A 72,089-nucleotide genomic window follows, 5' to 3' on the forward strand; every position below is an offset into this window, starting at 1 on the left:
AGTAGATACTAGATGTGAGGGAAGGGATGGCCAGACTGCAACCCACAATTCCAGACAGGCTAGCTAACAGGGAAAGACCCTAGGAGGGACACATGGATGACCCTGTAAAGTAGAAGTGGATGAGATCTACATGAGTGGACTGGGTGTGGGGGGTGGCAGAGAGTGAGGAGTGGGGGATGAGATCATAGGGAAATGGGAGGGTCAACCTGGAACAGGGATAGAGTGGAAGGACAGGGAGGAAGATACAATGATAGTTGAGGACATCATGGGAATAGGGAGAGGCAGGGTGCTGGGGAGGCTCTCAGGAATCCACAAAGTTTACCTCACCTTGGTCTGCTGGCAGTGGTCCAGAGGGTGCCTGGACTGGTCCTACTCTGGTGACCAGCCCAGCAAATAACCTAGCGGTCATCATAGAGCCTTTGTCCAGTGACTGATGGAGGCAGATACAGAGATTCACAGCCAGGCACCAGGCTGAGCTCCGGGAGAGATGCTGTAGGCGAGGGACGTGGAGATCATGATGGGAGAATGTACAGAGATGACTGGCCACACTAGTAAAAGCCCATGAACTGTGGGCAAGTGGCTATGGAACCCCCATGGGACTGGACTAGGCCCTCTGGATACAGAAGACAGTTGTTTGGCTCTAACTGTTTGGGGGCACCCAGGCAGGGGGATCGGGTTCTGCCCCTGGTCTATGGGCAGGCTTCTAGAATCCGGTGCCCGTGGTGTGACACCTTGTACAGCCTTGGTGCAGTGGGAAGGGGCTTGGACCTGCCTAGGCTCAGTGTGTTGGGCTCTGCTGACTCCCCATGGGAGACCTCGATTTGGGGGATGTGGGGTGGCTTGGGAAAGAGAGCTGGGGAATGTGAGGAAGGAGGAGGGGGGATCTGTGGATAGTATGCAGAGTGAGTAGAAAATTTCTTAATAAAGAAAAATGAAAAAAAAAAGAAACGCTCAGTGATTATTTTTAAGGATATAAATGGAAAGCCTGAAGTTTCCTAGTTTGTGTCTCTGATTATGGGGATGACTAATGGAGGAGGGCTATCTGTGAATTGGTTAAAATTACACTGAAGAGTGAGGTATGACTGGCAGGTGCAAGGCCTGAGGCAGACTGAATTTTACTCTCTTTACTTAAAGCTTCTAGAGATCATAGTGTGCGATATCTGCCCACATTCACAAATGAAATACACTGAAGAGACATAAACACTTACTAAAGCCCTTGTAGGAGCACATTTTTGCTGCCCGCAGCTTGTTGCCAAGCAAACATTTTAAAACACTTGGATGATCCTGGCTGCCCTTGTGTTTTCACAAATATTTCCAGCCGGCAGTCACAGAAGCATTCCTTGCAGAAGACAGTGGTCAACAGCAAAGCTTGAGATGGAATAGGCTCCATGAGCAGCTGTTGAGTTGTGAAAATGTATGCAAAAGCATATGGCTGTCTTTAGGACCTTGAGGCAATTTTATTTAAATGTATTTATTAGTTTATTATTTACCTTTTCCTGCAGACACAGGCTCCCATTTCAGAAGATTTTTTTTTCTAAAAAACTCTTCTCTTTCAAAAATAAAGTGTGTAAATGTTTAGCTTGACACAAATATGTATTTACATAAAAATATACTTTTTTGAAGAAAAACAAATCAAGTATAATTTGGCCTGTTTGTCATCATGGACTTCAAATACTTTCCTGGGCATTCTTGCATTCTTACATGTCCACTTTTATTTAGAAGATGTACCATTTAATTTTCTATCATGTAAGCTCAATTGCAGGATATCTCGGTGAAAAGCATTCAGAAATTGATGCTAGTCCAGTGTTGCAATTTGCTTACTTGAGTATAAATGCCGAGCATTCAATACTTCTATACACTCAGCTATCTGTTGTGTTTAATTCAAATATTGAACTATATCTAAAAATATCTCATGTGAAGGTCCTAAGTCTGCAGGCCAAGTTTTTCTCACATACTGGACCTATGTTGGTTTTGCCACCAGGGAAACATCCTTCAGAGTGGATCTCTCTATGTAGGCAGAAAATTCTCCCATTTTTTTTTTCTTCACATAGATAAAGTTTGGGTTTTTTGAAGTGAGCAAGACATCTTTTGCAAGTCTAAGTGGATTTAAATAACAATAGATTAATTGCAGTATTCAAATCTCCCTTTTAACTAAGTATTTTCTTTAGAATTCAGTCCCATATAATAGGTCACCCTAGATGTACTCTGTGAACAAACAATATTGGACAATTTCAACTGAATTGTACGTTAGCTAGTAGACATTGTTATTTCTCATTAATGCTAAAGTAATAATTATAATTGCAAAAATATGGTGCTTTTTTCATTTTTTAACCCAGAATTTCCAAATTTGACAATTGAATCAATTTTTTTAACATGTAACACATTATCATTTTAAGGAGTGGTTCTTAGAAAATGTTAAAATTTTGATGGAATTTCTAATAAGATTAAAACTTTCAGAATGATCCTTCAATAATGCTAACAGTGGTAGTTGATAGAAATTAGCCCAATTTAAAACACATGAGCAAGCAAAGCAACTAAAAACAAAACAAAACAAAAAACTAATCCAAGTGGTCACTCCTTCACATAAAATAAGTAAGTAATATTTAACACTTCTAAACTACTGGAAACAGACTTTATAAGGAGGTTTGGTTAAAATGGTCTCCGAAGATAGTTTATCTTTTATACAAAAGAAACAGTAAGGAAGAAATAAAGATGGAAACAGAAATCTAAAGTCTGCATTCCTGATCATCACACTTGTGATTCCCAAAATAATGACTTGGCTTAGAAGGTGATAAATCATACATATACTTTGCAATGATGCTTTATTCCCATCATCTGTCCTACATAATATTTATCTCCCTTCTAATTACCCAAGTAAGATATTCTAACATCTTTCAAGTGCAAGTTTTACTGTAGTAGTTCACACAAGAAATTTTATTAATCATCCACTTAGCACAGACTTAGTCTTTTAGTTTTTGAAATGATCTCTCTCTGTCTCTATGTATGTCTCTGTCTGTGTCTCTGACCTTCTACTGTTAGTTGTGTGCCATGGATAGAACTTAAGTTCTCAAGCTTGCACACCAAATTCCTTCACCTGCTGAGCCATCTTGCATGCCTATGTCTTTTATAGAGATGTTTTAAACTTCCTGAAATTCTGGCATATGAGCATATGCATGTCTGTGAGTATGTGTATGTGTGTTTTGAACAAATACTTTAAAAGGTATGATGGTATGTCCTTAATACTTTCTGCTTGAATTTTTTCTAACATTCTAATACAAAAAGGAATAATACCTTCTTTTAAAAAAAAAGAAAGAAATATATAGGAAAGTTCAGCCAGGCATGGTGGTCCACACCCTTAATCTTACCACTTGGGAGGCAGAGGCAGGTGGATCTCTGTGAGTTCAAGGCCAGTCTGGTCTACATAGCTAGTTCCAGGTCAATTGGTGCTACACAGTAAAATCCTGTCTGAAAGAAAGAAAGAAAGAAAGAAAGAAAGAAAGAAAGAAAGAAAGAAAGAAAGAAGGAAGGAAGGAAGGAAGGAAGGAAGGAAGGAAGGAAAGAAAGACGGGAGGAAGGAAGGAATGAGAGGGAGGGAGGGAAGGAAGAAAAAGATAGAAGACAGAAAAATAGCTCAGTTGGATGCAGTTGGAGTGATTTTTCCAAAATAAAAGCTGCAACCTCATGATAAAGACCCATTTCTCACCATTGGCTAGAGATGACAATATTCAAAAACTGCCTGAAATAATAGATTAGCATCGTCCAAGCACCTGGCACTCCATCACGCTCATTTCCTAATGTGTGCTTCTTAGGGTTGTTTTGACTTTTTTCTTTACAAATGTTGTACCAAGGCACAAATTGGACACAAGGCAATTAGAAGTGGAGCCATAGATCTTAAATACACATGACTTTTATGGATCTCTATTGGCTAAAGTGTTTATCAGTAATATACCTTTTGTAAAAATAATATGGAAGTGTTTAAAAATAAAAGAAATTAAAAGTTTTCAGTTAGTTAATAAACCAACACATTTAAAACTATTATTTATTTATTTTTATTCATTTTACATACCAACCACAGTTGTTCCTCCTTCCCCTCCTCCTGCTCCCCCACCACCTTCCACCACCCTGTCCCCAACTCACTCCCCAGAAAGGCTAATGCCTCCCATGGGGAGTCAAGGAAGCCTGGCACATCAAGTTGTGGTAGAACGAAGCCCCCACCCCCAGCACCCCCCACATCAAGGCTAAGTAAGGCAGTTATGTGGCTTTGTCTGTTTGAGGTACTTCTGGCAGTGGGATCAGGATCCATCCCTGGTGCATGAGCTGGCTTTTTGGAGCCTATTCCCTATGGTGGGATGCCTTAAACCAACACATTTTAAGAATTATAAAGATTTGCCACAAACAAATATTGACAGACAAAATCTCTCAGAGCCAAATATGTCAAACACCATAGTCTGGTCTGAAGAATATTTTGCCAACTTGCATAATCAGAAGCTTAACATACTTTGAAACAAGTGTTCCAACTTTAAGGTGTATTTGGACCATGTGAAAATTTTAAAATTCAAGTCACTATTTAATGGACAGAAATAGGGGTGTACATTTTTACAAACTTGCCTCCCTCCATGATGCCAATGGTTTGGGCTGCTGGACTAAATTTTGTGTAGTAAAGTAGCTCCTAGAGAAAAGCTGAAGGAATAACTAAAGTTTTAGGTATGTTCACTGTTAAGGTGTAACAGCTATTATTGGTAGTCATGGGTCCAGGAATTTTCAAAATCTCACAGCAGTGGGTGGCTACATGCAGATAGAACTACAGACCTGAATCCTGTCTGGAAATATTTTCCATCTCTTTCATAAGTGTTGAAGGGGTGGAAGGAAAGTAAACCAAAACCTAAGGCAAATATTTGGGAGCAGGGCAATGCTATATACTAGTAAGTTTCTGATAGAGCTCCCTCTTTCATCTCTTGTACAAAATAGTTACGAAATCTAATTTATTATCTAATTTAAAATCTACCATGAGATGGGCTGACATGTTTTGCAATCTCTTAAGAGTTTCTAAGGAAAGCCTAATGAAGGTCTATTTCAAGAGAAAGTTTTGAAATCCTGGGGTAGACATATTTAATCAAAGAGGGGTAAGAAGGCAGGGGTAAACACAAACTGTTTTATTCTTAGGTGCCAAAAAAGACATTGGAGTCAGGACACTAGACTTAGAGTATACATGTAAGATCCCATGTGAAATATCAGTGGAAATGGTTACTTAGACTTAATGACAAAGACTCAGAAATATCTGTTCAATGATTTGGATACTATGTGTTATACAGAAACCCAAACAATTTTCTTCATTTTATTTTCTATAAGATGTAGTATGCAAAGGAATGGAGTTTTATTTCCTTTAATGCTCTGGGATATTTAGATAAAAAGTCATTATCAAGTATGTCTATGATTATAAGCTATCCTCCATTACTCTGTGGTGGAGTATCATTAGTGAAATGGAACACTCACCTGTAAAATAGTTTTTTCTTGGAAAATGCTTATTTGGTAACTGAAATATCAAAATTTATAAAAACATTTCAGCAGTGAAATGAAGTAGGATATAGATGTTTCTCTTCCTTTGACAGACAGTGTTATTAAAAGCTGGAAGACAGAGAATTATTCAGTGTTATTATGTAAGGAATGAATCTAGTACTGCCAGAGTCAATTAGTTGCAACCTAGCTGCAGGTTAAACTAAGGGATGGGAGGTGATGGTGGCGGTGGTGGAGGTGATTTTTTAAAAGACTCATTTCCATGTATATTTACATACATTGTCGAGTTTCTAGCATCTTTCATTTCCTTGAATATGCATTTTCCAAAGCATGTTTACCAACTCAAAGCCAGAAGTGTTTAAAAATATCAATTTAATATAACTTAGAGCAGCAGTGTTTTGTCCCCTTCCATTTATGTTGTGTAGAAAAACAGACTTCACTGTGGAGAAAAAAAGTGTGTTCAGATTAAAGCTTTAAATTGGTGGCTAGTAGCCCAGTTATGAAAAACTTGGCTGCCTGCTGCTCCTTGGTAATGTGTTTTACAGGCTGTTGTTTTCTTCTGATCGCCTATTTACAGTGATTTACTCCAAATATGTGGGCGTCTTAAGTATATGGGTGTTGTCCAAGCAAAAGGAGTCAGTTTATTCTAAATGATGAAATGAGAGGCAACACACAATAGCTTCTGTTGGTCCCCTACTAATTCTTAAATTGAAAAAAGACCTGCAGTAAATGCTTGGAGACAGGAAGGGGAATAAGTTAAATAGGAAGAACCACCTGTGGCCACAGTACTGATGTAGGAAGAAGAAAGAGGTAGATAAATTTGAGCCTTTAAGAAATTTATTAATCAAGGTGATGTGAATGAACATCATCTAAACAAAATGAGCTCATTTGTAAAGCAGAATAAAAAATAATACTGTGCCAATTTAGTAAATTAAACACAAGATAAGGCAATACTTCTTTCTAGGATTAAACAGATACCCAATAAGATGGAAAAAGCCTAACAGTTACTCTAATTAAGAATTCTCCCAGTTCATACAGATCCAGCAATCAGTGCATTGAGGTTAATATTATTCAATTATTTATGAGTTTACCCAGTAACATCATAACTCAATATGAAGTATTCACTTTTATTGAATAAACCTAATGTGACAAGCATTTCACAAGGTCTTAAAGATAAATGGATGGATAAATGGATAAGATGTTTACAAGCTCTAAATGTACAGGAAAAAGAGGACAAAAATGTGAAATTTAACTGTAAGTTCAATATAATAATTATCACTTCAGAATTGATGAAATGGTACACAGACACAGAAGGCTGTTATTAACTGTGCTTGAATGATGCAGAAAAAATTATCTGACATGATGACATTAACATTTTTTGAGAAATACTTAAGGAAATCCAAGTATTTTATCAGTGTTGCTTTACTAGTGTAAAGTCTATCAAAATACAACATTGCTTTGCCATGACACTCTTTTGGTGATTGTGTTACAGCTCTGTGTAATTTTTTCCTCCCATTTCAGATGATAATAAATTATGCATTGACTATCATTTCCAGAAATTTTCATTGGCTTGAGTTTAAAGCCTTTGGTAAATAATGTGAAAATGGATTCATTTTCCAGTTTTGTCTTTTGATATTTACATATGTGTTTCTCAATTTGATGCAGTGAACTGATAATTTAAGCATATAAGCAAAAAAGACAATATAAAAACTCAGGTGTTTAAATATGGAACACTTAGAGTTAACAGTTTGCTAGTACTCCCACCACCACGGATGAGATCCAAAAAATGAGAGAGAGAGAGAGAGAGAGAGAGAGAGAGAGAGAGAGAGAGAGAGAGAGAGAGAGGCTATTGTAAGAGGCTATTGTACTCTACCTTCTGTGTTGTTTGGCCTGTTTTACTCAAAAGTCAATGACTTGCCCCAGAAATCCCAAGTCAAGCCGCAAATAAATATTTTGCTACCTATGACAATAGACACATTGGTGAGAGGGCCTCAAAGCCATTTAGTTGTTAGAATAACAATGCCTAGTAGAATGTTTTGATTGTTGAGAGACCTAATTGAAAAAGAATCTAAGAATTTAGTTTTTAATGACTGTAACAATTGGTACAAGATTCTGTTAGGTTAAACTCCATTGTGCCTTTGATAGAATTTAGAATCATTGTGGAAACAAAGCTCTGAGCATGTCTGTGATGGGTTACCTGAATTGAAATTACATGACATGAAATGGGAGGAGCCATTCTAAATATAAGAGAAACCATTCCAGATTGAATAAAACAGAGAAAGATAATACAATGAAGGTGATAGTTTTCCCACTGTAGATACAATATGACCAGTCATCATCTGCTTCTGTCATTGTGCATTCTTTACCATGATGTACTGGATCCCCTGGAAATGGAAACTAAAATCAGACCTTCTTTCCAAGTTGCCTTTGTCAGTATTTTGTCACAGCAACAATGCAAATTTAAATAATGGTACTGAGAAATAGTGTCATTGCTGTGATAAACTTGATTATGTGGATCTTGGGCCTTTGGAACTGGATGGGGTGTTGAAGAATTAGAACTTCCAGCTAGAAACTTGCTCACAAATCATTAGATTATCTTAATGGGCCCAATTTATAGGATCTTGAAAGACAAAAATGCAAACAGTAACACTGACATTGAAAGCCTCTCCAATGAGACTAGCACATATTTATGTGATATTCTGACAAAATATCTCTCTGTGTTCCATCTATTTTAGTTACTCACTAAAACTTTGGTAAGGCAAACTTAAAAAACAATTGACTATTTTTTTAGTGAAGGAAATTTCAAGAAAAGATAACATGCAGGGTACTTCATGTATCTTATCATTGTCCTCACCCAGGTCTACAGTGATGTATAACAAGAAGGATAAGATAAACATGGTTTAAGGAGGGAAGGCACTAATACACACGTTTAAAATTTCAGAAAGGGAGAATGAAGATTAAGTAGCATGTGTAATTGCTAATAAACTTAGTGCTATTAAATAGGAAGCTGGTCCTCTGTACCAGTATCACAAGTAAGGTGCACTGAGGTCAAGACCCAAACCTTCTAAGGCTCCATCCCATGAAATGTAAATTTATTTGAAAAGAGAGAGCTTAAACTGAGATATGTTTGTGAAATCTGTCTTTGAAAGAAAGAAAGAAAGAAAGAAAGAAAGAAAGAAAGAAAGAAAGAAAGAAAGAAAGAAAGAAAGGAAGGAAGGAAGGAAGGAAGGAAGGAAGAAAGAAAGAAAGAAAGAAGCCCCTAGCCGAGGAAGGTATTTCCCCAGAGTGAAAACACAAAGACTGTGCTAGTTGCTTTTACCAAATTGACCACAAACTTAAACTTAGACACATCTGAAAAGTGAAGAACTTATCTAAGAAAATGCCTCCATCAGCCTGGCCTGTGGGACATTTTTAAATTAATTATTGAAACGGGAGGTCTCTTCTCACTATGGTTGGTACCAGGCCTTGTTTAAGAAGGCAGACTGAGCAACTCATGAGGAGTAAGGCAGTAAGCAATGTTCTTCATAGGTTCTAGTTCCTGCTTTCAAGTTTCTGCCTTGAGTTTGTTGGATTGGGATATGAAAATATAAGCCAAATAAATGCTTTCTTCCTCAATATGCTTTTGGTCATGGTGCTTAGTTATAGTAATAGAAACACTAAGACAAGAACCAATGGAACTAGGGTCCAACAAGGCCAGGCTACACTCTAACTTGGCAGTATAACTTGATAGCATTATCCACATGGTACTGATTTTATAGACATGCAAAATACAGTATGGAGAGGATCATAGAGTTTTGCACTACAGTATCTAGTGAGCTACTGAGTTTATCTGAATTTATCTGTGACAGGTTCAGAGTTCCTACAAGGAAACCCTGAGAGGCAATGGCATGAAGTTTGAACATGAACCCAGGATGTTGAATGTAAGAAACCAATGGGATTCTGCTTTAGAAAGCTGTAGGAATGGAGCTGAGCTGGCTCAAGAGAGAGGCTATGAATGCTTCATGAAACAGAGCTGGGCATACATAGCCCTTTGGAGCTCAGATAATTACATTAATAGTCTCAAATGCCAGACAAGAACCTGCAGAGTTCGATTGGTACCCTACCTGGTTTTAGTGTTGCTTTGGTCTGATCATTCCTTGTCATGTGCCTATTCTCTTCTCTTTTGAAACAGCAATGCATATTCAATGGCATTGTATATTGGAAGGAAGTAACTTGTTTGTGATTTTATAGGAGATTACAGACAAGTGACTGTCTTGTGTCTTATATGAAACATGGCATTCACTTTGTAGTTTTCCCCAAAGATACTGTATGTTTAACATATCCTTTCTTCATAATGGAACTTCATTATTTTCATAAATATGAAGGTTCTTGCACTAGACACCTTTTCTGCTTTTCTTTTTAAGCGTTTACTTTTATGCTTGTTTTGAATATTGTTTATTTTTTTGTGTTTGATATTTTGCCAATAGATTTGTTCATATTTTGTGTTTTCTAACTTTATTCTATTCCTCATTTTTATGTTTAGACTATTCTCATGCTAATTATTTGCTTTACTATCTTTATTAATAAAATACTCAGGTGTTTACATAGCAATTCTTGTTATATTCTACATATAGTATGGCATATTCTTAAATTTCACTAATGGAGAATTTTAATGGTTTCTCTTAAGAGTGTTCCTTGCTTAGTCTTCATTTTGTTTCATTTCTTTATGACTCATCATAGATTGAATGATTTTCTACCCTTTCCTCAACTGACACATATTTCACTTTACTATCTTTTTTTATGTTTTGTTTTTTTGAGGCAGGGTTTCTCTGTGTAGCTTTGATGCCTGTCCTGGATCTCGCTCTGTTGACCAGGCTGGCCTTGAACTCATAGAGATTCGCCTGGCTCTGTCTCCTGAGTGCTGGGATTAAAGGTGTATGCCACCACTGCCTGCCTCACTTTACTATCTTAATGAATTTCAGTTCAAAATAATTATAAGCTATTTACAGATATGAACTAAGAAGAAAAATCACAATATTTGATATTAATGATTTTTTTGCTCCGTAGAATCTCCTCTTTCTCTCTTTCCACTTATTCTTATACAATCATTATGTTCTCCTCTGTTCCATTCTCATATTAATTATATGCATCCATTCTGTCTCTTTGCTAATAGACAATGACTGGTCTCAGAGCATTTTGTCCAATATCTCCCATTGAGTCAATACTAATAAACATGGTGTGAATTAAAGAAAGTCTATTTAAAAATCAAATAAATTGATTATCAAGTAAATAGGTCAAATGAATTAGAAAAATCACTTACTAAGTTTTGGAATAGAAAAAAAATGAACCAAAACATCTGGCTTAAGAAATGAAAATAGATACTAGGGTGACAACAAAGAAGATACTAAATATCCTTATAGATAAAGGATTTTTTTTAGCAAATGTTTAGAAGGGGAAATCAAAAAAGAAAAACAGAGGTTCAGAAAATGAAGAAACAATTTAATATAGAAAAGCACCAACAATTTTGAAAAGGAAATATATTTTGACTCAGTGGCCTTAAATAAGTACTACAAGGATCTACATAAAACCAAAAGAACTACTTAGTTATAATATCCAAACACTCTTCTAGAAAAAGATGATATGACATAAGATTTAAGTGGACAAAGATAAAGTTTTAAGACACTGATGTTAGTAATGGAAGTAAAGCATAAGTTACCAGGTTGTTTTAAGAATCAAAATTGAAGGGGGGTTGAAAATAGGTGATGGAATGATGCCTGAGAGACTGGATGCTTTTCAGAAAGCATACATTTATAAAACATTAACTGAAAAAAAAAGTCCTTCACACAGACAGTAGACCAAAAAGGTTTGAAATAAAAAGTATATCTTTGTAATATTTTACTTGATCAGTACTTTGGATAACATTGAATATTTTAAAACAAACCATTGATAGTAATTAAATCAACTTCAAATAGCGATAATTTGACTTCTTCCTTCCCAATTTGTATCCCCTTGATGTCCTTTGGTTGTTTTTTTGCTCTAGCTAGAATTTTAAGTGCTATACTGAATAGATATGGAGAGAATGTACAACCTTGTCTTATTCCTGATTTTATGGAATGACTTTGAGTTTCTATTCATTTAATTTGAAATTGACTGTTGGTTTGCTGTATACTACCTTTATTATATTTAGGTATGTCCCTTGTATTCCAGATATCTCCAAGATTTTTTATCATGAAGGGGTGTTGGATTTTGTCAAAGAATTTTTCAGCATCTAATGAGGTAATAATATGATTTTTTAATTTCAGTTTATTGATATGGTAAATTACCTTGACAGTTTTCCCTATGTTGAATAATTCCTGCATCTCTGGGATGAAACATACTTGATTGTGGTAGATGATATTTTTGAAGTATTCTTGGATTCAGTTTGCCTGTATTTTATTGACTAGTTTTGCATCCATGTTCATGAGGAAAACTGGTCTATAATTCTTTTTTGCTGTTGAGTCAATGGGTAGTTTAAAAGTCAGGTTAACTGTGGCATCATAAAATGAATTTGGCAATGTTCCTTCTGTTTCTATTTTGTGGAATGGTTTGAGAAGTATTGATATTAGATATTCTTTGTAAATCTGGTAGAATTCTGCACTAAAACCATTTGACCCTGAAATTATTTGTTAGGTGGCAGAAATTTAATGGCAACTTCTATTTCCTTAGAGGACATAGGTCTATTTAAGTTGTTTATCTAATTTTGATTTAACTTTGGTAAGTGGTAACTATGAAGAAAATTGTCTGTTTCCTTTAGATTTTCTAATTTTGTGGAGAATAATTTTTTGAATTATGATATAATGATTCTTTGGATTTCCTCAGTGTCTGTTGTTATATATCCTCTTTTTGTTTCTGATTTTGTTAATTCGAATATTCACTGTCTGCCTTTTAGTTAGTTTAGAAAGGGGTTTGTCTATCTTCTTGAATTTCTGAAAGAACCAACTCTTTGTTTCGTTGATTCCTTGTATTTTTCTAGTTTTGGTGTTTGCAGATCATATGTGTGTGTGTGTGTGTGTGTTGTGTGTGTGTGTGTGTGTGTGTGTGTGTGTGTGTACTTATGTATACAAAAGCAACCCAAAATTTCTACCAAGGAACTCCTACAGCTGATAAACACCTTCAGCAAAGTGGCTGGATACAAAATAACCTCTAAATATCAGTAGTACTCCTATAGACAAATGACAAATGAGCAAATGAAAGACCTGTTCGACAAGCATTTCAAGTCTTTGAAGAAAGAAATTGAAGAAGATACCAGAAGATGGAAAGATTTCCAATGCCCATGGACTGGTAGAATTAACAGAGTAAAAATGGCTATCTTATGAAAAAACAGTCTCCAGATTCAATGCAATTTCCATAGAAATTAAACACAATTCTTGACAAAACTTGAAAGAACAATACTTAACTTCATATGGAAAAAAAATGAAAACCAAGGATAGTTAAATGGATCCTGCACAGTTAAAGAAGTTTAGAAGGCATCATCATCCCTGGTCTCAAACTGTACTAGAGAGTTATTACATAGACTCAGACAGGTTGATCAATAGAACTGAATCAAGGATCTAGAAGTAAATCGCATATCTATAGACACTTGATTTTTGATAACAAAGCAAGAAATATAAAATGGAAAAAAGAAAGCAACATCAACAAATGGTTTAGATCTACCTGAGTTTCAACATGAAGAAGAATGCAAATAGACCCTGTACATATCCATGACCTTGTACACAACTGAATTAAGTGGATCAAAGGCCTTATTTAGCATAAAGCCAGATACATTGTACCTGATAGATGACCAAGTGCACAATAGCCTTGAACTTCAACAGTGCACACTCTAAGATCAACAATTAATAAATGGGACCTCAAAGAACTGAAAAGCTTCTGTAAGGCAAAGGACACCATCAAAAGGACAAAGGGGCAACTTACAGAATGGAAAAAGGTTTTCACAACTCCACATCTAACAGAGTAGGCCAATTTCCAAATTATATAAATAACTTGAGAAACTAGATATCAAAAAACCAAGTAATTCAATGAAAAAATGGGGTACAGATCTAAACAGAATTCTCTACAGAAGAATCTCAAATGACTGAGAAGCACTTTGAGAAATGTTCAACATCCTTAGCAGTCAGGGAAATGCAAATCAAAATGACTGAGATTCCATCTTACACCTGTCAAAATGGCTAAAATAAAATAACACAAGTGACAGCTCATGCTGGAAGGGATGTGGAGCAAAGGGAACACTCCTCCAGTGCTGGTAGTGATGCAAACTTTTACAGCCCCTTTGGAAATCAATATAATGGTTTCTCAGATAACTGATTATCCATTTACCTCAAGACCTAGCTATTCCACTCCTAGACATATGTCCAAAGAATACTGTATACCACCACAAGGACACTTGCTCAACCATGCTCAACTGTAGCTTTACTAGTAATAGCCAAATCTGGAAACAACCTAGATGTCCATCAGCTAAATAATGGATAAAGAAAATGTGGTACACACCGTGGCATATTCTTCATCTGGTAAAAACAATGGCATCATGAAATGTGCCTGTACATGGATGGAACTACAGAAAGATCATCTTGAGTGAGGTAAAGCAGACCCAGAAAGTCAAGCATGGTATGCACTCACTTATAGGTGGATATGAGATATATAACAGATATGTAAACATATTCATTGATGATATATATTCTATTTGTTAAATTCTATAACTATAACAAAGAAGAATCTTTATTTGTCTTCTAGGACTATAAGTTTATTTTGAAGAAATCAGGCATTATTTTTTAATTTGAGGGTTGTGACTTCACTGTTAGAAATGATTGGGTCAGGGATCGCTGTTGAAACCAAAGAAAAGTGGCTAAAGTTTGGATTAGAAGTCAACAAGCTAATCCGTTATGATATTAGTTCTCAGTGTGAAGGTATGGTCGTGTACACTTGCAATCCTAACATTACAGAGGTTGACAAAGGAGGATCTTAAGTTCCAGGAAAACCTAAGCTACATTGTGGGACTTGTTTAAAAATAATAATCCAAACTAAATCCCAAACACAAACCAAAAAAATAAATAAATAAACAAAACCAAATAACTATAAAACACAGAACTTAGCCCAATATGTGCATGTCATATTATAGGCATGCCCAGTAGGATTCTCTTAAAGACTTTGCTTCAAGCACAGTTTTGTTTTGTTTTTTTTTACCCAGAAGCTGATGTCATACTTTAATTAAAAAAACACAAACATACAGAATCACTCTTATCAGCAAATACACCGAAGTATAAAAAATAGATTTTTTTTCTTTCCCTCAAACCCCTAGTTTTTACAAATAGAAATATTAATTCAGAATCATCTCTGCAGTGGGGTTGGGACCAGAGGACCTTTTGTTATGTGAATGTGTATGGTATTTTTTTGACAATTCTGGGTACTGAAGCCAGGAGTGTGCATATGGTAGCAGAGTGTTATACCACCAAACCCAGGACTGAAGTTTGGCCTTTCAAGACAGATTCTTGCTGAACTCCAGGCTTCCTTCAAGTTCATGCCTCTTTGGCCTTGGCTTGAATATTAGGGATGTAGCTGTGTATACCCAATCTTGGCCAAGTTTGTTTGTCTGTTGAGACAAGGGCTCACTATGTAGTTCTAGCTGGCTCAACCCACATAGATCTGCCTATCTCTACGTCCCCCAGGGTGTGCCACCACACCTTGTCTAAGTATTCTTGAAAAGCTCTTAGGGTAACCCTGATGGTTCCTTCAGGCCAAGGAACCTGATTTTAGTTTGAGTGGTTCACTTGGGGTTTTTTTGTCTTTGGGTATGTTGGAAGATTTCCTGGGAGTAAAGAACGTGGCCTCTGGCTTTCTGATTTCACACACATCTCTTTTTGTCTTCTTCCCAGAGGCTTCTGGGGTCTCTGTAGATGGTAGGACCTTCCTTTTTTCTTGCCCTGAAGTATATTTGGATCAGGTCTATTTTGGGGAGATTTTTTTCCCCTGTGACATTCTTGTATCTTCACATTGTTTTTGTCTGGTGTTTCTCCTATTGGTACCATTTGTGGAATTGTTTCGTCACACTCATCTGTCCCTTTGGGTTGTGTTTTTCCTTTGCTGGTCTTTTTCTTCTGGGATCTTGGGGCCTTCATGGGAGCACTGCTGGTTTCATGTGCTAAGTCATCTTGAGTTAGAAGAGATACAGCCTTCTTAGATTTTTTTCTTTGACATTTTGTTTTTCTTCTTCAGCTTTTCTTTTTCATGCTTCATTGTTTTCTTTAGTTCCTTTCTTCTCACACTATGGAAGGTTGACAGGTACTGGAATTTTCTTCCTCTGATAGAAATGCCTTCCTATGTGTGTGGGCAAATGCCGTCTAATCCTTTCATCAGTAATGAACACGTCAAAGCTACCTAGGAGGCAGAGCTTGGCTTCATAGGCTTTATATTCTGTTTTTAATGTTTTAAAAGTGATAATCTGAGAGATGCTATTAACTCTATGCTTTTTCAAAAGCTTTTTATAGAAACATTCTGTCTGTTCAGGTGATTCACAGTCAACTTTAGTAAACAAACAGACTTCTGACGAATCTGAGAGAATACTATGAGGCAAAGCCAATCGGACCCGCATTTCTTTCTCTGGAATTTTCCATAATATCACCATTAGAAACAAACTCTCATTCTCATTCAAAAGTAGCGCATTATTCTTTTTTCTTGACTTGGAGTGTGCAAACAGAACTTCTACTGCCTTTCTAATCTGCTCTTTGTCCAGATGTTCCAGAGCAGCCTGGGTCAGCTAAATCCGGGTAAGAGAAAGACGCCGAGGCCTCCATGACTCTGCCTCGTGCAGACCCCAGAAGCTAGAAATACCTCTTCAAGCACAGTTTTTATCACACACAAAGGAACAGAAGTAGTAATAAGAATATGAAATAGTCATGGAAAATGAAACAATCATAATTATCTGTAATACATTGAAAGAAAAAGACTAAAGGAAGGTAGGGAAGACAGAATCCTAGGAGAATGATCATATTTTTTATTATCTTACTTTGTCTTTTTTGACCTGCTTGGGGATTGAACCTAGAGACTTGTATGTACTGTATAAGTTCTCTATCCTTGACTCAGTTGCTTATTTCTAGAAAGAAAATGCACTTACTCATTCTTTAGTATTTCTTTTTTGTCTTAAGTCATGAAGGACTATCATAGGCAGGGTTTGCCATAAGTATTAGAAAGTAAACTGTTGAGAAGGAGTCATCATGCCCTCCTTTTCTGGAAGCACATTATAATGCAGTGATTAGCTATGTGTGTTTAAGAAGTCCTTTCAACTGTCTCTCCACATGTTCTCTCCCATGAGTCCTCTCCCCTTCTCTTCCCAACTTGAACCTCCTGTTCGAGAACCCCCATCTGTAGTTGGAGTTTTCCTGCCTGGCCCACAGTCAGAACAAATCTCTCTCACCAGCCAAGCCCATAGACGCTCAGACCCAACCAAATAAACACACAGAAACTTACATTGTTTACAAACTGTATGGCCGTGGCAGACTTCTTGTTATCTACTTCTTCTATCTTAAACTAACTCATTTTTATTAATCTATACTTTGCCACATGGCTCGTGGCTTACCATTACCTTACATCTTCCTTCTCATGGCAGCAGCTGGTATCTCTCCACCCCTGCCTTTACTTCCCAGAATTCTCTTCTCTCTTGTCCCGCCTATACTTCCTGCCTGGCCACTGGCCAAACAACATTTTATTTACACAGAGCGATATCCACAGCACCCATCCATCCATATTTATCTATTTTATTTCTTTTTCCTAATATGATCTATCTGTTCCCTCTAGTACCTTACTCTATAACTACCCTCTTTGATTCTACAGATTGTAGTTTGAGGAACATTGAATTCACAGGTAATATTGACATATAAGTGAATACATACCATATGTCTTTCTGGGTCTGGGATACCTTACACAGGAGGGAACCCCAAGGGAGAGGAGGCAGAAAGAGTGTAAGAGACAGAGGGGATGAAGTACATCAAGAAAATGCTGTCTAAATCAATATGACCAAGTTCATATGAACCCACAGAGACTGAAGTAGTATGCACAAGGTATCCTGGGGCTGTATCTGTTCTTTTGACTTCCAGTTTAGTGTTTTTTATGTGTTTTCTGAGTGTGCAAATGCATATGTCTCTGATTTTATTTAAATAAGATTTTCTTTCATATCAACCCATTCCCCCTCCCTCATCTTCTCCTGCTCCCCCCACCTACCCCCATTTCACCTCCATCCCCTCCTCATAGAGAGTAAGGACTCCCTTGGGTAGTCAACACAGGCTGTTATACCATGTTGGGCCGGGCCTAGTCCCTCCCCTCTGCATCAAGACTGAGTAAGGCATGGCACAATAGGAAATGGGCTCTAAAAAGCCAGTTTGTGTACCCAGGGTAAGTCCTGGTCCCATTGTCAGGGGACACACAAACACATTAAGCCACACAACTTTCACCCACATTCAGAGGTCCTAGCTCAGTCCCATGCAGGCTCCCCAGCTGTCAGTCCAGAGTCCATGAGCTCCCACTAGCTCGGGTCAGTTATTTCTGTGGTTTTTCCCATCGTGGTTCTGAGCCCCTTGCTCTTAAAATCCTCCCTCTGTCTCTTCAACTGAACTCCAGGATCTTGCTCAAGTGCTTGGCTGTGGGTGCGGGTCTCTACATCTGCTTCCATCAGTCACTGGATGTGTGTTCTATGATGACAATTAGGGTAGACACCAATCTTAGTGCAGGGGAAGGCTAGTTCAAGCACCCTCTCCACCATTGCTATGAGTCTGGACAATCTTGTGAGTTCCTGGGGTTTTCCCAAACTGTAGATTTCTTCCTGTCCCCTTAATGGTACACTCTGTCAAGATATCTCTTTCATTGCTCCCCCTTGTGGTACTTGCCTTTAATCCTAGCACTCCAGAGGCAGAGGAAGGCAGATCTCTGTGAGTTCGAGGCCAGCCTGGTCTATAGCATGTAGCTCTGATTCTTATACCTTCTCAAGGCCCTTTTCCTTATGCTAGGTCATCCTGTCCAAGTTTTGCATGGTAGTTTTTGTTTTATCTTATTATGCATTATTTTCTTATATGTTTTTATGAATGAATGAATGAATGAATGAATGAATGAAAACCTAGCCACTAGGGTAAAGGTAAACAACTGAATTGTCACTAATACCTGCTAGAAGAAAGAAAATCATTTTTCTCTAATGGAGTGACACTGTGTATATCAACCACTCCAGGGCAGGCCTCATTTTCAGGAGTAGTTGACCATCATATAATGAATGGACATTTATTTGTTTTCTGTACTTTTATTTGGCTATGGATTTTGGGATTTTTATCACCCACTCCAGGGCAGGTATCATGTTCAGGAGTAGTTGGCCAACATATAATGTACTCATATTTGTTTTCTGTGCTGTTATTTGGCTATAGTTTGTTGGGATTTTTGTTTGTTTGTTTTTCCTGTTTTGGTATTCATTTTGTGTTCTTGGTTTGGGGGGACTTTGTTGTACTATTGGGTCTTTGGTCTTTTTTTTTTTTTTTTTAGAAAGGACTTGATGTTGGGTGAGTAGTTAGGGAGAGAGAATCTGGAAGGGAAGAATATGACCAAAATATATTTAAATTTTAAAAATGTTTTAAATAATAAAATTATAATTAAAAGACATGCAAATTCTGCTTCCTATAAATATGTAAATAAAAGTAATATAAATATATACATTCCATTCAGATGACAAAAAAATGAAGTCATTTTAGCTGACAGAGTTGTTCTGCATATTTTACACATCAATTTTAGGTAAACATGAATAATTTATATTTTATATGCTTGTAAATATATTTCTAGAATTTTTCATGGCTATAACTTCTTATGTATATATGTGATTTATTCGAATCATGCTTTTCAAATATATCCAAGCATATTGTGCTATATTTGAGTAGGGGGAGAGACTAAGTTGTACTATAATCAACAACTTCTGGCTTCAGTTATTTTCTTAGGATAAATAGGTCAAAATAAAGTCCCATTTTAAATAATTTTTCCTGTAAAATTGATACTAATATTTATGCTTTCCTTTTTATGCTATCAAGCTGCATATAAGAGTACTATTTTCTGGTAGTCATGTGTCTCTCATTAATGGACAAGGGTATTTAATTAAAAATGAACCACGGTACCATGAAAAGTTGAATGGATTTTGTTATCTATAAAAAGAAAATGAGTCATGCAACCATATGGTAGATAAATAAAATTAATTTCTGGCTTCAATTTTAGTTTATCCAGTAACCAATATGCTAAGTTGATTTCTATATTATTAACCATATATTTCATTCTTTTTGTATCACCTATCTATACTGAATTATAGTATTTATACTAATATAATGTTCTCAATTTTATTGTGAGAAATAATACATAAAACTATTAACCATTTGTCATGCTTGGGTTTGTTTTCTCTTAGGTTATAATTTGCCTTTCACTTTAAAATGCCATTTAACAGACATACAATTTTTATCAATAAATAGTTTTATACTTCTTTATTTTTAAGTTTTTTTAAGACTACATGATTCTAAAATTGCATCAGTCTCAAAGTTGGGAATGTTTTGGTTGTCCTCATTTCAGAATAAGAAATAATATTGAAGGACATAAATCAGATAACTTTCTGTAGCTTCACCTAATGAGATTTATTGCCTATATTAATTGAAAATGAAACAAAAACAATTGTTTTGGACAAGTAATTCTGGTTTAAATTATATCATAAATTATCATCTCAGAATCACAAATCAGTTATGTTAAACTCTTTATGAAACATGTATTAGAATATGCTCTAAAAGATCAATGTTTTCATCCCTCATAACATGAATAATTATATATATTATATATAAAAGTATTTGTTATTGTATCAAGTTACTTAAGGTAAGTAAATAATAGCAAGCAAGACAGTAGCTAAACGAAATCATACATAGTTTGGCTGTCAAGAAAATCTGCATATGCCCTTGATATCAGTGAAGCCTTTTACAGTAGATCTGATAAAAGTTATTTTTTACTTGATTTTCTTTTCACCCATTATTTCCTCTGGGAAAGGCTTAGATGATGCAAGAGCATTACTGCAGACAGAATGACTCTTCTTACTGTAATTTTGTATTTATCACAAGTTAAAAAAAGAAGCTTCCAAAATACTCTGGTAAACATTTGTTACAGAAGAGTCAGTGACATAATTAATCATGGTTGCATTTTTTTGAGGTCTATTTTAAATACATTTATATGTCCACTTTGTATAATATGTATGACTTTGTCCATACATATCACTCTGACAAATTTATTTTGGTAACTCCTAATAATAATGTCTTAGAGGATTCATACTGCATTTTAAACCCCAAAATAGCTAATTGAAAATGAAATCTATTGAAGAAGAAAGTAGAAATACATCTGTATATATATATATGGACTTAGACATATATGATGATAGCAAAAACATTTTCCATTTCTCACACAAATGTAGACAGAAGTTTCTGTCCTACCAGCAACTCCCTATACCTGGCAGCTGCTTCCAAATTATTGACTCAGAGGCTTAATATTAATTATAAATATTTGGCTTATAGCTCAGTCTTATTACTAACTAATTCTTACACTTAAATTAACTCATAATTCTTATCTATGTTTAGCCATTTTCTTGGTAACTTTTCTTGGTCAAACATTCTCCTCTTGCTTCCTCTGCATCTAGCTCTGCCCTTCCTCTTCCCAGAATTCTCCTAGTCTGATTGTTCCACCTATACTTCCTGTTTGGCTACTGGAAAATCAGCATTTTATTAAACCAATTTGAGTGACAAATCTTTGCAGTGTACAAGAACATTTTCCCACAGCACACAATTTTAAGCACTACTTTTTTAGTTTATTAGGTTTGAATAGAAAATAATTTAGACAGAATTTTTTGTACTATCAATTTACTAGTTATTACAACTTATAATTAGTTTTATGCTTGATTTAGAATTCTAGTGCTGTATTTCTACCAACAAAATGAATTCATGCTTTACTTTATATTCCACATAGCCATCATATTTCAAAACTATATATATATATATATCAGATGTACTAAAGTTGGTTGCTAGAATAACACAATTTTCAAATGTAATTATTGACAGATATGATATAGTTTTTACTGCTATTTCCATTGTTTTATATTAATCCTCCAATGTTCACCAAACGTTTGTACACTTTTAGTGAAGAATAAGCTTGTGTTGTTATGTGGGAAAATCCTATCTTTACTGTTAACACAATAACCTACAAAAATGTGAACTTAGTTTGTGTATTTTCTTCTCTTTGGCTCTTTGTGGGTCCACAATCCAGCCCCTAAATAAATCATACACTTTCTCTATTTTTGTAAACTTTTTCTTAATTCTTTCTCTGTGGCTTGCTGTGTAGCTGAGTGGCTGGGCCCCAGAATCTTTCTCTCCTATTTCTTGCTCCTCAATTCTCTCCTCTCAGCTTTCTGCTCCTACTTATTCTCTCTGCATGCCAGCCCCACCTATCCTTTCTCTTGCCTTGCTATTGGCCATTCAGTTCTTTAATAGACCAATCAGGTCTTTCAAGTAGGCAAAATAAATACAGCTTCACAGAGTTAAACAAGTGTAACATAAAAGAATGCAACACATCTTTGCATCATTAAACAAATGTTCCACAGCATAAACAAATGTAACACATCTTAAAATAGTATTCTGCAACAGGTATGGGTGTTCATTGTGGTGACAGATGTAGAGTTAATGTTATTTTGCATAAATATGTGATGAAACACTAAAGATAAAGTTATTCCTTTGGTATTTTTGTATTTGCAGTTCTTAGAAGAAGGAGTTTTCTTATAAGAAAACTCATTTTTTTTTAAGAAAAGCTCAGTTTTCTTTGCTCATGTGCATATCAGTATTAATGTGGATTCATATTTCAACCCAATGTCATTCTGACTTCAAATTCTATGAATTTATTTCCACAAAACCATATTGAATATTAGAACCAGTATTTTGGAGGAAAAGCAAACCTTTTATAAAGGATATAGTGAACTATTGTTTCTAAGGTAAAGACAAGCAGTCCTAAGTATGCATAGAGAAAAAGCATTTCAGATAAGTAATTCACTGTAACTATAGCACTTTCAAAAACTCACATCTGAAAGCTGAGATCCACAGAGATCTTGGTGAAAAAAAGAATACTTACTTTACCTATAGCAGGATTTCTGAACCCAAGAACTATTGCCTTTTGTGCCTGGTAATTTTTTGTGGAATCTATGCTATGAAGAACATAGCATCATATCCACTAATTGTCACAATCAAAATTTTCTTCAACACTGCTAATGGGAAGGGGAAAAAAGAACAGAAAAAATTCCTTTGGCTTAGACTCATTCATTTAAAGTATAGACACATATTTTGTAAGGCAGTGATGGAATTAAGTAGGAAGCACATAGGTCCTTAAATATTGCCTATATGAGGAGTAGGGAACTTTCTAAGGAATTATGTGATAAGATTTGCATTATCAATGGCAGAGGAACAGTTAAGAAACTCTTGGAGTAGAACAAGGAATAATTAAAGAAGTCCTGAACTAAATTATGACTTTAGAAAATGGAATGGAAGAGAGGTGAAACAAAATTTTACCAGTTAGATCTGGGGTTTGGATGGTTTTGAAAAGAGAAGCCACTTTAGAAAAAGGAAAACTGAATGATAAAATATGCCTAAGATGAAATACCAAGTATTTCTAGATAATAAGATGTTAATAAATAAGCAACATTTAGGTAATAGGCATCATGGGCAAAATTAGAAGACACACATCATGAGATAAGATGCACAAGGAGATGACTATGTGAAACACTGTCATGTGAATTAAAAGATGTTAAAATAGAGCCTGATATGGGTGAAATTATTAAGGCCACTCCACATAGTTAAAAGGGAGGTTTATTTTGCGGGGTAACATACAAGTGAATGGATAGTTTACAAGGTTTGGGAAAGGCGTGGCACAGTCCTATGGTATTCTCTGGAGAACTCTGCTTGGTCTACCTCCAGTGTCCAGGGCCCAGGAACTAAGATAGCGTGCACATATGGAACCCAGATCTTCAGCATCCTCTCTCAGCCCTGCCTTGTAGGCATGACTGTTACAGAAGCCTCAATGGGGGTTGGAGCTTTCAGGTCAAAGCTGGAATGGCTGCCCACTACAGCCGTGATGATTCAGGTCTATAATGCCAGTATTTAGTAAGAAAGCTTAGACAAGAGAATTTCAAGTTTGATACCAGCCTGGGTTACAGGATAAGACCATCTCAATAAGAAAACAAACAAACAAACAAACAAATAAATAAATAAATAAAATGCTAGCATATGAAATTCCATAAAGAAAACTAGAAAAGACATTTCAATAGACATTTTTGGTAACAGAATCAGTAGCCCCAATTTTGATGAATATTCATTTAGGATTCAATATAGTTTGGCTTCTGGAGTCATGGTAGTCTTCAGTAACTAAAACAAGATCAGTTTCAATTGCGTGTAAAAGAGTAGACTCGAATTGGTTGTAGGTGAATCTGCAGTCCAAATAATTTAACTATGAAGAGAGTAAAGTACCTGTCCCTTCTGATTTCACAATAATGCACTGGGAGTCTGAGACTGTAGCCCCATTATTTGGCTGAGCTTTAACAAACAGACATGGCAAGTGAAGTCCACAAATAACTGAATCACTACACTTTTTGAGAAAAAGTCCATGTAAGAACATTTCTGAGGTTGCTCATATTGCCTTCACAATTACAGTACACACTTATTCAAAAGCAATGAAAACTACAGAAAACACTTAAAATAGAGAGTTATGTGGCCTAAAAGTGACATAGCCACAGCACAACTTCATTTTGTTTTCAAGGTATGAGTGTTTGGATGAAAAAGCATGCATTTTGTGTATTTTCCTATTTACACCAAATAAATGAGCTTAAATAAAACACGAAAATGTTCTAGAAATGGCTATCAACGGAAGTTTGAGATTCCCTTTTTTTATAAGATAGTGTCCATTATGTCATATAGGAACTATTACATTAAAAGAGAGATTTGCCAAGTAAAATGCATTTCCTTGATTTATTAATATTAACTTTCAGAGTTCTGATTTACATGCATTAACTTCCAAGAATCAGGTACAGGGCTTTGATTTATACATCATGCATATAAAAGTTCTTATTAATGAATTCTAAATTTTAAAGTTGTGATTTAGTGTGTTAGTTTATAAATCTTAACTTTAAACTTCCAATTTAGTGCTATGATTTATGGGCACCAAGTTCCATGCTATTTATGAATCATAATGTTAAAGTTCTGATTTAATACAATAGTTACTGTAAAAAGCATTAGTATAATAAAATGTGTAATTCCAAAGAGATAAAGATAAAACTGATCAATTTCTATGTTCAGCACACTGCATATACTCTCAATTGTACCTCCATCCTCAGTGGTACATTTTTAACAGTAGAGTGAGATAAGGCTAGAGGAGAACACAATGGAGTTTTAATAAACCAAGATGAATGAACTGTCTTCTTTTTTTTATTAGACTAGTTTAGAGATCTTACACTCCTTACAGTTTAATAAGTAGCCAAAAGAATTAGAAATTTTCAGCCTTGCCTAAGATCACTGTCTGAATAAAGTAGTCATTTTTTTAGTATAGTAGATACACCTACAGGTTTGGCTAAAGTTGTGTAAAACATCATTGAGTCTAATTCTCTGATATACAGCCTCAAGAGAAAATATTTGATCACAGTTATATATAAACACCCTATACACCCTCTACTTTCATTTCTTCTTCCTCATCAATCCACCAATCCTTCATCATTCAATATGATAGTAAGAATATATATACATATATATATACATATACATATATATATACACCTTTTTGCACTTGCTATGTGGCTCTTCAGCCACAGGTGTTTTAAGTAAGAAAACACATACTGGATTTTGATGGGGGAAATGCAATGTTTTCATTAACAATTTTATATCAATTACAAGTTGAAATGGTAACAGTTTAGATCTACTGATTGAAAAGTACCTCATTGATTGTATTGATTTGTTGCTTAATGTAGTTACTAAAATATTAACATTATCCATGCAGTTTCTACTGTATTTCTATTGATCACCATGCTCTGATCCTCTCATTATCTTTTGCACAAAAGCATCTGTAACTTACAATCCCCTCCAAATTGTTCTGACACAGTGATGAAATCATAGTAAAAATGAGGAAATGTGTCTTACTGAGAATATAATCCATTAATTTTATTGCTGTTTGTCCCAGAAAATCTTGACTCCTGTTAAAAAGAAATATGCACCGGGGATAGATCCTGATCCCACTGCCAGAGGCCCCTCAAACAGACAAAGCTACACAACTGTGTCCTGTATGCAGAGGGGCCTAGTCTGGTCCCATGCAGGCTCCACAGCTGTTGGTCCAGTGCATGAGCTGGCCTTTTGAAGCCCATTGGTAGGAGGCCCTGTTTAGCCTTGATGCAGGGCAGGAAGAGTTTGGTCCTGCCTCAACTAAATATACCCGGCTTAGCTGACTCTCCATGAGAGGCCTCTCAGAGGAAAGGATGGCAGCTAGGTCAAGAGGGAAGGCTGGGGGGAGCAGGAGGAGGGATGAGAGGCAGATCTGTGGTTGGTATGTAAAATGAATTTAAAAAAATAAATAAAAAGAGAGAAATATGAAGCTTAGAGTAAAACTTTTTTCCTTCCTAGACAGTTTAAAATTTCTAAAAATCTTTGAAACTCATGGTTTAGTGACCACTACTTATGGCATGAACTCCATATGCATTGCTGTCTCTCCAAATTCTTTCATTGAATTCTCACCTCATCTCTATAATGTGAATACTATTGGTGCAATTGTTGCTACAACATGGACTCTGAAGCATAGATATGCAGTATTATCAAAATTGCACATTGTCTGAATTAAGAGTCAAAGTTAGACTCTGTTTTCTACATCCCATACATTAACCAGCCATTCAAGGAAGACATTTGGAGTCTGCAGCTGTGAGCTGCGCCCTAACTTGTTTTCTAAAAAGGGATATGTAAAGTAGAAATGTCAGACTCTTAGTCTAAACCCCTTACTTTATACTATGTATTGTCTTTCTTTTTTACTAAAGATATGTTAGGAAAATCAGCCAAAATGGTTTTAGATAGTGGTAGATTTATCAGACTAGCTAACCAGTCATGTGGAGCTCCAAAACCAAATTCCAAATAGATTCTGTGGAAAATGAAGAAGACAAAATTCTCAGATGCTTTCTTATTCTCCTTTCTTCCTGATTTCTTAGCAGAAAGGGCCATTTGTGGTCTCATTAGGCTACCTATTTAATGAGAGGACAGAGTCTGTCATAAATAATGGTAGTCTTTCTAATCATTCTGTACACACTTTGGAAGACAGTACCTGCATACGTTTAATTTCACAGAGTTCCACACATCTTTTAAAACCACAATAATTCTCCCTTGCTTTACTACAAATCCAATAGCAAAGTCAAACACTACTTTGCATGTTTCATTCTCAAGAGATAATGTAGATTTCAGAGAAATTCACTGTTATATTTAATAATGGCATACTTGGAATTGGAGAGTGCATGTAGTTTGAAATTTAAATCTGAACCATGAATTCACCTTTGAATATACCAAAGGGAGAAACATTGCCCTGGGATGAAGCAACAACCCCCCCCCCCCCAAAAAAAAAAAAAAAAAACTAATGAAACCAGTTATTGCTAAATACTAATGATAGTGACCTTTCTTTCTTTCTTTCTTTCTTTCTTTCTTTCTCTCTCTCTCTCTCTCTCTCTCTCTCTCTCTCTCTCTCTCTCTTTCTTTCATTTTCTTTTTTCTTTTTGCTTAGGATAAGTTTTAAACTCTCCTAACAAAATAAAGGTGAAATTCAATGCCATATATATGTTTGAAGCAGCGGGGAGGGTCTGGGTTCTTCCTGAGCTGAATGTACCAGGCTTTGCTGTATCCCCATGGGAGAATTTATCTTGTTAGAGGAGGGGATGAAGGGTGGGCTGGGGGAGGGATTAAATGGGGGAGAAGTTAGGAGGAGGGATGAGAGGGGGATCTGTGGTTGGTATGTAAAATTAACAAAAATAAATTTTAAAATAATATTAAAAATGTAAGGAACTGATAGGTATTGTAGCTAATGTCTTTTATTTAGCTAAAGATAAATTGTTGGCAAACTAGGATTATGCTGACATTTAGTATCATCTGAGTTAGAATACCTACAGCAGTTACCACATAAAAATATATTTGTCAGATGTATTGAAATAGCTCTTCTTTTCATGCTAGCTAGCTCAAAAGCACTATGTAACATTTAGTTCTGGTCTTTTATTCAGACATTATTAGGGATAATTCCAGGGCTAATGATTTCACTGTTATAGAAAGCATAAATTAAAGCAAGAAAAAATTAAATGCATGTAAACAGCACCCTAAAATTCATTTTTGCATGCATGTTCTATCAAGTGACACACATATGGAAAACAGATCAGGTCAAGAGAATAATTGTTTGGTGAAATAAAATGCCAAATTTAACTATACTACTCACAGAAGAAGCACAAGAAACTAATGAGCATATGTCACTTCTTTTAATCTAAATTTCAAGTTTTAACTATATATATATATATATATATATATATATATATATATATATATATATATATATATTAACATATATATATGGAGCTAAAGAGCTTGCTCAGCAGTTAGGACCACTTAATATTCTTACAGAAGGCCTGTGTTTATTTCCCAGTACCTACATGACACTCATAGCCATTAATACTTCTACTTCCAGGGGATCTGGTGCCCATTTAATGTTTCTACAGGCTTCTGGATGTGAGTTGGGCCATAAACCCACAGAGAAACACACATCCACATAAAATTATAATAATAAACATTTTTAAAATTAATATATGTGTGATTTATGTTAGGATCTTAGATATGAATTCTTTCTTTTCTTTAACATTTTTTTTCATTTATTTTACATTCCAACCTCAGTTTCCCCTCCCTCCTCTCCTCCAAGTATTCCCCTCCTCTGACTCCTCCTCCATCTTCATTCAGAAAGGGGCAGGCCTCCCATGTACTTGAACAAAGCATGACACATTGAGTTGATGCAGGACTGAGCTCCTCCCCTTGCTTCAAGGTTGGGCAAGGTAATCCAGCTTGGGGAACAGCTTCCCAAAGCCAGCTATGCACTAAGTACAGTTCCTGAGCTCGCTGCTAGGAGCCTTACAAATAGTCCAAGCTATACAACTGTCACATATATGCAGAGGGCCTAGGTCAGTCCCATGCAGGCTCCCTAACTATTGGTCCAGAGTCCCTGAGCACATACACATATTATATATTGTGCATGATATTACTGAAAACTCTTATTAACATACATATATATATATATATATATATATATATATATATATATATCATTATATACTTTAAAAATATTCACTTTTGATGCCTCTGTTATTCCATAATAGGTATAGTATATTTCAATGACCTCATTGACCATATACTCACTATGTCATTTTCTTTGTCACAATGTTCCAGGAGATTGTGAGATAAACTGAATTTTTTCAGAGAGTCTTTAAAAGTCACACATCTCTGTCAGACCTGTTATGCTTTGTTTGCATGGGTTTCTTTCAGACTTGATCTCAACATGAAAAGTTACTAGAACAAAGTCATTAGAATTCCCCTAGAGATTATCAGTCAGTAAAGGCATATTTTTTGTGAACCAATGAGATTTCAGAGATTTTTATTATGCTGAAACACTTTAACAACTTAGTTTTAAATAATAATTAAGTGTGAAGTGTCAGTCTATGAAAAACTGTGGAGTTAGCATAGTCAAACTATTTCATCAGATGGCTAGAATTAGAACACAGACTTTTCCTATAAGTCTTATTTCCTTTCCTTCAGCATATGAATATATATACATATATATGGTAATTCATAGTAAAACATTGCTATCTATTGGCAATTTTCAAATAATTAATAACATAACAAATACCTACTTATGTATCTATCAGGTATTTGATTCTAAACCTTATAAAACTAATTCACAAAGGAAGAAATTGCATTAGGGATTTCCATGTTAACTTTTGAAGTATGATGGCAGCTGTTGACAGACAGAATTTATGAATATGTTTTTAAATGTAGAAACAAGTAGGACTATAGTTCTTGCAGATTACATATATTCTGGACTTACAAGCCCCATGGATTTTCAGAGAGTAACTTACATGTTGGATCATGCTAAAATCCATTTGAACAAGTAATTCCAATGATATTAAGACACCTTTGAATTTTTCTGGGAGTACTTTTCAAGTTCTAAGGAAGCTGTTATAAATTAGATTCAATTTCATAGGCCTAAAAGTTGCATACTGGGTATTTTTCTTGGCTCAGCAACAGTCTTGATTAAAAAGCTATGGTAAGGACAATTTTCTTTGCTAAAATTTCGCTGGATGAAACTACTTATGAAAAACTATAATATGAGACTATATTAACTAATGTGGTCAGGATAAACTTCTAAGTTATGGTTAAGAATTTTGAACATATAAAATAACAATACTGAAAACTCTTAATAATATAAAGTGGATAGATTTTTTTCCTTCTCACAGAAATTCCAATTATATTATATTCTAAATAAATATTGATTTGCTTCTCAGAAATCATCAATTTCTCTTATCTGTAGTTATTAAACTCCCCACTTGATATTTCTTTAAAAAACATGCTTACAGTGTATTGATGTATGCTGGAATTTATGCATAGCTTTGAAATAAATCTCACAATTTTTCATCTTTGCCATTTTATAAAAAGAAAACAGATTCAGCCCATCATTTTACTATAACTATTCCTAGCATCAATAAACTCAAATAAATAAAATTCTGCAGTAGAAGAAAGTAACTCTGGCTAGATTCACCAATAAAGCATAGTAAGCTAGAAGTTGACATAAGAGCTTATAGCAAAACCAAAGTATAAAGAGAACCTCTAGGAAGAATCAACTTAATCAACATGTGTACTTCAGTCAATGAAGCTTAAATCACAACTTACTTTCTGATTTAGCAGTTTGGGGGTTTATTTTGTCCCAGGATCATCTAGTAATAAGCAAAGGGCTGATGTCAAAAACTACACACAAGGTGAGCAAGCAAAAAGTTTTCATAGACAAGAAAGTCACTGGAAAATGAAGCAGGCAGTTAGTACAAGAAATGTTGACTTCAAATTCTTTAATACAGGTCTTCTTTGATGGAAGTTACATCTTTTGAATCTAATAAAATTAAACCTTTGACCAACAGTTGGAAGAATAGGAAATCTCCACACTTTTAAACTCGTACAAGAAAAATTTAATTGATAGCTAAAACATAGAAAATCAGTGACCTTATGGAAGCTTGGTGAGCTTTGAAAGCCTCAATGGTACCCAAGATCAAGAAAGGATATTGAATGCCTTCACCTTCTAGAAGTCCAATGTGCTTTGGCCATGATGCTGTGGAAGGCTCTGTTGATGTTCATGGTGAGTGTTACCTCCAGAGGCCATGTTGGAGTCCATGGTCTGTTCTGCAGCCTGAGACCATGTTGATGTTTGTGGTCTGTGTTATGGCAGAGGACATGAGGATATCTGTGACCTGGGCTGCTGTCAGAGGCCATGTTGATATCTGTGATCCATGTAAAGGCCATTTTGGTGCTTGTGGTCCATGTAGAGGCTATGTAGAAGTCCATTGTCCTTGATGTTGCCAAAGACCATGTGGATGTCCATGGTTTGTACTCTATGACTGCAGACTCATAATTAAGAGTGAGAGACAATAAAAGCCTCTGTGACATCCCTCCCCATCAAAAAAAGAAAGAAACACGTCAGACAGGAAGCTATTAAAGAAATGTTTTAAAAATCATGATCAGGATGCTGAAGTATAGCTCTTCACAGTTGATGGCTTCTGGTGGGGTGGGGGTGGGACAGGACTCAAAGGGTTGGCCTATTGGAGTTTGCTCACACTCCAATGAATATAATGGAAACATAAATTGGAACTGGTATATTTTTTCTTGTTTGAAGAGGGCACAAGATGAGAGGGTGGATCTGGGAGGAAGGAAAAGTGTGTGTGATTTGGTGTATTGTATGAAATTCCCAAATAATCAATAAAAATATTTTGTCAAAATAAAAGAAAGAGAGAATGTTGAAAACAGGGTGGTCTGGCAGAGATGACTGACTGACTAAGATGATCTTGTTCACAAATTCAGAAACATTGTTCCCCTATGCGCTTTGCTAGGATTTCATTTTGTCTTTTTGCTGTCATAATTGTCTGACGGGATAGTGTGGAGGAAACATATCTTTCTGTGACTTGGACAAAAGGTTTTTCAACCACAATCCTGGCTGTATACCTTGAAGTACTCTTTAATGCAGCTCCAGTCCTCTCAGCCATGGGTTTGGAGTAGCTTTGTCTTTTCAGGTTTAATTTGGAAAAAAAAAAAAGTGCTTTGATGGGGAAACCCACAGGGACAGCTGAACTGAGCTCTTTGGAACTCAGGGACTCTGGACCAACAGTTAGAGAGCCTGCATGGGACTGACCTAGGCCCTCTGGATGTATGTGACAATTGCGTAGCTTGGTCTATTTATAAGGCTCCTAGCAGTGAGATCAGGACCTGTCCCTAGTGCATAGCAGGCTTTGGGAAGCTGTTCTCCAACCTGGATTACCTTGCCCAACCTTGAAGCAAGGGGAGGAGCTCAGTCCTGCATCAACTCAATGTGTCATGCTTTGTTCAAGTACATGGGAGGCCTGCCCCTTTCTGAATGAAGATGGAGGAGGAGTGTATTGGGTTGTGGGTAGATGGGAGTCAGGGGGAGTTAAGGAGAGGAGGGAGGAGAAACTGAGATAGGTATGTAAAACAAATTTTAAAAATGTTAATTAAATGAACAATTTTTTGAAAATGAAAGAACCATGCTTCTGTGCTCATAAAGGCATGCCCATTATTTTTGGCATGTTTCATGATCTAATGAAATCATAATTTTAATTGAAAATATATGTTTAAAAGAAAGTGTTTGGTGATCATTCCTTGATAAATGGATTTGACACTTTTCAAAAAAAAAAAACCTTGCTTGGCATTCAAAAAGGAAAATAAAGGAAATAAATAACCTGATAAATAATTCAAAATAATTATTTTAAAGAAAGTCAATAAGATCGAATGAAACACAGATAAATCGCAAAATGAGATCAAGGCAACAATGCATGCAATAAATGTTTAATGAGAAAACAGAAACTATCAAAAATAACAAATTCTGGGGTTTAAGAAAGCAGTGACAAAATTAAAAACTTCAGCAGAGAACTTCACCTGCAAATTCAATCATGCATAAAAAAGGATAATTGAATTTGACTACAGGTCATGTGAAATTAGCTAGTTAAAGAAACAAAAAGGAAATAAAAGAAAAAAGAAGGAAGAATGCCTATAAGGCTTAGCACTTCCGATTAAAAAATATGTGAGTATTATAGACATTCCAGGAGAAAATATAGACAAAAGCCTCTTTGAAGAGGTAATGGCCCAGTTTCCACACTATTAGGCAAGATAGGGACATCCAGATTGACAAAGCTCAAAGATCACTCCAAAAGACCAACCCCCAAAACCTCTGAGATTTATTACAACATGAACTCCAAAAAGTTACATTTCAAAAAAAAAGGAGAAAAAATGATTGATCACATGCAAAGGAACCTTCATGAGAAGAAGATAAAATGAAACCCTAAAACAATGACAAAATATCAGACAACTTACTAAATGTATCTTACAAGAAATAATTAAGAGGGTTGCTCAAGTTCAAATGAAAAGACAATAATGACATGCAAATATAGAAACATAATTGTCAGTGGTTATCATAAATATATGCACAAACTAGCATTATTTTAATAGCTTAATGATGATCCATAAATTGAGTTTAAACATATAAGTTAAACATAAAATGTGCTCAAAATAATTAGAACTAAATTAGTCTGCACACACAATATAAAATGTTCATGGTGTGATGTCAGTAAATGGTTGATTAGAGGTCCCTACCATGCTTCTACTTGCAAAAAGAAGAATACAACAAAAGTCCTGTTATTCACTAAAATGTTTGAAGATGAACACCAGAGTAAATGGAAATGCAGCAGAGATGTTGCGGAGCAACAGAGAAAACAGATGGCAGTATTATAAGGAAGAAATTTAAGCATGCCACATCTGTAGTTCCATCTGTTTCTTTTTCTTTGAAAAGGCTTTATTATTTTTAATGATGTGGGGGAGTATGTGAACAGGAGTGCAGGTACCCTCAGAGGTCAAGAGAGGTTATCAGATCCAAACTCCAGTGTCCTTCAGAAGCAGTACACTAACTGAGCCACTTATCTCTGGCTGCAATTGTCACTTCTCTTGTGATCAACCACAAGTTAAGATAAATAAAGGTAAGTAAGAGGTTCTAAGTAAGTCTTACTAACATGATACAAACTGGATTACATTTGCTGCTTGGAGAAACCTGGAGTCCTCAGAGGGGTGTGGGCTCGTGAAAGAACAGTCTTTAATAATCACTATACAAGCAAGTTTGCTGATCCATCAGGGCTGCAGGGTAAGGAGTCTTTTTTTCTCCTTACAGCTGCAAGCAGAGCTTGAAGCAAGGTTTATAAGCACAAAAATCACAAACATCTGTACCAAGTTACAGTTACATTTTTCACCAATCAGGAGTCAATGATTAGGGGTTTTCTTTGTGTGTTCCATTATTATCAACCAACAGAATGTTCAACCAATCAGATTCATTTGCCCACATCTGGGGTCTGTTTTGATGTCTGGTGGTCCATGTTGCCACCAAAGGCCACACAGATGCCCAGGGTTGAGGCCACAACCTATGACCACGTTGGTGTTAGAGGACTGTACTGCCACCAAGGTCATGCCAATTTGAGTTGCTAGCACTGTTATCTGGGGCCACAGTGCCATCTGGGCTAAGGCTGCTGTTGAGGACCATGTCTGGACCAATGGTACTGCTGCAGCTGAGGTCTGTGGTCATATCCATGTCCAGTGTTAGCAAGGGGGTCATAGGAAGAACACATGTGGAAATCTGAGGGCTGCCCTGATCCAGCCCTGCCCTTCACACCCCCTGGGAAAACTGGCCTTGTCCCTTCAAGGATACTACTGCAGGAGAGCTGGCTCCACCCCTCAGGAGAGGACACCAGCCCACACTCAGCAAAGATGGCTCCACCCTTCACCATGAGTGTAAAACTCACCTGGGCAGCACACCATAGCTACCAGATCTGTCGGTGAAAGAGCAGCAGAGCTTATCCAACCCCCTTCTTCGGCCATGTGATGGGATGGGTGAGGGAAAGATGCCCTCTCTCCTCTGCCCTGTGCTACATGTAGTAGGTGAGAGAGCTGGCCCTAGGATCACAAGAATGAGTGATCTAGCCCTGCCTCTCACCAGCTGGAACTCACAGGACAGCAGGCCCTGCACCCCACCTGGATAGTACACTAGAGATGGTGCCCTGTTGTCTGGAGCTTACATGAATCAACACTGAGGGCATGAGAACAGCAGAGCTAATCCCGCAACAATAGTTTCCCAAAACAGAATGCCTGTTTCTAATAACAAAACCTGTTCATAACAACAACAAAAAAATAGTCAGATGAATCTGATTGGTTGTGTGTTTTTAACAACATTGATTCTAATTTGAGGAGCTGCTGGATTAACACACAACAGAATAGCTTGGAGAAACAAACCACATCTTCTCTCCACTTAGTCCCTAGATGAACAGTGGTGTCTTGAAACTCTGTCAGCCTGGGTTTATGCCAAGTAGTCAGGCAGCCACCTTTATCACTTCACTCTTTGCAGTAAGAAGCTATGCTACCAGGAATCCCTGCCTGATTTTCTTCTGACATAGGAAACAGCTGATTGATCAACATCATATTGATTGATCAACTCATGAACAGTAAAATCAGTGAAGTCCCTATTTTAAATGGAGTATCTAATTTTGGGTCTTGAGAAATAGATACACAGCTCTAGCCTCCACATATCAACACACACACAAAAATAGAAGTTTAGCACCATCCTTTGAGCTGAAAGACCAACTTATAACTTTGAGAATCAGATAAGTAAACCAAGGAAACTTTCAGTAAACACTTCTTGCTTATTAATGACCTAAAGAATCAGGTGAACATTCTCTCTGAGGTGCATGGCTCACTGATGTACCCATAAAAAGTACAACCCCCTTCTCCCTGGCTTCTCAGTCTTAAGAAGGAGTTTCAAAGCTCACACCAAGCACACTGGCCTCATAAGACCATGTGAAGCTACAGCGTGCTCCTTGGACAAGGACAAATATACCAATGGAGTACATCAGAATGGCTTAACTCCTATGGAACTCAGAGACAATGAGAGATAACACCCTGTCCCCTCCATGAGATAGAGTGCATTGTACATATCAAGGCTTACAAAATGTGTCTTACTCAAGTAAAACACTGAATGTATTCAAGTGCCAGCTTTGTCTTGCCTATACAGGAACAGAAATGGTTTCACCCCTGTACAATCCATAGAAACTGGGATGGAAGGGAGCGACACATCTACAGGTAGATATAGCCAAAAGATGCAAGTAGCCACATAATATGGGTTCATGCTCACCATTGAAGTAACCTCCAAAACCCCTGTAGCACAGTCAAAGAGATAGTTACAACTCATTACACTTAAAGAAACTACACAGTTTTGTAGCATGAATCTTAACAGGTCTTATTAATAAAAACAAACCTGGAGCCAGGTATTGGGGTGAATGCTGGAAGATCAGAGAAACAGAACACTCCACAGCTACCTCACCTTGCCAATTCTTCAGCTGATCCCATTTCCTCAGGCTGGAGGCATCTGAGTCCTCATCTAGAAAGGATCTCAGTTTAACTGTGATGCTCAAAGCCTAAAAGCTTAACCAGCCAAATGCTTCTAGTTTCTGGTCTTCACACCATATATGCTGTGGATATCACTCTGTGTAAATAAAATGCTGATTGGCCAGTAGCCAGGCAGGAAGTATAGGCAGGTCAAGCAGAGATGAGAATTCTGGGAAGTGAAAGGCTGAGGTGGGAGGAGCTGCCAGCTGCCGCCATGACAAGCGAGATTTAAGGTACTGGTAAGCCAGGAGCCACGTGGCAAAGTATAGATTAATAGAAATGGGCTGAATATAAGAGCTAGACAATGGTAGGCCTGAGCTAATGGCCAAGCTGTCTAAATAATATAAACGTCTATATGTTTATTTCATAAGTGGGCTCTCGTATAACAGGGCTTGGCCTGGGGCTGGAGAGAAGGTCTCCAGTTACACATATATACCTTTCTACTTTCTGTCATCACTACCTGGGATTAAAGGTGTGTGTCACCATGGTTGGCTGTATCCTTGAACACACAGAGATCCAGATGGATTTCTGCCTCTGGGATGCTAGGATTAAAGGCCTGTGCTACCACTACCTATCTTTTATGTTTAATATTGTGGCTGTTCTGTCTCTGACCCCAGATAAGTTTATTAGAGTGCACAATATTTCAGGAAACACAATACCACCACACAGTTCTAACGCATATTGCTTAACTGATATCTAAGCACAACCCAGCATGATCTAGCACATCTGTCAGTCTCTGATAGGGACAATGTAATGTGCTCACTAAAAGGAAGAGGTAAAGAGTCTCTCAGTGGTTATACACAGCATGGGAGTTTAGTCTTGCTGATCGTTTATTCAACTGGAACCCTAGAAAATAACACTAAGAGAAAGCCTTTTAGCATAAAACTTATCCTATAAAAATTGGCACATCCAATGATCTATCACAAGCTCACAATAAGCATGAGAAATAACATAACATGACAACTACAGAGGAATGTAATAACTCTGTAGTAGTATTTCCTTTATCCCCAAGAAAGGAAATTTATGAATTATTTTAAGAGGAATTAACAATAGTGATTTTAGAATGCTTTATGTGATATCAAAGAATAAAGTTATTTCTTGAAATTATGAAGATAAATTATGATCTGAATGAGAAATTCCTCAAAGAAGCAGAGATAATGTAAAAGAACCATATAGAAACTCTGATGATAAGAAACTTAATAACAGAAATAAAAACACACTTTTGCAGTTGTGTTCAATATACAGTCTATGTGCCTTATATAGCTGAGAATAGCCATGAATATGACACAACACAAAATTGTAAACTTAAAGTATTTTGAAATTTTGTGATTTTTTTCTTAACTCAATTGTTTAAATCTCAAACATGAACTCTATAAATGGTAATATCATTTGCAATACCATAACGTTGAAGGGCCTGGAGATATATGGTAGTGGTTAAGAGCACTTGCTGTGCTCACAGGGGATCTGGGTTCAATTCCCAGTACACACAAGATGGCTCTCAACCACTTATACCTCAATTTACTAGGGGTCAATTGCCCTCTTCTGGCCTCTAAGGGTACTACAAACATACAGTGCTCATGTATACTCTTAAGCAAAACACTCTTATACATTCAATATGTAAATATTTCCAAAAATGTAAATTTTTCTAAAAATGTCACACTGGACATGTCTACTAAAGTTACCATGACAGATTAAATCAAACAGCAGAAATAATTTCTAAGCTTGTATACAGCTATTTTGAAAAACTGCAGTCATAAATAAATGAAAAAAAAACAAACAAACAAAGTGGCATAAAGGAAATGTTCATATTGTGACTATTCCAAAAGTTTAAAAAAAGGAAATTGACAAAGCACAAACCATCTCAGTTAAATGGTAGCTTTGGCCGTCTGTGCCAAAAGTTGTAACCCCAACTTTTGACAGGAAGATCAGAGGCTCAACAGCATTAATAACTACAAAGCAAGTTAAAGATCAGCTCTATGAGATCCTACATTATAAAAGAGGTAGGGAGAAAAGAAAAAATACATTTGATCAATAAAACTTCCTCCAAGGAAAATAGCAATTTCATCATTAAAAAGGCAATATGAGTTCTAATGACAGCAATTGATGTGCCAAGTTATATAACAGAGAACCCTCATTAGACTCATTGCAAACCACATGTAGACTAAAAGATGATAGAATGATATTTTCAGTATCTGAAAACAAGAAAAAATAATAAAGGCTTACAAACCAAGTATACTACACCAAGGCTGCTCCAGAAATTAGGGAGAAATAAATAAATAAATTTGTTTTAAAACAAGTAAAAACAGGGAAATAAATAACCATGAGACCATCTTAATAAGGTATTGTGGCAGCCACCACAATGTTGACATATAAGAAGAACCAGATTGCCACCTATGAACTACTTTTTACGGATGGAGTGATGGTTGATAAGAAGGATGTCCATATGCCCAAACACCCTGATCTGGCAAACAAGAATGTGCCCAGCCTTCATTTAATGAAGGCCTTGCCATCTCTTCACATAGTCCAAGGCTATGTGAAGGACAGGAGTCATTTCTGTTGGTACCTTACCAACAACAGCATCCAGCATCTCTGAGATGACCTCTGCCAACCTCTGGAGAGTGTACCTGCTACCATACACTGTAGCCATCCTGAAAGTGGCAGTCCTTATCCCAAAGTTCCAGAGGGTGAGTGACCTGCAAGAATCACAAGAGGGGAGGCAGACAGAGGTATCTACAGAAGGAGTGTTGTGCCCCCTGGTGCTGACAAGAAAGCTTAGGCCCAGGCTGGCTCAGTGACTGAATTCCAGTTTAGAGGTGGCTTTGGTCATGGATTTTGTCAGCCACCTCAGTGAAGTTGTAGATATGCTATATTGAGGAACCTTTTAAGAAAAAAAAAATGTGAAGACCTTTTCCCATTCTGTAGGCTGTCACTTTATCTTGTTGACTGTGTCCTTTGCTCTACAAAAGCTTCTCAGTTTTAACAGGTCCCACTGATTGATTGTTTCTCTCAGTGTCTGTGCTACTGGTGTAATATTTAGAAAGTGATCTCCGGTGCCAATGCGTTCAAGACTACTTCCTACTTTCTCTTCTACCAGGTTCAGAGTAACTGGATTTATGTAGAGGTCTTTGATCCACTTGGACTTAAGTTTTGTGCATGGTGACAGATATGGATCTATTTGCAGCCTTCTTCTATACATTGACATCCAGTTATGCCAGCACCATTTGTTGAAGATGCTTCCTTTTTTCTATTGTACATTCTTGGCTTCTTTGTCAAAAATTATATGTTCATAGGTGTGCGTGTTAATGTCAGGGTCTTCAATTCGATTCCATTGGTCCACATGAGCGGGGGTAATTAAGGGCAATGTTTGAGGGAAAGAGAGCTTAGGTGAGCAGGAGATCCCAGCTGGATCAAGAACAGAGAGTGATAACAAGGAATAACAGACCATGATAAATGAAGACCACATGAGAACATGAAGAAGCAAAGTGCTAGGAGTTCCCCACAATGATACCTCTACTGTAGACTACTGGCAATGTTCATGAGAAAGCCAGAACTGACCTAGTCTGGTGATCGAATGGCCAAACACCCTAACTGTAATGCTAGAACTCTCATCCAATAACTGATGGAAGTGGATGCAGAGATCCTCAGCCAGGCCCCAGGTGGAGCTCCAGGAGTCCAATTGTTGAGAAAGAGGAGGGATTGTAAAAGTATGAATTGTTGAGACCAAGATTGGAAAAAGCACAGGGACAAATAGCCAAACTAATGGAAACACATGAATTATGAACCAAAGGCTGTGGAGCCCCCAACTGGGTCAGGCCCTTTGCATAAGTGAGACAGTTGATTAGGTTGAACTGTTTGGGAGGCACCCAGACAGTGTGACCCAGGCCTGTCCTTAGTGCATGAGCTGTCTGTTTGGAACCTGGGGCATATGCAGGGACACTTTGCTCAGCCTGGAAGGAGGGGACTGGACCTGCTTGTACTGAATCCACCAGGTTGAATTGAATCCCCAGGGGAGTCTCAGCCCTGGAGGAGATGGGAATGGAGGGGAGTGGCTGGGGGTAAGGTGGGGGTGGGAGCAGGAGGGGGAGGACAGGGGATCCCATGGCTGATATGTAAAATTAAAAATATATATATATAAAATGAAAAAAATGTAAAAAAAAACCCAAGGTTTTATATTAAAAAAGAGGCATTGGAGCCAGGAAAATAATTCAAAGAATAAATGTGCTGGATCTAAAGCCTGACAATCTAAATTTGATTACAGACACTCTCATGATGAGGAGAGAGCTGTCTTTCCCCATATGTTAACCTCTAACTACACTGGAGCTAGGTCACATGTCCTCCCACACTGAAAACTCACAGGAGAAGATGCACACAAATTTTAAAAAGGAAAGAGAAGATCACAACCACTTCTTTGTTAAAGTGAAAACCCACTAGAAGAATAGGTATGTGAGAGTGAAACAGAATCAAACATTAATACAAGAAATTCTACCAAATCATGACAACAAAGGCAGAAGAAAGAAGCAGATATATAAAACAACTAGAAAAAATATCAAAACGTGGGTGGGAGATATAGCTTGGTACTTGTAAGCATTTGTTGCTCTTGCAGAAGATTTGAGTTCTGCTTCCAGAACTCATATATTGATTCATAACCACACCTAACTCCAGTTACAGAGGATCTTATGCCCCCTTCTTATCTCCTCAGGTACCAGTTGTACATTTGGTGTACATAGACCCATGCCAGTAAAAAACCTCATATGCATAAAATAAATTTAAACTTAACAATAGTAACATGAATTTTATTTGAATAGTCATAACAACTTTCAGAAAACAAGTGTATAAGATGCCAAACATGATTTAAAAATGGATGAATATATTAAAACAAGACTCAGTGATATGTTGCCCATGATACAATTCATTTTCTTGGTAAAGCACATATCATCTAAAAGTAAAAAGAAGGAAAAATACATACCATGCAATTGAGAAATGAATATGGATCACTGTTTTTTTCCGTACATTGCAAAACATAGATTTTTAATTAAAAAAGCTGAAGGTTGCATTTAAATTACAAAGAGTAAACACTTTTGAATGTATCTGCACCCATGTTGGAGTAACTAATCATCCACAACAAAACTATTACATCTAATAGAAAAATGAAACTCAAATACAACAATATCTGGTTGCTTCAGCACCTTTGTCATGTTTATCAATACCTGACAATACAAGCCAAAAGCAATAAATAAATAAATAAATAAATAAATAAATAAATAAATAAACAAACAAACAAGTATAGCAATGAAACATCAGAGTTAAATTGTACTAGAGAACAAATGTACCTTAGCAGATATTTACAACAGTATTTCATAGAACATCTGTAGATTACATCAGGACTTGTGTTCGAAAAAGAGGAAAAAGTGAAAAGTGGAGAAGGGGGTGAAGGAAAGTGAACATCACTTAATCATAAAACATTGAAATTCTTGCCAGTTGGAAGAATATGTCAGATACAAGATGAATTCTCTCTAACCTAACGTTTATGGAATATCTAAAAATGTTTAAATCAAAGAAGCAAACTATAAAATGATCCTTAATAGGAGAGGCAATCAACAAATGCTGGTAAAATAATTTCACTTTTTCAGTTAAAACTTAATTTGAAGAGCTAATGTAAAATATTGTACCTTGCCGGGCGGTGGTGGCGCACTCCTTTAATCCCAGCACTTGGGAGGCAGAGGCAGGCAGATCTCTGTGAGTTTGAGGCCAGTCTGGGCCACCAAGTGAGTTTCAGGAAAAGCACAAAGCTACACAGAGAAACCCTGTCTCAAAAAAACAAAAAAAAAATATAGTACCTTAGTTGGACATTTTAAATGTTCATATTACTAAAACTGTACCCCGATAAGGACTTTGAAAGGGCTCAGGAAACAACAGTGTTTGGAACCTGTGTTCTATTCCCAAAACCTTTGGTGGAAGAAGAGAACCAACTCCTGAAGTGGTCCTTTGACCTTCTCATGTGTACTGTGGCATGACTGTGAGCATTCATAGTCACAGACCACACACATAATAATAATAATAATAATAATAATAATAATAATAATAATAATAATAATTTTAGTAATGATAATAATACTATAATAACACATTTAATTTAAACTTAAATGACAATTATGTAAGGTGGAAGATGTTAGCTAGTTCAATCACGATCATTACAATGTATTTATTTATGAAATCACAGTAAGTACCTTAAATATAAACTCTGTCAATTATAGCTCAATAAAGGTGGAAAAGAGAATTACTAGATAATATCAGAAGTTTTTTTGGGATTATGAAACATAGCTTTAAAGTAGGTAAGAAAAAGATATGTTTTCTCCCTTTCTCTGTGTGGTGGTTTGAATGAGAATAGGCTCTGGAGGCTCATATATGTCAAGGCTTGCTTCCTAGTTGGAGGAGCTGTTTTGGAAGGATTAGGTTATGTGGGCCTGCTGGAGGAGGCACATTACTGGGATGGGGCTTTGGGGCTTCAAAAACCCTCACTTGCCCAGTCTCTCTCTTCTCCCTGCCTATAGAGAAGATGGGAGCCGCTTCTCTAACATCACATCTGCTTGCCTGCTGCCATCTTCCCAGCCATGTTAATAATGGACTCACACCCTGAAACTGTAAATAAGCCCCCAGTAAAAAGCTTTCTTTTGTAAGTTGGCTTGGTCATGGTGTCTCTTTACAGCACTAAATAAGTAATTAAGAGACTCGCACATTTTCCTTCCTGTTGCCCTTCTTGTTCACATCATTCTTTTCTACTCTTCCTATATTATTTTTATAAATATAATGCACTTTAGTTGGTTTTCTGTCGTCATAATAAACACCAAGGGAGGAATGTTTGTTTTAGCTTACACTTCCAGGTAAATATCCATCACTAGGAAGTCAGGATAGAAATTCAAGCAGAAACTAAATCAACAATCATGTGGAAATACTGTTTCATGGCTTGTTCTCCAGCTTGCTACTAGCTGGATTTTTTCACCTTTAAAAAAAAAATGTTTTTAATTAAAATAGGATTACATCACTTTCCCCTTCTCCTTCCTCCCTCCAGCCTCTCCTAGCAACACTCCTTGCTCAAACCCCTTTCATTTCTCCCCACTTTTAAGTGGGTAGTCTTTTTTCTTCATTACTATTGCACAGATATTTGTGCCACTTATATCTCAATAAAAGTGGAAAATAAAATTAATAGGTAATATAAGAAGTTTATTAGAAATTATAAAATATATTTTTTAGGTAAAGAAGAAAGCATGTGTTTTCTCTCTTCTTCTATGTGGTTGTTTGAATGGGAATGGCCCCCATAGGTACACATACCTAATCTGTTTTTTCACCTGTACCAGGATCAAGTGAGTGCAATCTCAAATAATCATAAAAAGACTGTATCTGCACATATCACTTTCTTAAGTCTCACTGCTTTACCTAATCTGAAATCTCCCTCTTTCATGTTTCTGTAGTCTCAGTAGACTTTATTCATAAAAATGCACCTAATATTATAATTTAAAATAACAATAGTAGGAGGATTTTCTTTGTCTTTTGCTGTTGTTAAAGCTGTAGTGGAAAATTTAGGCTGATAACTTGTACTATCAGTAAATTATTTCTACCAATCTGGCTCATCTAGATTCATCCCATTGACCTTAGTGGAGCATCCATGATAGGTGAATTAATAAACATTTGCTTCTGTGGAAAAGAATTATATAGAATTTATCCACCTAAAAACAATTTTAGAAAATAAGAGCTAACATGGCTTGGTTGGCTTTTATTCTCTCCTCCAGCTTTTGTCATGGATACAGTTGCTTAGGAAAGGAATGAAATTTGTCATGGAAGGAAATAATTAGTCTGGTTCACATTTTTTTAATCAGTTGGCTCTGTTTTAGCAAAGTGATGGATTGTTTATAACCATCCAAGTACTTCTCAGCTTGTTGGAATCTCACAAAATTAATGAACATCTCATTAGACTGGAGTTTTAAGCTGATGAATTGGTTTGTCTTTAAGCAATTAAAATATTAGAACAGATAAATATTTATTGACATGGAAAGACACTTATGATGTACTTTTAAGGAATACATGAAGCTATTCCATTCAAACTTGTGCTTACTTTTGTTCTCTACTAAAATCATATGGAAATGGTCATCAAAATATAAAATGTTAAAGTGGTAGTATTCAGTGTAGGAAGCAAGGGATGCCATGAATGAGTGAAGTCTTGAATGAATGTGTACTTCAACATGGGCACAGCCATGTCAGGTGCTTCAAGGTCAATGACCCATGGGAAATTTGCAAAATGGTTACCCAAAAGGGGTAGGCTTAAGAGCAATACCAAAGCTTTTCTTGGGGGTTTAAGTGTGAGTATTTATGAACTACTGATGAGTGTATTCAAAGACTAGCAATTGTGGCTTCCTCCTTCTGGATGTTTATAGCCCCTAGACTGAGCACCTACACAGACTTCCCACAAAACTAGCTAGCCCCTGTACCTACTAAATAATCTAAGGTTTTGGATTGTGGTGGAGGAAATCAGAGAACCCTGCCTTATCCTAACTTTATTGTCCATGTCTCTGTGTGTCTTTCTTTTCTTCATTCCCTTGAAGCTCTTAGCCTGGATTCTGGGATCCAAGCAGAACTGGTCCCTCAAGTGTTGGTTGGACAGGGACTTGGATGAGGACACCTGAGATATAGGAAACAAACATTAAAACTTGCATCCAGTCAGATGAGAGAATGTTCTCAAGATAAACACACCAAAAGTAAAGTAAAATATATAAAAAAAGAATGAAATGAAAGGAGTGTAATTATATCATCAGGTATAAAACATTGTACAAAGAGAATCTGGAGGTAGGCAGTTATCTGTAAGTGCTTTGAAGGAAACTTTGAGGAAGCACAAAAGTAGAGTTAAAAACATTATGGCATAATCACTTCTTAGATTATGTTTAAGACACATGCCTCTGGTTTCCAGACGAAGAGACAGTAAGTTTAGCTACTTGGGGGAAAAATGAAGAAATGTTAAGAGATAGCTATATGGCTGAGGGACCTGATCAGATTACCATTTTCATTTTCAGTTCATGGAATCTAATATGTGATTCTATAGATTCATGACCATTTCTTCAAAGGAGGGCAGAGTCTATAGAATTGGATCCTCAGGGAGTCCACACTTTTATTCCTTAACCCACAGGGTACAAAGAAATAATCCATACTCTTGAAGAAGAACTGAAGCCTTCTCCCCAAGAAATAGTCACAGATGTGTTGGGGTGGGACATGGCTGCAGGCCAGACAGAGCCTCTGGTGATTATGGAGACAGAGAGGTGAAATTCACAGATCAGACATGCCCTGACTTGCCTGATGCCTCAGACAATTATACTGAGGAAAGTGATTACAGGTTTGAAGTCAGTCACTCAAGCCACAGTAAAAGTACAAAATGGGTGGGGGTCACAGCCAGATGTAAGAAGAAATACACTCACTCCATTATAGCAAACCTTGTTTATTTAGGGTGAGGGGAGTCCAAGTATAAGTGTTTATGAAAGGCTGATCAGCGTGTACAAAGACTAGCACCCAAGGCTTCTTCCCTAATGTTTTTAGCCTGAGACTGCTTGCCTAAAAAGACCTCCTACTGAAACTAGATGACCTCTCTCCATGTACTATATCTAATAAATATCTGGGTTGTGGTGGTAGGGTTACAGAATCTCAACTGATCTCAGCTTCATTCTATGTATGTCTATGTGTCTGTCTTTTCTTCATTCCCTCTAAGATCCTAGCCAGGATTCAAGGACCCAAGCTACTTGGGATGGAAGAATTCAAGGGTCAAAATATTTTGTGTAATTTCTCACACTGGGTGTAGCAGTGCTTGCCTTCATTCTCATAATGGGAAACAGAGGAAAGAAGATCTCTGTGAGTTCAAGGCCAGGGTGGTCTACTGAGTGAGTTCCAGTACAGCCAGATCTACACAGAGAAACCCTGTCTTAAAAACAAAACAACACAAACAAAGAAAAACTTTTATAATTTCTGAAGATTTGACAGCTCTTAGATGTAGTAGACAAAATTATGTTATAGAGCAACAGGAACCTGAGATCAACCACTAGTTTAAGTAAAAGAAGGATTTTTAGGCATGACTTTAGAGTTTGAAATAAACAAAGTGTATATCAATCTCCAAATGGCATGTATAGAGAAAAGCATTATTTCACTCACTGGGAGAGTAGGCATAGTACTGAAGACAATGTGTAGGAATTCTCACAATGTCAACGGCAAGTTTCTTCAGCAATTAAACCCATACACACATATAAACACACCTGTAGGAGACAAGAAGAAACTATTTTCTATAGTAGCTACTTCCAATTCCTTAGAATTCTGGCCAAATACAATGTATTCAAGGTCAAAGTTGTTGAATATAGAGGCGAAGTTCTATGAGGAATTATTAACAAAGAGAAAGTCTTAACCTCAATGAAGCTTTGGGAATGTCTTCAGTGGTATTTATTTATTAAGTACTAAAAATTAGCTGCACAGCAATGTAATATAGCTACTTGTGTAAGACAAAATATAAGCAGAAAATTGTTGAAATTATTTTTTCTTCTTTATCTATCACTCCAAATTTTGGATACACACATCTAATTTCTTACAAAGTTTATATTTGATTTGAAAGATAACTAGGGAGAAAAATGTCAATGTAAAGCAAGTAAATATGAATTCAAATGGTTATACTTAAGTAATTGACAAAGTTGAAAGAGCACAGAGAGATTTAACACATCCTTTATTTAGACTTTATAAATTAGTAGACTGGTTGTTCAAATTTAACAAACTCAAAGATACAGTAAAAAACAAGCTTGCCATCACAGAAGTCCATATAATTAAAGACTGACCTGGGATGTTTTCTCAGAAATCAGAGGGAAAGTTTAATAAAATGCAGATGATAGATCAAAATGTAAGAAACTCAAAGGACAGCTCCAGAAAAAAAATATATATATATATAACAAGGACTATATGGAGAAACAGCAAAGTAATCCAAAATAAAACAAAAAATAGAAAAAATTCACGAGCATAAGAAAATGGAGCATCAAATCGAAGAGAATTTTGAAGAACAAGAAAAAATAATAGCTACAGTTTTGAGCTCTTAATTAAGATAACAAAACTTTTATGATTATTTGTTATAGCAGTACTCAAATGCAAAAATATGAGATAAAATTAAGAAAACCACAATCTTGGTAGAGTACTTAAAGCTTAATGTTTTGAAAGATCAAGCAATACAGAAACACAGGGAATTATGAACTTGATAAATAATGGATACAACAGGATGTTAATTGGAACTGCTCAATGAGAGTAGCAAAATGACTCCAGAGAGCTCAGAAAGAAGAGATTAAAAAGTAACTGAATTCCTTGCAGCATCTCATTCCCATGTAGTAAGTAAAAGGAAAATTTGAACAACCACTTGAGGATTTTTAAAAGAGAGTTGTTAATGTCCTATTCTGCCTCAGTGTGCTTTATCAGGGAAAAGTGATGGGCAATAGAAGACAGAGATACTTTCTGAACTATCTTTAAGGAACCTGCTGGGAAAGTAAAGGGAACTTCTGCATAAATATTGTGTCAGAGAATGGGAAATATATTAAATTGTCAGCAGTGAAAAAGTATTTAAAAAAACTTAAAGAGATTTTCTTTCGCTAAGTGATTCTCTTTGTGTCAAACTACAAAATATACGAACTTCATAAAAACAAACAAACAAACAAACAAGCAAAACTATGCTTAAGTATTTGTCATAGTCAGAAGAAACCAATGACAGTCACATGGTGCAATAATATTCCTACACTGCATCTTCATCCTGGAAATAAAACAGAACAAAAGTACTAAACAGGGTGCTGACAAATATTAATTGACCTTCAGAATTTAAAAAAATACACAAACCAAACTCCAGAAACCATGTATACAGAGCTGATAATGCAGACGTTCATCATTTTTTTTAAAAAGTATGCTTAGCATAACTATAATAAGGAAATTCAAATGATAAAAAATAAACGTGAAAAATTGACATATCACCATCATAGATTTCAAATTGCACCTCAAAGCTACAGGAATAAACAAAACAAAAACATAGTACTGATACAAAACAAATATACAGATCAATACAATTTGAAAACAACCCAGATATAAATCCATGTAGTTATAGACACATGAGTTTTGACAAAGATCCCAAAAATGTGTATTGGGAAGAAGATCCTCGATTTAACAAATGGTTCTGCTGAACCTGGGTTCCCACTTAAAGAATGAAACTAGAGTCTTGTCTTGTTCTGTATAAAAATCTATAACAAGTGAATGAAAGATCTGAATATATGATCTGAAACAGTAAAACTGATAGAATCAAATGTAAGGAAGACACTTAAGGATATCAGTGTAACCAAAAAGTTTCTAAATAGGACTTCAATTGCTTTGGAGATGGTGCCAACAACTGTCAATTGTGACCTCCTGGAGTTTAAAAGAAAACAAAAACAACACCAAAAATTCCTTCTTCAAGGCAAAACAAAAAATCAAATGAAAAGGCAGCCTACAAAATAGGGAGAAATCCTTCTGAGCTGTCTGTCTGACAGATGATTAAAATCTTGATTGAACAAAGAACTCAAGGAAAAAAAAAACAGTAGAGAGAAACCAAATAAGCCAAATCAATAAATGGGGTAATGAAATGAAAAGACATTTACCAAAAGATAAAATATAAAATACAAATGGCCAATAAACACACACGCGCGCGCGTGCACAAACACACACACACACACACACACACACACACACACACACACACACAAAATACATTGGGCATCACTAGCCATCAGTTCATGCAAACCAAATGCAAACCAAAACAGCACTGAAATTGCATTTCACCTCTGTCAGAAAAGCAGTCATCAAGAAAACAAGAAACTAAAAATGCTGATGATGATTCAGACAAAAATATCCTTATCCACTTATGGTAGGAAAATAAAATAATCCAATCACTTTGGATGTCAGTATGGAGGTTCCTATGAAAACTACAGTCTTGCCACATGACCCATCAATACCACTCTTGGTTATTCACCATTGTGGTACTTTGAATGAGATGTCCCCATAAGTCTCAGGCATTGAATACTTGGTCCCCATTTGTTGGGAAGGATTAGGAAGTGTGGCCTTGTTGGAGTAGGTTTGTCACTGAAAGCAAGCTTTGAGGTTTCAAAAGACTCAGGATACTCCCAATGTTCTTCCTGCCTCCTGATTTCAGTTCTAGATGTGCACTCCCAGCTATTTCTGCTACCATGCCTTCATTCCACTATCATGAAGACTAACCCTTTGGGATCATAAGCCTAATTAAATGCTTTCTTTTATAGATTGCCTTCATCGTGTTTTATCACAGCCATCCACTAGTTCTTACCTCTAAGAAATCTTCAGTCTGAAGAGAGTGAGTCCTGTTTCCTCATGCCTTGTATACCTTTCTCTGTCCAGGCATCGATTCCTAGGATTCAAGGCTTGTGTACTTCCCAGTACTGGGTTAAAGGTTGTGCCACCACTGACTGTCTGTTTCCAGTGTGGCGTTGAACTCACAGAGATCCAGATGGATCTCTGCCTCCTCAGTGATAAGGATTAAAGGTGTGTTCCACCACCACCTGACCTCTATGTGTAATCTAGTGGCTGGCTCTGTCCTCTGATCCTCAGGCAAGCTTTATTGGGGTATACAATATATCACCACAGGAAGAGCCACTCATTGTGGCACCATTCCATAGTTTTGGGTTGTGGATTCTATTATATAGTGAGAATAAGCACACATAAGAATGTATGTGTTCATTTTTCTTTCTGCTATTTCCTGTGCATGTGACTAGCCACTTTAAGTTCCTGTCTTGACTTCCCCACAATAATGAACTATAAGCTAGAATTGTGAGCTCAACCCCTTATCCCCTAAATTGTTTTGGATCAGGGTATTTTTTCACAGCCACAAACCTGGAACTAGGACAGCATCCATTAGCAGAAGAGTGGGTAAAGAAAAGGTGGTCTGTACACACAATTGCCTTCTTTCTCAGTTATAAAGAAGAACAAGGTTATGTTGTTTACAGAAAATGGATGGCTCTTAGACTTCATATAGATGCACAAAATTACAAAGATAAAGATGATGTGAAAATAGAAGGAAATCTGTCTGGGAAAGAAAGGTAACACATAGGAAAGGAGTGGAATGAAAGGAAATGGGAGCAAGTATGGGAAGAATATGTTCAAAAGATATTTATGAACTTACACGAAAATTGCCCTGTGTAACCAAGTGCAATATATTTAAATTGTTTATTCTTAAAGAAGATTATAGCAAATACAGAAGAAATTAAATTAGAATACAGAATTGCCCCACAGAAAAGCACCTAAAGGGAACCCAAGGAGTGATTTTTTTCTTCTTTTTTAAGAAACAAATAGTACAAATGGCATCAAATAGTTGCATAGCAAAATGAGAGAATGGGGTAGAGAAGTTAAGAATGAAGGATGGGACATGATAAGTGCAGAATGACTACTTCATAACGAGTTTTTTACAACTACTACTATATTATGAAATATGAACAATTAATACATGTTAGGTCAAATAAAGTTATGTCTTCCCATAGAAGAGCTGTGTCAGTACCAGTGACAAATATAAATTCCTATGCTTTCTATTGACACCAATTCATTATTTGTGTTCTGACACAGAGAAGACAATTACATATTTCCCAATCATTGTGATTTCTTTCACCAACACTGTTTTTATAATAGCAAGAAATTTCTATTTGTACAAGATAATTATTCATGAAAATACAGAATAAGATGAATTCAAAGACATACAGCTGTTCTTCATGCATTGTGAATTTATTAGTTATTTTTTCTTGAACATACATATTTAAAATGAGGTTTCTTCTGTCCTGTCCTCCAGGGAATAAGAAATGGGAAATATGACACTACAGGCCCTTTAAATAAAATACATGAAAACTTATTAGTATATAAACTTTCTAAAATGTGCATATATCTAGCAAGTAAAAAGCCTAGTGCCAAGATCTGTTTACCTCTTTTGAAGTTGTGTGTTAGTGAAGTCCCATGAAACTCCTAAACATTATAGGCTTTTGCCAATACAGTTAACTTCCTTCTAAAATTCAGTGGTAGGATTCAATTGCAAAGACACCACATATTTGAATCATAGAGCATGGAGAAATAAGGCTGGCTCTAACCTGAAAGTGTCATCCCTATTGGTTGGCATTCATAGTTGGAGAAGGCATTAGGCACAATTCAAGAGGAGTAAAGGAATCACACATCTTTCCCAGTTGAGAACCTTGAGAGCTGCATTAGTAACTAGCATGGCAAGATGTGCCTACTTGTGTAATAGATATATGAATGTTATGAAAGTGAGTGATGACTCTTTGATTGGATTTAAGGCTCATTTCAAAAGATGGAACCCATACCTGGTACCATTATCAGGACCAAGTTCCAGTGGACAGATAGGTCATAGGCCCTAGGGGGAAAATCTACTATTATTCTGCTAAATGAACATAATTTTGAAAAGATTTCTAATGAGCTATTTCCATAGATTAGTGTAATTCTCAACTGTTATCACAGAAGCTTCTTGCAGTAGATTACAGTTAACACAGAGACCCACAACTGCTCAACACATAAAGAACAAGGGACTGTGGAGTGTTGAGCCCCAAATAAAATGATGGTATAAAACTCTTCCCCCAAGACTCAGGGTTCTTCATGCAAGATGGGGCAGAAAGACTGCAAGAACAAGAAGCAATGGATGACTACTAGGAAACAATGTTTTCTGGACACAACAGGGAAGTTGTACATGTGAACTCACAGTGATGGTGACAGTATGCATCAGACCTTTGCAAGCTCCAGGCAGACAAAATTCCCAGCATAGAGGGGAGAAAGTAGACACAATTACATCCCTAGATGATTAGCTATTGGAATTTGATAGCTGCTGGGAAAGCAGGAGTCAATTTTCTTTACAAATGTCACCTTTGGTAGGTTGACCATGCTCTGTGTGTGTCAGGCTCCACTCCCAAGAATATTTGGACAACACAAATTGGACTCTTGATAGATTTAAAAATGAAAGAATACAAAATTGAGTGGGTAGGGACATGGATGTGGCTCTGGGGAGGTATAAATGTATAAAAGTGAATATGAATATTATTTAAAATTGATATATCTTATTCCTTTAATGAGATTTCAGAAAATGAATATGAGTATTATTTTAAAATTCAAATTTCTTTCTTATTCCCTTAATGAGAATTCTGAGTTAAGTTTCAGCATAGTTTGTTTTATAATTATAAAATGTAATAACTAAGACAATTCTATTTTTAACTACTCTAGACTAATGAAGACTATAAAATAAAGTTTAATGATACATTCCTTAAACTCTTTTTTTTGTTTGTTTTGTTTTGTTTTTGTTTTTTTGAGACAGGGTTTCTCTGTGTAGCTTTGTGCCTTTCCTAGAACTCAACTGTAGACCAGACTGGCCTCGAACTCACAGAGATCCATCTGCCTCTGCCTCCTGAGTGCTGGGATTAAAGGCATGTGTCACCAATGCCTGGGCCTTAAACTCTTTTTATGATTTTGTTCAGGCTTATCTAAAAAATGTAACACGAATTTCTAAAGCTCCCAACTGGATTAGGCCCTCTGGATAAGTGAGACAATTGAATAGCTTGAACTGTTTGGGAGGCACCCAGGCAGTGGGATTGGGGCCTGTCCTTAGTGCATGAGCTGACTGTTTGGAACCTTGGGCTTATACAGGGACACTTTGCTCAGCCTGGAAGGAGGGGACTGGACCTACCTGTACTGAATCCACCAGGTTGAATTGAATCCCCAGGGGAGTCTCGGCCCTGGAGGAGATGGGAATGGAGGGGAGGGGATGGGGGAAAGGTGAGGGTGGTTGCGGGAGGGGGGAGGACAGGGGAACCCGTCGCTGATGTGTAAAATTAAAACACAAATATAATAATAATAAAAAAAGGAAAAAAAAGCTTTAAAGCATTACATTAATTTTATATGGCCATATTTTGCTCCCTAGATGTTTTATATAGGCAATATCTGTGCATTGAGAATAGCAGAAGCTATGGAGAACAGTATCCTTCACATATATGTTAATATATGAGCCCATTTAAATATTTAACATACTATTTTATACACTGTGGCTTCTAGAACAATGACAGAAGCATCACTCAGTGTGCATTGCATGGTACTCCACTGTATCCATACATTAAAGCTATTAACTCTGAGCAATTGCATTTAATTGTAAGGCCTTTCAAGAGGTTAAAGATAATGGTCTAGTCTTAATAAAGGTCTAATCCTAATATATTAGTGCTAATATGCTTATCAATAGACTAACAGGCATCAGAGATTCCCATATCCTTTTGGACGTGCAAAGAGAGATTCTAGCAGCCTCCTGCATACAGTAGAAAAGGACTCTGAATGTGCTTCTTGGTCTCCAGATTTGTGAGAAGTAAGTTTATGATGTTTATGTTGCCCAGTCTGTGATTTTTTATTTTGGCAATCCAAACAGCTAGTAGATCTGGGAATTGGTTAGAATACCAAGTGTCAGATCTTGACTCAGAATATGGAATCAGAAGTTCTGGAGTGAAAGCTGTGCCAGAGTGCTCTCACACGTGCACCAGGGGGCAATGACACAATCTAAAATTTGAAAACCACTAGTCTGACACATTGCTGAGTATATTTGCATACATTGAGTAAATGGAAGAATTTATTTTATCAATTGCTTAGAAATGAATATTCTCTGTAAGGGGTTGAGTTGTGAAGCCTCTGGTGTTATAAATTCCCAAGCAAGTTTAACCAGGTAAGTTCATGACGTTTTAACAACCATACACCAGATAAGTGGTTTCCAATGCTCTGGAATTCTACGAGGACCTAAAATGATCTGTTTCAAACCAGACCTAATTTTTGTCAGTGCTCATTTGTCCAAGTCTTTGCCATTCTCCATTTCTCCCCTCCATTTTTGTAATGTGGAAAAGACTGCAATTGATTAGGAGAATTCATTTCCCAAATAAGTAGCTTCTGTCTTTACTCTCCATGTCCAGCATTTAAAAGGCTTGAAGACTTTTCAGAGAGTCCATGTAAGTATGAAGAAAAGGTTTCAATGGAAACCAAAATGAGTTAGTGAGAAAAAAAAATCTGTACCCTATTGATAGTGGCACTTTTGTTCTGAGGGCTCAGTAATATGAGAAATTGAAGAATGTCATTAGAGTGACTGACTTGAAACATATCCAGGATTACTTTGTTAAAGTGTTCAGTATTATAAAAATATATTTTAATATTCAGAAACTTTGCCATCTTCACTGCATGACTATGGCCTTGAAGGTTATGAAAAAGACAGTATGTAAACATGGACTTTTATGTCCAGTTCAAAATAAAGAATTAGCCACTTCGCCCTCTTTAGCACTATTTTCTCATAACTAAAGATTACAGAAGTTGTGTTTGTCATTATGTGAGAGGAATTCCAATAAAGTACATTATTTATTTCTACAAAATTTAAGATTTATAATTAAAGAGATTAAAGAACTGTCTGAGAACATGAGGACAGTTGAGTTTGTTTGTTTGTTTTTGTGATGCAATTATTTCATCTTCAAATGTCTTCTGCCAAAATAGATTGTGGTATGGCAGAATAAGAATCAAGTATTCCCTTGCAATTCAGATTCAAAACTTAATAAATATGTGAACCCAACCAAGTATCAAAAGCCTGTTAATAACTTAAAAATCATAATATAATACATACAAAATATTTCTGAACATGGTTTCCATTTATGCTTCAAAACATTTGATACACTTTCTAGTGTTGTGTGACCTTTGTTTAATCTTTTTATAGACTGTACATCTGTAGAGACCCACAGAGGATTCCTAGTAAGAATTTACTCAGGTTCTGAGAATGTGAGCATGCTTACCCAGCAGGACTGCATAAGGGAATGATTGGACCTTGTGCAGTGCATCGTTACCAGGTATTTGGAAGGATCTACACTTGGCTATGCAATGTGCTTTGAACTAGCAAGGGGGAGGTCTTTTGCTTCACCCCTTGGCATTGCTATAAAAAACCCTTTTGAGTAAATGGAAAAGACTTTTGAGTATTGACCCAGGTCCTCCTGAAGCTATCTGGTGTTTCTGTCTTTCTCCTCTTCATTGTCTTTCTATCTAATATTTTCTTATCCCTCTCTCCTCCTCATTGAAACCCTGGAAAATGTGGGAGCTGGATTCCTACAGAGGTCCTTGTTGGCAAAATTCTAAACCTTGGTTTTCTTTTTGAACCATGACAGCTACCACAGAACTTGTTACATATTAACAAGTTTGATTTAATAAAGACATTAAATACAAATACAAGCTCCATAATTTATATGAAGAATGCTTGTTCTTATAAGTTCATGAAGTAGTCTTTATTAAGGAACAACATACAATTAAATCCAAACAATGAATTTCAGAGGGATTTAATTACACAGAAAAATGACATGGTTTATTGAATTACCAAATTATATGAGTGATAGCACTCCTCATTAGAGCTATCAATTATTAATCAAAATTTCAAAGATAAATGTTACTATTTGCATCTATGTATATATGTGTGCAATATATGAATTTTTTTCTCAGAAGGCCATTATGTTTACATGAGTTAAGTCAATCTGATTAATTCTATTGCATACATTCTTGAAGATAATAATTTGAAGCTATTTATAATTTAATTTTATATTTGCTGATATTTTGAATGCACTTGAGGAAAGACTCATTTTCATGAATTTGTGGTGAATATTTTCCTTCTTTAGAAATATTTTCATTTAGACATGTTAAATCCTAATTTATGTCTATTGAAAATTCATTTTGACAATACCATAATTTGTTTCATTATTGTTGGAAGCTTTGGTTTGCTTAACAATATTTCATTTAAAAACTATTAGCTTTCTTATAAACAATAACTTTAAAATAATTGAAAAAAATCTAAAAATATGATCAGATTCTTAAACAAAGTTTCCTGTAAAACAAATCACTTAACAATGAGTTCCAGGGTTGAGTGTCTATTCATGTTCAGAAATAGGAAAACAGCACAATAATAATCAGTTCACTTCTAAAAGAGAAAAAGAGCGCACAAAACGATGATGATGGAACTGAGGTAGATAGACAGGAAAGTTGTAACAGGCAATTCAATTTGATCATCGATAATGTAAATTGCAATCCACTAATCTGATTTTATGCCAGACCTTCTTCTTTCTGCTTAGTATTTTCTATTAGTTATTGAGACAGTCTGTGGACACTCAAAAGGTCACCACCATGTGCCCTAACAGTTTCTATACTCATCATCATCTTTTCTTGCCTTATTACCAATCAAATACATCGCAATATACTTGGAAAATCACAAACTTCTTTAGAAGAAAATTTAGGTAAACTTTCCTTGAATAGAGAAACAAAACACACCAGAAAAGACTTTATTTTTGTTTTTGAAATATGGTCTTCTTGTGTAAGATTGGTGACCTGAAATTTGCTATGTGGCCCTGGCTGATTTCCAGTTCAAGATCCTCCTTCCTCTACTTGCCAGTTGCTAGGATTGCAGGTGTGTACCCACAGTTTTTATTAAGTAAGCCTTCTGAGTTGATTAAATGAAAAAATTGATAATTTTATGGCATATGAGTCAATTGAGAGGCTTTTTGCAAAAGAAGGGAGGGAGGCAATGAAGGACAAAGGGGACTGTTTCTGTGAGACTCAATGTGGTAACAAGCAGTGGGAAATTCAGTGCTTAAACTAAATAGGAATGCGCCAAAACAATAAACCAACCCAAATGGACCATGGTTTTTTTTTCCATTTATTTTGTATGTTCTATGACATCAAATTTTTTCCATAGTGTATCCTTCCATGCACAAGTTGTTCAAAAGTAAAGCATATCAAGAAAGTCTGATATAGTTGAAAATACTTCAAAATTCCCCTTTTACATACACTGTGTTACTGTGAGTTAAGTAAAAGATCATGGCCTTCAAAGATTTAGGTCTGAAACTTCATCTTTCAGGTACTTCTCTTATATAATCGTGAAATGATTGCTTACACCTTTAAAACAAATTTAGAAAATCATCCTATCAAATTTATACGCATATTTTACAGTTTGAGGTCTTTGGGTTCTACATGACTAAAATAATTTTGTATTACTTTCTACTGATCCTCCCTTCTTATTGTATTTATTATAGGGAAGTTTGTTAAAATGTTCTGTTATTGACTTGTCTATTTCTCCTCCTACATTTTTTGTTAGTTCTTTTTAAATGTACGTATTTGATTCTTTTACTTTCAAACTTTGTGTCCTCATATTTAAGTTATGCTTAATGTAAGCAATGCATTTTAAAAAAAATCCTGTGTGAGTTCCTTGTTTTAAAATATTAAGCCTACTTACAAATTATGAATTCTCCATATATTTGGCTTTAATTCTTACAATGGTTAATGTTGCCAATGTGACAGTATCTAGGATCACCTAGAAGATAAGATTCTGAGCATGTGAGTAGCTATGTACCTTAGGTTAATTGACCTGGAAGATGTGCCTCACCTGAGTGTAATACCATTCTGTGGGCCAGGGTCCTGGACTGCATTAAAAGGAGAAAGCTGGTCCATCATCAGGTTTCATTAGCCTTTACTTCTTGACTACAGATAGAGTGTAACCCCAGATGCCTCCATTCCTGCAGCCAAAATGGACTATAGCTTCTAATTTGCGAGCCAAAATAAGACCCCTTTTAAGTTGCTTTTCTCAGGTATGTTTTGTTACAGCAACCTGAGTATCTAATACAATGCTACAATAACAACCATTTCCCAAGATCTTTAACCTTACCATTCTGCTAGTTTCTGGCTTCTCATTTCACTTGAAGCTGTAAGTCTTCTTGTTCCCTGATGTTTAGATTTCATTTAGTCTAGGTGTTGGAGATTTTCATGTTCTCTTTCATTTTTCTGTATCTCATCTAAAATCATTGTGCTACATGCTGTTTTCTTCTCCAACTGCATGAACGTTATACTTTTATCATGTCTAGTATGCCTTTTGTAGTTTTGTTTTTCCATATTGATATAGCATCACTATTCTTCTGCAAGAATGTGATTTGATTCATTTTCTATTGTCCTATGTTCTCCAGAGCATTATTTATTATGCAGTTTAAAGCATACATTGAGTTCGTAATTTCACTTAGGATTTAGGGTTTACTTTGGTTCTCTAATTTCTACTTGGTCAGTATATGTGTGTATTTATGAGTTCCTATTTTCTAATAAGATTGTATATAATGTACTGATTTTATTTATTTAGTTGTATGTACTTTTTCTCTTAGCATTAATCTGCTTTGCATCATTTATTGACATATGGTACAATTTTGAGTGAAATTCCAGACACCAAGAGAATTAAATTTCTTCCAACATGTAATCAGAGACAAAGAAGATGACTTTAATTTCATCATAGAATGACATGATTCAAGGCTATGTCTTAAACTGTAGAAACCTTGATGCATATTTCTAGGAGTTTCCGTATTGGCAAGCTTTGGACCCCACAGTTTGTCTCCCTAGCACTGTGAACCCCTGTAAATATCTACTTGGCACTATGGCCTCTTAGCTGCTACTTTTTTCTTGCTTTTTGGCCTCTAACTACATTCATTTCTAAAGGGAAATTAAGTGCAGATGCTGAGTTCTTTGATAGTCTCGAATTCTAAAGTCTTGGCACCTGAAATGTTGGCTGCATTTGTACCTCTGAAAGCCAGGGTTTACCCTTCCAATTTGGTGAGAAGATTGCAAGCTTCAGGCTACTGCTTTTGCTTTTTGTAGGGCTTCTAGATCCAGTAAAGTTAAGCACATTCCTCTAGAGGAAACTGTCAGAAAATGTATATCCAATTTTATTCCATATATTTTTTTTTCTGAGTTTTGGTTATATATGTATCTGAAATCCTTGTCATAACTTGTTTAATAATGTATACTATACAACTTATATAATTTTCTTAAAATAAATAAATAAATTAGAGCAAGAATCCATCCAACCCAAAGACACTTAAAAGTGTTTTCTAAGTCATACTCTCTCTTAGTTACTGTACTGTACTTCTTCATATAATATTAAACATACTGGAAAACACATAAGTCATATTTAATAATTATCTGTTCCATAGCCCCATGGCCTCATAAGCAGATAGACTGTTTTTTGGTTTTTTTGTTTGTTTTTAAATATTTTTTTTACTATTTAAAAGGGTTTTTTATTTAAAAAATGGACTATTTTCTTTTACACTACATTCATACCATAGTTTCCTCTCCCTCCATTCCTCTGAACTCTCCCTACCACCTACCCTCTTCCCTAGACCCACTCCCCATCTCTTTCCCTTTAGAAAAGATCAGGCCTTCAAGAGAAAACATCCAAATACAAAAAAGTAAAATACAACAAGACAAGGAGAAAGTCTGTACACCCAGACTGGGCAAGGCATCCCAACAGGAGGAAAAGAGTCCCAAAAGCAGGCAAAAGAGTCAGAGATATACCCACTTCCACTGTTCGGAGTCCCATAGAAACAAGATAATGGCCACAACACATAGGCAGAGGAGCTAGCTACTTCTTACTGAGGCAGGCCTACTACTTACTGTTTCAGTCTCTATAAGCCCATATATACCCTGATTTGTTGATTTGATGGGCTGTATTCTCTTAGCATCCTCCATCCAATCTGACTCCTACAATCATTATTCCTCCTCTACCTTGGGGTTCCCCAACCTCTGAGGGGAGAAACCCGATGGAGACCTCTGATTTAGACTGTGTCTCTGTATAGTGTCTGGCTATGTGTCTCTGCAACTTGTCCTTGCTTCTTCCTGAGGAAGCTACTCTGGTGACAACTGGACAAGTCACTGATCTATGAGTATAGCAGAATATCATTAGGAATCATTTCATTTTTTTTAGATCAATCTTATTTGGTCAAGCCTAGGTCTCTGGGCTATCCTGTCACTGGTTCTCAGAAATCCAGGCATGGGCTCCCTATCATGGAGTAGGCCTCAAGTTAAATAAGATATTGATTGGCAACCATTGCCTTAGCACATCTTGAAGGCAGGACAGATTGTAGTTCAGAGGTTTTGTGGATAGGTCGGTGCCTACTTTTCTCTTTTGGTAGCAGGCAAAGTATCTTCCTGCACCAAAGAGACTAGAACGTAGGAGTGAAGGGTCCACACATGCACCAGCTTGAACTCTCTACTTTCAATGAGCTGTGTGGAGGTTTGTCCTTAGCAATCTGCCCCTGGTAATAGTTTTCAGACTGGGTTGTTTGGGGGGATCTCTGTTGGAACCCCTTGGCCAACAACTCACTTGTATTTAACCCAATCCTGGGATAAATAAGAAAAACCCTGGGAGGCTTGCCTGGGTACAAGAGATAGCCACTTCAGACTGTATCCCTCTTTACTAGGAGTCATCACTAGGATCACCCTCAAAGATTCTAGTAAGTTTTCACTGTACTAGGTTTCCACACACCCCCAATGCCCCCTGAATTCTAGCCGTTTTTCCCAGCGCTCTCCCTCTAACCATCTCTCCCCACACCTGATCCCTCCTTTTCCTGTCCCCATCTGCCACCAGTGCACCTATAATATCTATTCGATTTCCCCTTCTCAGAGATATCCATGCATCGTCCCTAGAGTTGAACTCTTTACTTAACCACTTTGGGTCTATGGATTGTAGCTGGGTTATTATTTACTTAACAGCTAATATCTACTCATAAGTGAATACATACCATATTTCTCTTTCTAGGTCTGGATTACCTCACACAGGATGTTTTCTTTTTTCTAGTTACATTCATTTGCCTGCAAATTTTAAGATGTCATTTTGCTAGCAGCTGAGTAATACTCCAATATGAAAATGTACCACATTTTCTTTTTAAAAAGAAATATGATTTTTTTATTTTATAATTTAATTTAATTTTACGTATCAGCCACGGACTCCTCTGTCCTCCCTCCTCCTGCCCCCCCCTGCCCTCCCCATTCCCTCCAGGGCAAATGACTGATGGAAGCAGATGCAGAGATCCACAGCTCTGGGAGTCCACATTTTCTTTATCCATTCTTCAGTTATGGAGCATTTAGATTGTTTCCAGTTTCCAGTTATTATAAACAAAGCTGCAATGAATATGGTTAAGCAAGCGTCCTTGTGGGAGGATGGAGCATCATTTGAGTATATGCCCAAGAGAGGTAGAGCTGGGTCTTGAGGTAGAACAATTTCCATTTTTTTCGAGGAGCTATCATTTTGATTTCCATAGTGGCTGTACAAGTTTACAGTGCCACTAGCAATAGAGGAGTGTTCTCCTTGCTCTACATCCTCATCAGTATGAGCTGTCCCTTGTGTTATTGAGCTTAGCCATTCTGACAGGTGTAACATGGAATCCCAAAGTAATTTTGATTTGAATTCTCCTGATGGCTAAGGATGTTCAACATTTCTTTGTTTCTCAGCAATTCTCAATTGATGATTTTCTATTTAGATCTGTACCCCTTTTAAAAATTGAATTATTTGGCTTTGTAACATGTAGTTTCTTAAGTTATGTATTTATTTTGGATATTATATCTCTATCAGATTTGGAAATGATAAAAATCTTCTCCAATCTGTAGGCTGCCACTTTGTCCAATTGACAGTATACTTTGCCTTACAAAAAATTTTCAGAGCCGGGTGGTGGTGGCACATGCCTTTAATCCCAGACTCGGGAGGCAGAGCCAGGCTGATCTCTTTGAGTTCAAGGCCAGCTTGGGCCCCCAAGTGAGTTCCAGGAAAGGTGCAAAGCTATACAGAGAAGCCCTGTCTCAAAACACAAAAAACAAACACACAAACAAACCTTTTCAGTTTCATGAAGTTGAATTTTTAATTGATGATCTTAATGCCTACCTTATTGGTATTCTATTCTGAAAGTCATCACCTGTGCCAATGTGTTCAAGGTTGTCCCCACATTCCCTTCTATCAGGTTCAGTGTATCTAGTTTTATGTTGGGATCTTTGATCCACTTGAACTTGAGTTTTGTGCAGGATAAGTATCTATTTGCATTCTTCTACATGCATTTATCAAGTCTGACCAGCACAAATTTTTGAAGATGCTTTCTTTTTTCTAGTGTCTATTTCTGTCTTCCTTATCAAAAATTAGATATTCATAGGTGTGTGGATTTATGTCTCAGGGTTCACTTTGGTTTTGTAAATCAGTGTGTCTGTTTTTATGCCAATATCATGGTTTTGTTTTTGTTTTTGTTTTTTGAATCATGATAGTTCTGTAGTACAACTTGAAATCAGGGATGGTAATACTTCCAGATGTTCTTTTATTGTACAGGATTGTTTTAGCTATCCTTGGTTTCTTGGTTTGTCTATATGAAGTTGAGTATTGTTCTTTCAAGGTCTGCAAAGAATTGCATTGGAATTTTGATGGTAATTACAATGAATCTGTAGATTGCTTTTTGTAGGATGTCCTTTTCATTCTCCCGAGATAGAGTTTCTCTGTGAAGTTTTGGTGCCTCGAACTCACAGAGATCCACCTGGCTCTGCCTCCCAAGTTCTGGGATTAAAGGCGTGAGCCACCACTGCCCAGTATGGCCATTGTAAATATGCTAATCCTACCAATCCATGAACATGGGATATTTTTCCATCTTATGAAATATTGATTTTCTTTCTTTTTAAGTTCTTGTCATACAGGTCTTTTATTTGCTTGGTTAAAGTTACACCAAGACATTTTATATTATTTGAGGCTACTGTGAAGAGTTGTTTCCATGAGTTCTTTCTCAGACAATTTATCATTTATATATAGGAGGGCTACTGACTTTTTTGAGTTAATCTTGCATCCAGGCACTTTGCTGAAAGGGTTTATTAGGACTGTAGGACTTCACTCATGTATACTATCTTATCATCTACAAATAATAATACTTGGAGTTCATCCTTTCCAACTTTTATCCCCTTGATATATTTAGGTGTCCTATTGCTCTAGCTAGAACTTCAAGTACTATATTGAATAGACATGGATAGTGGTGACAAACTTGCCTTGTTTTTAATTTTAGTGGAATTTCATTGAGTTTTTCTGCATTTATTTTGATGTTATCTATAGAGTTTCTGTTCATTATGTTTAGGTAGGCCCCTTGTATCCCTTTTCTCTCCAGGACTTTTTATCATTAAAGAGTGTTGGATTTTGTGAAAGGCTTTTTCAGCATCTAATGAGATGATCATGGGTTTTGTTTTTCTTTTGGTTTGTTGTTATAGTGGATTATATTGATTCATTTTTTTTATGTTGAATCATCCCTGCATCTCTGGCAAGAAGTCTGCTAGGTTATGGAGGATTATCTTTTTGCTCAGTTTGCCAGTATTTTATTGAGTATTCTTGCATCTAGGTTCATAAGGGAAATTGGTATGTAATTCTCTTTCCTTTTTGAGTCTTTTAATCATTTAGGTATCACGGTAACTATGGAATCATAAAATGAATTGGGCAATATTCATTCTGTTACCATTTTGTAAAATAATTTGAGTAGTAATGGTGTTAACTCTTCTTTGACAGTCTGGTAGAATTCTGTGCTAAAACCATCTGGCCCAGGGCTTTTTTGTTTGTTTGTTTGTTTGTGAGACTTTTAATGCTTTAGCTTCTATTTCATGAGGGGTCATAGGTCTTTTAATATTTTCTTTGTTCTTTATTTTTATTGTTTTGATTATTATGTAGTGATGGAACTTTCTTTTCTGTTCCAATCTATTTGGTCTTCAGTATTTTTCTTGTACCTTTATAGGCATCTACTTAACAGGTTAGGAAAATTCTCTTCTATGATTGTTTATCTTTATTCATTTCTTTTAGATTTTTCCAATTTCGTGAAGCATAATTTTTTAAATTAGCCCTTATGATTCTTTGAATTTATTTTTTGCATATTTTTATGTCCTTCTTTTCTTTTCTGGTTTTGTTAATTTGGATAGTCTCTCTCAAGTTTTTAGTTAGTTGTTGATTTTCTCAAAGAACCAACTATTTGTTTCATTGATTCTTTATATTGTTCTCTTTGTTTCTGTTTTATTGATTTCAGCCCTCAGTTTTATTATTTCTTGCCATCTACTCCTCTTGGGCTTGGTAACGTCTTTTTGTGCCAGACATTTCAGTTATGCTGTTAAGTTCCTAGTGTGAGATCTTTGCACTTATTTCATGTAGGCACACAGTGCTATGAATTTTGCTCTTGTATTGCTTTCATTGTATCCTATAAATTTTAGTATGCTCTGTACTCATTGTCATTCAAGTCTAAAAAGTCTTTTCTTCCTTTATTTATGTCTTGACCCATTTTTTATTCAGTAGAGAGTTCTCCAGTGTCCATGAGTTTGTAAACGTTCAATGTTTCTGTTGTTGTTGTTGATATCCAGTTTTAATCCATGGTGGCCTGATAGAGTTCAGGGAGTTATTTCAATTTTGTTGAACATATTAAGACTTCCTTTCTGTCTTTGTATGTGGACAATTTTGGAGAAAATTTCAGGAGTTGTTGAGAAGAGCATATTTTCTTTTGTGTTGTATACAATATTCTTTAAATATCTGTTGGCCCCTTTTGGTTTATGAAGTCTGTTAACTCTAGTGTTTCTCTATTTAATTTGTGTCTAGATGACCTGTCCATTGGTGAGAGTGGAGTACTGAAGTTTTTCTTTTTTAGTTTTTCGAGACAGGGTTTCTCTGTGTAGCTTTGCGCCTTTTCTGGAACTCACTTGGTAGCCCAAGTTGGCCTCAAACTCACAGAGATCCACCTGGCTCTGCCTCCCGAGTGCTGGGATTAAAGGCATGTGCCACCACCGCCCAGCCTGAAGTTTTTCAATATCAGTGTGTGAAGGTCAACATGCAATTTAAGATATAGTAGTGTTTATTTTAAAAACTTGGGTGCCCATGTGTTTGGGGCATAGATGTTGAGAATTAAAATGTCATCTTGGTGGATTTTTCCTTTAATGAGTATGAAGAGTCTTTCTCCATTTCTTTAGATTAGTTTTGGTTCAAACTCTATTTTGTTTGATATTAAAATTTTGACACCATGTTGCTTCTTAGTTCCGTTTGATTGAAATATCTTTTTTCAACATTTTATCCTCAAAAAATGTCTAGCACTAATATTGAGATGTATTTCTTAGATGCTGCAGAGTGACAAATTCTGTTTTCACATCCATTATCTTAGGTTGTGTCTTTTTATTAAAGAATTGAGACCACTGATATTGAGAGATATCAATGTGCAAAGATTATTGCATTCTATTATTTTGTTACAGCTGTTGGTGGTGGTAGTTATGGCATGTGTGTGTGTGTTCCCTTTTTCATTTTTAGTAGTGTGATATTATTCATTCCCTGTGTTTTCAAGGGTATAAATAACCTCCTTGGGTTAGAGTTTTCCTTCTAGTACCTTCTGTATGGTTGGATTTGTGGATAGATATTGTTTAAATTTGACTTTGTCATGAAATAGCATGTTTTCTCCAACTATGGTGATTGAAAATTATTGATTCCCCAGGGTCCAAGTGGGCTTTGCTATGTCTGGCATGGGGTATCAGGGGAAAAAAATCTACATACACTATGTTCTTAATGTCTGTTGACTTTATTCCTCTAAAACAAAATTCTATCAGTTCAGCTATAGTTCCGCCAGGCATTCAAGGCAGGAATAACTCTAGACATAACAAGCTCTATATCCATCTAATTTATTTCTCTGGAATGAAATCTTGTCTCCATACTACCGTCCAGCTCCCTAGCTCATAGTCCGGCTAATGACTAGCATCTATGCTTTCAGACTCATCTTCATCCTCTGTATCCTCCTTCTCCATCTCTGCTGCTCTCTACTCCTGGCACTCAGAAGACTCTACCCAAGATCTGCTTACCCTCTAGGGAACCTCTGTCGTCCTCTCTTCTCTCTCACCAGGCCATTCTGTCTCTCTACAGAAAATGCCTGCCTTTTCTTGCCCTGGGCACGTGATTCCCTGCCTCCTCCAGAATGTTGTTTTATCTCTCAATTTGATATGTAAAAACCTCTTTTGTTCTCAGTCAAAATGCTCTAGAGAACCACTAGGCCTCCTCAAGGCCAGGGGATGGTCTGAGCTTCATTAGCACAGGAAACAAAGCTATGCGTCTCCAGCCAGCTTGTCTCCTAAGCTCAGCAGGGAGTAAGTAACTTAGTAGGTTCAGCAGTTCTGGGGAGCTGAACTGTTTACCAATAGGTCTGGGCACGCAAGGATTTCATAGCAGAAGATAGCGAAATATTAAAGGCTGGGTAACACCAAATATTCATAAAAAATGGCTTTGTCTTTTGACAGACCCTTCGCCAGTCAAAATTCAGCTTTAATACACAGCTGAATCTCTAAGATATATTCTTGCAGCCTGCAAGAGAAAATTTTACTGGGTATATTAGTCTGGGCTACCATCTCCAGTCTCTAAAAGTCTAAAAGACATCTGTCCAGGCCCTTCTGCATTTTAGAGTATCCACTGAGAAATCAGATGTAACTGTAATAGATATCTGCCTTTATATGTTAGTCAGCCACTTTCCCTTCCTGCTTTTAATATTTTCTTTGTTCTGTATGTTTAGTGTTTTGATTATTATGTAGTGATGAATCTTTCTTTTCTGGTCCAATCTATTTGGTCTTCAGTATGTTTCTTGTAACGTTACAGGCATCTACTTAACAGGTTAGGAAAATTCTCTTCTATGATTTGGTTGAAAATATTTTCTGGGCCTTTGAGTTGGTATTCTTCTTCCTATATTCTTATTAATTTTAGGTTTGGTTTCTTTCATAGTGTCCTGGATTTCCTGGGTGTTTTGTGTCAGGAATTTTTCTGATTTGTCACTTTCCAGACTGATGTATCACTTTCTCCTATTATATCTTTAGTACCGGAGATTATCTCTTCCTTTTTTATATCCTGTTGGTGAAGCTTGCCTCTGTAGTTCTTATTCAAATTTATAAATTTTTCACTTCCAGAATTGCCTCAATTTGTGTTTTATTTATTGCTTCTATTTCCATTTTCAGGTTGTGAACAGTTTTATCAATTTTCTTCAACCATTTGTTTGTTTTTTCCTTGGCTTTCTTTAAGAGATTTATTCATTTCTTCCAGTTGTATGTTTGTGTTTTCCTGGCTTTCTTTGACGGATTTATTTATTTCCTCTTTAAAGATCTCTATCTTCTTCATATAGTTGGTTTTAAGGTCTTTTTTCTCATGCTTCAGCTATGTTGGAAAATTCAAGGCTTACTGTGGTTGGATAGCTGGGCTCTAGTTGAGGCATATTATCCTGGCTGTTATCGATTGTGTTCTTATGATGGTGTATAAAATCTGGGTCTGGGGTGATCATAAATCTAAGCACTGTTTTCTTGATTTGTCTTTGTTAGGTGGATGTTTTGTTCTTTGGTTTCTGTTTTTCTGGATTTTTGGTGAATGTGATGGTTATGTGTTGTCTGTTTTGCTGGTGTCTTCAGCTGGCACATTCATGGGGAATGTCTGTTGGTATAGGAAGCTAGGTTGTAAAGATGAATGGGGGGGATGCAAAGTGGGGGTGGACCTTGGGATCCACAGAAGGCATGGAGGAGTGGAGAAGGGGCTAAAGCTGGTGTTCTGTTGCAATGCTAGGGAAGAGCCTGAGGGATTGAGTCTTCTGGGGTAACAGAATGCAAGATATACAGGTTTAATATTATTATAGTGATGACTACACTACTTTCAAGAAGTTAGAATTCAATAAAATGAGAAAAGGTTAAGGGTAAATTTAAATACTGTATTATTTTCTTTTCTGTTGTTGTTATAAAACATCATGACCAGGAACACTTCATAGAAGGAAGAGTTTATTTGGATTTACAGTTCCAGAGAGAATATATAATTACCAAGGAGGCATAGTAGCCAGCACTTAGGGAAGGGAGAGGAGAGATCAATCACATCTTCATCCACAAATAGGAAGGAGAGAATGAACTGGAAACTGGGCGAAACTATAAACTCTCAAAGCCTACCCCTAGTGAAGTGCTTCCTCCAGAAATGCTATACATCTTGACCAAACACAGCAGAGCAATTAGATAGGAAGCTGAGATCATGTGCCTAGTACACTGCAGCTGCTTTTCTGAGATGTTACTGGAAAAGTTCAATATTAACAAAATAATTTGATGACTTTTTTTTTAACTGAATACCAGAAAATAAGTTTCAGATTTTCCTTTCTGAAAACATTCATCCAAGTGGCTCAGAATGCTGAATTCTTCCTCTTCATCTTTGAGATGTATCTGGACCTTCTAAAACCCAGTGATGTCTTCTTCAAGGACTGAAAGTAATTTCTTTGAATCTAAAAGCCTGCTTCTACTTAGGTACTTCTTCCATTAAGCCCATACCTCTTGCACCTCCACAGTCATCGCCAGTACTGGGGGAAAATCATCATTTGCCTGAGTCTATGGGGGACATTTCCAAACCACCATAAATATCACCTGAGTCTTATACCTCTTATAAGGAAAATAATTTCCTCATATTCTACCTAATAACTTCTGATTTTATGCTATTGGTCAAAGACAAGTTACAAGTCCACCATTAATTACAAAAGAGCCCTAGAACTGAAATATTTTCAATGGGGCAAAGAGTAACTGATAATTTCTTTCTTGAGTGCTAGAGATTGAATATATAACCTTGAATATAAGTAAACATTCTACCACTGAGTTGTACCTCTGGTGCTGGAGATTGGACTGAAGGCATCAGGAATACTGGACAAACATTTTTATTCTGCAGGAAAATCCCACACTTTATATAGATTCTTGAAAAATGAGAGTAAGCCTTCAGAAGAAAATTGTAAAAGTAGATGCTGTATAAACAACTATTTTTGTATATCTATTTGTCACAGTATGTATTTAGTGTTCAGATTTTTGAAGTGTATCACATCATTTATAATAGACTATATGCATTTTAAGAAGACACAGTAATATGAAAAGTTATCATAAATATTCTGTATGTATTAACAGGTGCTTAACTCTACAAATGGAAAGTCATTTTTTATTTTGTATGTATAAGTCTAGTTTTCAGCCTTACAATACAGAATACAATAAATGCTTTAAACATATTTCTAATAACATTTATAGCTGCACATCTTTCAAAGTCTAAATAAATCTAGCTTATATGACACTCAGTGAAGGATAAGAGGGCACAAAAATGTACAGTATCAATACAGCTATTAAGTACTGTAGATCATTTTTGAAAGTTGCATATAGACTATGTCTTTAACTGTCAACTAGCACTAGTTTATACAGCTTTAAACAGAGGTAAAAATAATTGAGAGGGGTTTTTTTTGTAGCATGAATCTTAAAAGTTCTTATTAATAAAATCAACCAGAAGCCAGGTATTGTGGTGAATGCTGGAAGATCAGAGAAGCAGAACCAGCCACAGCCACCTCTCCTAGCCAAATTCCTCAGCTGTTCCTCTTTCCTCAGACTGGAAGCCTCTGAGTCCTCATCTGAATGGGTCTCAGCTTAACTGCTGTTCAAAAGCCTGAAAGCTTAACCAGCTCTAGTTCCTGGTTCTCATGCCTTATATACCTTTCTGCTTCTGCCACCTCTTCCTGGGATTAAAGACTCACTTTCTGGGATTAAAGGAGTGAGTAACCATGCCTGGCTGTTTCCAGTGTGGCTTTAAACTCACAGAGATCCAGAGGGATTTCTGCCTCCCAGATGATAGGATTAAAGGTGTGTGCACCACCATTTTCTGGCCTCTATATTTAGTGGCTGTTCTGTTCTCTGACCCCGTATACATTTATTAGGGTATACAATATGTTGGGGAAAACAATATCACCACATTTCTTTTTTATTTGTACTTTAAAAAATTTTAGATAATGTTTTACTCTGTATCACTGACTGTCTTTGAACTCATTATATAGACGAAGTTGGCCACAAGCTCATAGAAATCTTCCTGTTTCTGCTTCTCCAGTATGGGAATTAAAAGTTTGTGTGCTATCATATTCATGATTCAATTTAGAGTTCTATAAGATAGTATGAAGTTTTAAAGGTTTTATTTAGTTCTTATTTGTATGGAACTCATGTTCTTGAATGGTAAATCCTAGTAGAGATTGATAATCACTGTCTGTGTTAGGTTTTCAATCAGAGACACAAAATCTTTCTTTGGTTTTTTTTTTTGTTGTTGTTGTTTTTCAAGACAGGGTTTCTCTGTGTAACCCTTGCTGTCCTGGAATTCCCTTTGTAGAACAGGCTGGTGCTACAAAATTTTTTATCCATTTAATGTAGTGTTTAATCCCTTATCTGGAGCATTCTTGCAACTTTTGTGAGAATTGTGACTAATGAATAGAGATATTACTTTCCCTGACAAAGAACAAGCTGTCTCACAAATATCATTAATTCCTAGAATGGACTTGCTTAATGCAAAATAAAAGTCTATCATTCCAAACAGATATGCCATTATTTACGTACTTGAAAAATCCTGGTTGCATCTTCAGTTTTGGGAATTTGGGTAATACTGACTTCAACACTGAAATAACAATTGCCTCATAATTTTAGTTTGGAAAGTTATGTCAGCAAAACAAGTTAATGATGTCTGTATACTATTCACAAACTATGGAAAATTTTCTACAAAATGAAAAACATGTGAAATAAGCAGTGGAATAATAGTCTACTTTAATACATTAGGTTTAATATGAGTGACCACATTGCTCACCTGAAAAATATGCAACCTCTATTTTATTCACTATAAATGTTATCACATTTCCCTCAATTTAGAATAAAGATCTTAAACCATACATTATTTCAAAGAGAAAAATTAGGAATACTGGACACACAAAATCTGAGTGACTAGACTTTTCTACCATCACTTTCTTGGCTCTCTATTGACCTATAAATGTATATCTTTGCTGATTTTAAAAATTTTATATGCTCATAAAATTACATTTTTATTGTGAGCTTCTTGTGTTCATTAAGGCTATATCTTGAGTAAATACCAAACAGAGTTTAGAATATTAATTTTGAAAATACCATATATATTACCATAGTCTGTCTCCATGAGGACTGATTATTTTAATTAATGTTAAGCAAATATTAGTTATTTGACTGTATTAATGGGGTCAATAAATATTAGTGCAATTTGAATGTGTAATTATACAAACATCCTTAGAAAAGACAGATGGTAACTGCAAAAGATATATTTATTCATTTCACAAACATTCATTTAACTCCTATTATATATTACACATCATTAGCATGGGTGGGAAATAGATGGATGGTAGAAAGATTCCACTATTGTTATTCTATGGAAGAAAATATCTTTCTAAAGAGATAACATTTGAGCATAAAAATTAATAGGCAGGATAAGATATATAGGTATCCTATCCTACGGAATAGAGTCCCATGAATTCGTGAAGAATATCTAAGATGGGCTTTTGACACCACTGCTGAATGTGATAAGCTGTGACAGTAAATAAAGTGATGATATGTTTAATCAATGTACATATTAATCTTGTTAGTATTCATTAGTTTCTTCCCAATCCCTGCCCATTTTGAAATGCATTTTTATTGCTAACCCCCGAATGCTTGGATGGCTCATCACTCAATAGGGGTAAATAAAACTAGGTTGTGTATCATCTTTAAGTGTTACTTTTCCAAGCTAGAACGTAAGAGCTTAAAAGGTACAGCTGGCTGTAGGACTAAAACCTGAAAACCATCTCATCATATATTTTCCAAAGTCCAAGAATATAACACGCACACACACACATACACACACATACACACACACACACACACACACACACACACACACACACACACTCCCCAAACAAAGCACAAATACTTATTGATAATAGCACATTCAGTGGAATTATTGTAACTAGCCTCACAGAAATGAAG

At 36.2% G+C, this 72,089-nt stretch overlaps 2 pseudogenes; one reads left to right on the top strand and one right to left on the bottom strand.

Annotated features, from left to right (window-relative positions):
* Nucleotides 1-15,255: 15,255 nt before the first annotated feature.
* LOC118574685 lies at nucleotides 15,256-34,494 on the bottom strand (annotated as a pseudogene).
* A 4,206-nt stretch (nucleotides 34,495-38,700) lies between these two features.
* Nucleotides 38,701-39,192, top strand: LOC118573632 (annotated as a pseudogene).
* Nucleotides 39,193-72,089: the final 32,897 nt, after the last annotated feature.

Source organism: Onychomys torridus, chromosome X (assembly GCF_903995425.1).
Source record: "Onychomys torridus chromosome X, mOncTor1.1, whole genome shotgun sequence".
NCBI classification, from domain to species: Eukaryota; Metazoa; Chordata; class Mammalia; order Rodentia; family Cricetidae; genus Onychomys; species Onychomys torridus.